At 52.6% G+C, this 64,070-nt stretch overlaps 10 protein-coding genes, 1 non-coding gene and 1 pseudogene across 13 annotated transcripts; 5 read left to right on the top strand and 7 right to left on the bottom strand.

Moving 5' to 3' along the window:
- Positions 1–9,975: 9,975 nt before the first annotated feature.
- On the bottom strand, positions 9,976–11,192 carry LOC115384234 (CD59 glycoprotein-like; annotated as a pseudogene).
- A 1,609-nt stretch (positions 11,193–12,801) lies between these two features.
- Positions 12,802–16,195, top strand: LOC115383885 (dystrotelin-like). Its single transcript, XM_030086092.1, has 12 exons — positions 12,802–12,871; positions 13,484–13,667; positions 13,773–13,858; positions 13,951–14,030; positions 14,107–14,178; positions 14,253–14,416; positions 14,504–14,615; positions 14,692–14,825; positions 14,892–15,152; positions 15,235–15,376; positions 15,464–16,040; positions 16,113–16,195. Exons 1-12 carry the CDS (start codon positions 12,802–12,804, stop codon positions 16,193–16,195), a joined length of 1,965 nt encoding a protein of 654 aa, XP_029941952.1.
- Positions 16,196–16,309: 114 nt separating this feature from the next.
- On the bottom strand, positions 16,310–19,559 carry LOC115384236 (DBF4-type zinc finger-containing protein 2-like). The gene is given in 12 exon segments (XM_030086558.1): positions 16,310–17,103; positions 17,105–17,269; positions 17,271–17,297; positions 17,366–17,543; positions 17,615–17,970; positions 18,045–18,164; positions 18,238–18,528; positions 18,530–18,734; positions 18,817–18,980; positions 19,060–19,162; positions 19,247–19,277; positions 19,355–19,559. Coding segments are annotated over 12 exon segments (2,097 nt in total). The 5' UTR covers positions 19,377–19,559; the 3' UTR covers positions 16,310–16,668.
- A 1,279-nt stretch (positions 19,560–20,838) lies between these two features.
- LOC115384231 (elongation factor 1-beta-like) lies at positions 20,839–22,772 on the bottom strand. Its single transcript, XM_030086551.1, has 7 exons — positions 22,617–22,772; positions 21,954–22,076; positions 21,734–21,869; positions 21,593–21,656; positions 21,284–21,409; positions 21,048–21,115; positions 20,839–20,967 (listed from the first exon to the last, which is right to left on the bottom strand). Exons 1-7 carry the CDS (start codon positions 22,694–22,696, stop codon positions 20,881–20,883), a joined length of 684 nt encoding a protein of 227 aa, XP_029942411.1. The 5' UTR covers positions 22,697–22,772; the 3' UTR covers positions 20,839–20,880.
- LOC115384273 (small nucleolar RNA SNORD51) lies at positions 21,478–21,555 on the bottom strand. Its single transcript, XR_003930867.1, has one exon. It is a non-coding gene; the product is annotated as a small nucleolar RNA SNORD51 (small nucleolar RNA).
- Positions 22,773–23,185: 413 nt separating the features above from the next.
- Positions 23,186–24,190, top strand: LOC115384233 (ADP-ribosylation factor-like protein 11). Of its 2 annotated transcripts, none has more exons than XM_030086553.1 (5): positions 23,186–23,318; positions 23,389–23,454; positions 23,531–23,646; positions 23,730–23,907; positions 23,988–24,190. In XM_030086553.1, the coding sequence occupies exons 1-5, from the start codon at positions 23,286–23,288 to the stop codon at positions 24,114–24,116; spliced, it is 522 nt and encodes a 173-aa protein (XP_029942413.1). In that variant the 5' UTR covers positions 23,186–23,285; the 3' UTR covers positions 24,117–24,190. The 2 variants fall into 2 exon arrangements, with proteins under 2 accessions (XP_029942413.1, XP_029942414.1); XM_030086554.1 differs by having other exon boundaries at positions 23,318–23,356.
- Positions 24,162–25,341, bottom strand: LOC115384232 (emopamil-binding protein-like). The gene is made up of 4 exons (XM_030086552.1): positions 25,090–25,341; positions 24,928–24,997; positions 24,647–24,785; positions 24,162–24,520 (listed from the first exon to the last, which is right to left on the bottom strand). The coding sequence occupies exons 1-4, from the start codon at positions 25,264–25,266 to the stop codon at positions 24,283–24,285; spliced, it is 624 nt and encodes a 207-aa protein (XP_029942412.1). The 5' UTR covers positions 25,267–25,341; the 3' UTR covers positions 24,162–24,282.
- Positions 25,342–25,594: 253 nt separating this feature from the next.
- Positions 25,595–29,038, bottom strand: LOC115384228 (caveolae-associated protein 2-like). The gene is made up of 6 exons (XM_030086549.1): positions 28,688–29,038; positions 28,304–28,444; positions 28,104–28,205; positions 27,233–27,499; positions 27,009–27,161; positions 25,595–26,925 (listed from the first exon to the last, which is right to left on the bottom strand). Exons 1-6 carry the CDS (start codon positions 28,940–28,942, stop codon positions 26,557–26,559), a joined length of 1,287 nt encoding a protein of 428 aa, XP_029942409.1. The 5' UTR covers positions 28,943–29,038; the 3' UTR covers positions 25,595–26,556.
- A 1,058-nt stretch (positions 29,039–30,096) lies between these two features.
- On the top strand, positions 30,097–35,633 carry LOC115384227 (vacuolar protein sorting-associated protein 16 homolog). Its single transcript, XM_030086548.1, has 24 exons — positions 30,097–30,256; positions 30,511–30,599; positions 30,681–30,772; positions 30,871–30,999; positions 31,084–31,228; positions 31,302–31,417; positions 31,498–31,620; positions 31,688–31,743; positions 31,820–31,909; positions 32,014–32,185; positions 32,265–32,396; positions 32,515–32,642; positions 32,720–32,755; positions 32,843–32,951; positions 33,041–33,175; positions 33,309–33,417; positions 33,522–33,619; positions 34,343–34,447; positions 34,533–34,610; positions 34,705–34,791; positions 34,865–34,947; positions 35,023–35,119; positions 35,201–35,304; positions 35,384–35,633. Exons 1-24 carry the CDS (start codon positions 30,207–30,209, stop codon positions 35,517–35,519), a joined length of 2,499 nt encoding a protein of 832 aa, XP_029942408.1. The 5' UTR covers positions 30,097–30,206; the 3' UTR covers positions 35,520–35,633.
- A 500-nt stretch (positions 35,634–36,133) lies between these two features.
- Positions 36,134–38,119, top strand: LOC115384229 (regucalcin-like). The gene is made up of 8 exons (XM_030086550.1): positions 36,134–36,197; positions 36,592–36,802; positions 36,885–37,067; positions 37,141–37,235; positions 37,309–37,423; positions 37,503–37,634; positions 37,718–37,872; positions 37,964–38,119. Exons 2-8 carry the CDS (start codon positions 36,640–36,642, stop codon positions 38,012–38,014), a joined length of 894 nt encoding a protein of 297 aa, XP_029942410.1. The 5' UTR covers positions 36,134–36,197; positions 36,592–36,639; the 3' UTR covers positions 38,015–38,119.
- Positions 38,120–38,875: 756 nt separating this feature from the next.
- LOC115384235 (formin-like protein 2) lies at positions 38,876–46,030 on the bottom strand. 2 transcript variants are annotated; one of them, XM_030086556.1, is made up of 28 exons: positions 45,748–46,030; positions 44,782–44,865; positions 44,601–44,681; positions 44,433–44,509; positions 44,270–44,353; positions 44,050–44,193; positions 43,854–43,980; positions 43,680–43,756; positions 43,488–43,581; positions 43,307–43,381; positions 43,089–43,199; positions 42,862–43,011; positions 42,686–42,787; positions 42,357–42,595; positions 42,174–42,277; positions 41,893–42,078; positions 41,716–41,736; positions 41,308–41,432; positions 41,035–41,237; positions 40,726–40,960; positions 40,579–40,647; positions 40,397–40,477; positions 40,162–40,291; positions 39,924–40,084; positions 39,738–39,839; positions 39,570–39,665; positions 39,353–39,476; positions 38,876–39,222 (listed from the first exon to the last, which is right to left on the bottom strand). In XM_030086556.1, exons 1-28 carry the CDS (start codon positions 45,862–45,864, stop codon positions 39,134–39,136), a joined length of 3,288 nt encoding a protein of 1,095 aa, XP_029942416.1. In that variant the 5' UTR covers positions 45,865–46,030; the 3' UTR covers positions 38,876–39,133. The 2 variants fall into 2 exon arrangements, with proteins under 2 accessions (XP_029942416.1, XP_029942417.1); XM_030086557.1 differs by lacking the exon at positions 41,716–41,736.
- A 1,987-nt stretch (positions 46,031–48,017) lies between these two features.
- On the top strand, positions 48,018–49,648 carry LOC115383884 (cyclin-dependent kinase 5 activator 1-like). Its single transcript, XM_030086091.1, has 3 exons — positions 48,018–48,430; positions 48,715–48,852; positions 48,998–49,648. The coding sequence occupies exons 1-3, from the start codon at positions 48,053–48,055 to the stop codon at positions 49,646–49,648; spliced, it is 1,167 nt and encodes a 388-aa protein (XP_029941951.1). The 5' UTR covers positions 48,018–48,052.
- Positions 49,649–64,070: the final 14,422 nt, after the last annotated feature.

Below are 64,070 nucleotides of genomic sequence, written 5' to 3'. Positions count from 1 at the left end.
CATGGTTTCGTGGCTCTAGCCTTTAGCCTAGCATGTAGTCCTCCTCTCTTGCCTCTCTTCCGCTTCAGGCGCGCTGTGTGCAGCCTGTGCTGGTCAAGCGAGGCAGTTGTCTGATGTTGACTGGGGATAGCCTGGTTAGCCACATTAGCTGAATCCAGTCGGAGGAGGAATCCGGAGTCCAGTAGGTTAAGTTTGGGCTCAAAGAGAGTTCCACCCATATCCAAAAGCTCCCTGCGACTGTACCTGATTATTGCACTGCAGAACAGGAAGTTTGACAACAGCAGGAACACAGAAAAAAAACACAAGACTATGTTGTCGGGAGAGCAATGCAAAGATGTCTGCCACGACGGGCGCCATCTTGGCAAAGGTTCCAAAAGCCACTCCAATAACTCGATAGAAACCATATGTCTGCAACATTTCATGTTTGATCACCACCTTTGTCCATTTCATCCTTCAGCTCAGGCTCTTGAATCTGCTGTTGTAACTCCAGTTGGTCTGAAACGTCGCTGTGCCCTTAACTTCAGTCCCATTTCCAATCTTTGCTTTCTTTCTAAGTTTTCTGAAAATAACTGTTGGATCTCAAATTCACTCTGACCCGTCCTCTTCATTGTGCATCTCCTTCCATCCCATTGGTCATATTACAGGTGTCTGTAACGACCATACCTGGCTCCTGTGCTACGCAGATGATACCCTGCTCTACCTTTCAGCCCACATGGCTAAAATGTGTTTAAACTGAAACTCTGTGGTAAATCGATTCAAACAAGCAAAAAAAGGTGCGAGAGGAAATGAAATGAAACGCAGAGTCTAGTTTCCTGTTTTGAACCTTTTTGTTGGTGAAACTGACCTCAGTCGTCAGAATTAAGGTTTCAAACCGAGTTAAAAGTGAAATGTGTCAGTAGGTTTCCGTTTCTGTTTTTCGTGTGGGGAGCAGAGTGCGACGTGCTCACGGTGTTGTGTTGTTAGGCAAGCTGCTATGGTTATCTGTGATTGCAGGTGGCGCCGGAGAGCCCTCAGTGGAGACACCACCACATGACCACCAAGGAGGTCAGCAGGCCAATCAGAGAGCTCTGCTGCAGAGAGGGGGCGGAGTTACACAGGTCCGAGTCACAGCACTTAAAGTGAAGTTTGGAAGCCTGAAAGAGACCAATCAACAGGTGGGCAGCAGATCAATATAACTGCTTATTATCATTCTTTATTATTTGTCAGTATATGTGTAACACTCATCGTTAGTGTCCCGGGTTGTTCACATCACTGATTCTAGATTACAGTTTATGGATTAGATTATGCAATGATTTCTGTGATTACAGTTTATGCTGACAGATTAAAGGTGCTGTAGGCAGGATTCGGCATCTCCGCCATCTTGCTTAGGTTTACCTAAGCAAGATGGCGATTTGACCCATCTAAGATGGCGATTTGAAACCCAGCACAGCCAATCCTGTCCTGTTTTTCTCTGACATCACGCCCTTACGCAAGTTAAGCTCCTCCTACAAGATCGTGCGACAAACGCCCCTCGACCAATCACGGTTAGAGCCTCAGGGCTCTTCTGATTGGTCAAAGATACCTGGAGCTGTGAGATTCCTTTTCAGCTAGGAACAGAGACAGATGAAAACGCTGCGCCCTCGCGGTAGTGCAATTATGCTACACTCCTAAAGGATTATCAATGGATACTCTAACATTTAATCCAAATAAAACACTGAAAAATTAGCACTGACTAGCAAAATCCTGCCTACAGCACCTTTAATGACTGCTGAGGTAAAAAACACCTTGTTCTCTCCAACAGGACAGAAAGTTCAACACAAAGGAGTTGGAGCCGGATCTGTGACCTCTCCTGTGACCTCTGACCTGGTGAGGCTCAGTAGAGGTTCTGGGTTGATTCAGAATGCAGCTCTTTACCTGCGGGAACATCGGGCCCAGTCGACTGTACACACAGTCTGAATACTTCAGACACTGTCGGTAGGTCATCCCACCTGTGTGATGGCACAGCACCCCAAATCAGGTGTACAGGTTGTCATATGTACAGATGTGTCATGTGTACAGATGTTGTGGCAGGTGTGTCCGTACCCCTTTCGTTCAGCGTGAGACATGCGTTCTCATAGCTACAGTCCTGTTTGGTGCAGCTGGCGGTGTAGTCTTTGCAGTGTAACAGCGGATCGCCGTCCCTGAAGGAAAGCAGGACACGGGTGAGTCCAGATCCAGCGGGTGGGTTTTGGACATATGACAGTGTGGTTAGGTACGTTACCATGACGACTTAAAACAAAGTTAAACTTTCGTGAACTGAAAGCAGTGAAGTGTGTCAGTAGTGCGATCACAGAATATGTCAGAGTTAGTTACAGACCAGATGAGACCTGATCAGTGTGACCAGGTGGAAAGATCAAACGCACCGAGTCCGATGAGAGCGGAGAACACCAGCAGGCAGATTCCCAGGAGCGCTTCATTTTCACCTCAGTGCAGCTCAAACACATCTGGATTCAGACAGAGAGTCGAACAGTCAGAACTCAATGCGTATGCGTGTACCGTGTGTGTGTGTGTGTGTGTGTGTGTGTGTGGTGTGTGTGTGTGTGTTCTCGTATTTCTATCCTTGTCGGGGCCAAATGTCCCCACAAGGATAGCAAAACGTGGAACGACGTGCCTTGTGGGGACCTTTTTTCCGGTCCTAAGTAGGAGAAACAGTGTTTTCTTGACCATGTTTTTTACTGAAAAAGTAAAAGTGCAAAAACTTTCTTTAGGGTTAGGCTTTATTGTGGTGTGGGTTAGGGTTAGGGTAAGGTCAGGGTTAGGGGCTAGACATGAATGGAGTCAATGGAAGGTCCCCACAAGGATAGAAATACGAGACTGTGCGTGTGTGTGTGTGTGTGTGTGTGTGTGTATACCCACCCAGCAGCAGTACTCCTTCAGCTTGGTCTTCCTGTTATGGCCGAGATTGGTGGAAATGAGAATTGATTCTGGCAGAGTGCAGACTGCACTTCAGAAGTAACACCCAGTGGAGAGAGCGACGTGCTCTGGGAGGACACACACACACACACACACACACCACGCTCGCCACGCACGCACGCACGCACGCACGCACACACACACACACACACCACACACACACACACACACACACACACACACACACACACAAACACACTGTAAGCGTTACCAAGATTTCAAAACAAAGGTTCTTTTTCAAAGACCAGAGAGGTATTTTTTGTTATTTACCTGACGGTTTCGGCAGCTGTCAGCTGTCTTCTTCAGAGTGTTTGAAAAAGAACCTTTGTTTTGGATTATAACTTGGAAGACCAATGAACCTTTTTGGACTGTTACCAAGAATTTGTAGTTTTTGTGTGTGTTTGTTGTTTTTGGTCTCGTGTGTTCTTTTCTGGTTGATTTTCTGGTCTCTTTACAGTTACTTTCTTTCATTAAGTGTGGCCTTGTGTGTCTTTTGTTTAATTTTGTGTCACTGTGTTGTTTTATATCTCTTTTGTGGTTGTTTTGTGTTTCTGTTACAGATACCGGCGGCGGCTCCCGTGGGCAGTTATATGTTGCTGAAACGATAAAGTTGAAGTGATGACACGGAAGCCGAGGCTTCTCCTTCGCCTGATCCTGCAGTTATGAGAGTGATCCGGAGGGTGAGTGACAGATACCACAGACTCACAGTGCCTCCTACTGGTTGGAGTGCTGCGACTGCATGTCATTTCACAAATCATACCTTTTATAGGTCTTCTTCACCAAATATTACAAAAACATCAAAGGGCAAACTCAAATAAACACAAAAATATATTCACACAAGTGGCACACACTGGTGGGCATAACATTTCTTTGTAGTTGTATTCATATCTGTAACTGTTTGACGTCTCTCTTGAGGTATTTATATCTGTTTGTCTATTTCCTGTATATTGTGTCACTTTGTGGTTGTTTGTTCTATTTCATCCCTACTGACCGCCAGAGGCGGTGCTTAAACCTGGAACGTTCCCTTCGCGCATGCTCAGTTCGAGTATGTATACCACAAAGTCACTCGTGACCCCTGGGTGATCCAGGAACTGCTTAAGTTCAGGTGCCACCCTCCAATCGTCTCCTATTTTCTTCTCGCGTTCAGTTCGTGTACACCTGACGGACGAGCCTGTACGGCGTCATGATGCACCGTCGCTGGGAGCCTTGTGACCTTCGAGTCGGAGCTGCTTTATGCCCTCCAAAGGCTGTGATGTGTTGTGGTCCCGTTCATCTGATTCTGCGGCTCTGTGCGTCGCCTGTGGTGAGAGATTCATTCATACCTCCACAGATGGTAAGGCTGCTGAATCTACTATTCCTCATGGTGAGTAGGGGTTGAGCGGCTGCTCATGCCCCGTCCCCCTCCCCGGACTGTGGGCATACATGGTACTGGGGTGGGGCCGTGTACACCCCCCCCCCCCCCCCCCCCCCCCACACTAACCTGCTGTGACTCTACACTAGCCTGCTGTGTTCTACACACATACATGTGTTGGTTGTATGGTGGTTGTTGCCATTTCTGCGGGACTAAGTGCGCTAGGACACTGGTTGAGGTGTTTCCGCTGTTTGCGGCGCTTACAATGGGGTGGTGTTTCTGCTGTTGCGGCGCTTACACTGGTAGCGGTGTTTCCGATGGTTGTGGCACTTACGTGGTTGCGGTGTTTCCGCTGTTGTGGCGCTTACGCAACGCCAGGTTATGGCATTTTCCACCAGGTTGCAGTGTTCCGCCACGCCAGGTTATGGTTTTCCACCAGGTTGCGGTGTTTCCGCAGCGCCAGGTTGCGGTGTCTCCGCCAGTTGCAGCGTCTCCGCTGGTGCGGTGTTACGCTATTGCACTGTCTGCACTCTTTGTGCAGTGGACCGCTCCGTGTACTGCGCGAGCAGCGGCATAGCCTTCAGTTCTTGGTGCTAAGTAGCGGACGTTGCTCTGCGGCCGGTGTTCCAGCCTGCCGCCCTGTCCTTTTCCCCACACCTGTTTCTCAGTGTGTGGAGCCGCTCCTGCGGGAGCAGCAGGGCGATCGTTTCCCCCCGCACCCACTGGTTTGCTGTGCAGGCTGCGTATACGCCCTTCCCTTTGACTTACGCACCACCGTCCCGGGGCACCTGATACTTGACTGATAGCACCACTGTGGAGCAGTGAGGAGCAGGTGTCCCTGGTCGACTGTTTTTTTTTCCATTGTGGTGCTGCCGGCTGCCAGCTTCACACTCTGTGTTTGCCGTGCAGGCGGCGTATGCCCCCTTCCCTCGGCTTACCGCACTGGCATCGCCCTACTCGGGGTGCCGGTCCTCCGACGGGCTCAGCTGCAGTTGCTGTGCAGGCGGCGTACGCCCCCTTCCCTCAGCTTCTGCGCTGCCATTATTCTGACCGGCTGCGTACGCGCGGCAGTGCGGTCAGGCAGGAGGAGAGAGAGCAGTCGCCTGGTGGCTGCTCTCTCTGCTGGTCGTGGATGGTGTCTAGTTGGTTGTGCAGGCAGCGTGCGCCCCCTTCCCTCAACCTCCATGGACAGGATGTGATATGAGGTGGGAGAGCCGCGTGTTTGGTGATGGACGGCTCTCACGCGGTGTTGCCTGGGAGCCCCCTGTACCGGCGGATGATGGCCGCGACCACTGTCCCAGTTGTCTTGGTCCTGTTCACCTCAGGAGGCGCTGTTGTACAACCTGTGCATGGTCAGTGGCTTCATGCCCTGGGCGCAGGGGCTGGTGGTGGCGCTGGTCGCTTCTGCTGCTGGGGGTGCCCCTGCTCTCCCCCCTTCTGAGAGCCGGGGGGTGTACTCTGGCTGCTGTGCCTGGCGCAGCTGCGGCGGCCTGGAGCATATGCCAGATGTGGGGCCGGATTATAGCGTCCTCAGCTGCTCACGCTACATTGTGCTGGCTATTGCACGCACCCGCCCTGGCTGTCGGGTGGCGCCGGGGTGGCAGACGGTGGAAGGAGCTGTTGGGCTCCCTTCCTGGAGGCTGGTGTTCTGCGTGCTTCACGGGAGGCATACGCCCCCTTCCCGCAGTTTTCCCCCTTCGCTATTGGTGGTGGGTGTGTGATACACACCCCCGCTGCTGTCGGGTGGTGCCACTTTGGAGGCTGTTGAAGGAGGGAGCTGCTGCGCAGCTGTTCCTCTCCTCGACATGGCCTTAGCTGGGACCTGGCCGGGTGGTTAGCGTTTGCTGTGCAGGCGGTGTGGGCTGCCTTCCCTCAGCTTACTGCATCGTTGCTGTCCTACTGCCTTCGGGTTGCCCCCCCCCCCCCCCATCCCCCATCGCCCCTGGCGGGGGACCAAGTGGCGGCTGATGGAGGGGGGCTGCCGAGGGCAGCCGTTCCTCTCTGGGATGTGATTCTGCTGGCTTGCTGGCCGGTGATTGAGGTTGGTTGTGCAGGTGACACACTCCTCCTCCCTCTGCTTCTTGTATACTACTGTTTCTTCTGGCCTGGTACCACTCCTACAGCACAGCAACAAGGGTGTCGCTGTGCGGCTGTCCCCTACTCCCACATACGGCCTCAGCTGGCTTCAGGGCCTTGATCACCGTCCGCTGTGCGGGTGGCGTCCGCCCCTCCCCCAGCGTGTCGCACTGCCTTTGTAATCGACTTGTTGCGTGCACCCACCGTTCCCAGTGGGTGGCACCGCGAGGAAGGCAGACGGTGCAGGCGGCTGCTAAGACCTCCGCCTGGGTTGGCTCTCTGAGCTGCTAGCCCGGTGATTTGCGCTGCGCCCCCGCTCTGGTGGGTGGCGCTACTGTGGCGGTTGATGGAGGAGGGGGCTGCTAAGCAGCTGGTTCCCCTCCTGGACGGAGCTCTGTTCAGGCGCGGCTCACTTGGCTTGTCGGCATGATCTATGCTGATTGCGGTAGGGCTAGCGTTGGCTGGCTCTCGGTTATGGGCCGCATGTGCTGCTTCCCCTGCTGTAGGACCCTGCGGTGGCAGTCGCCTTGCGATAAGTCTTGGTTGGGCGCTGCCAGTGGAAGCACTGTTGTGTTTTCCGGCTTATTGGTGCCTGCTTTGGAGCAGGGCACCTCTGGCGAGGGGGCAGGAGGGAGAGGGCGCTGCCGTGCCACTGTTCCCTTCCCTGAGCGTGGTGCAGCTACCCGTTGTTGACCTTGCCATCGTGCGCCGGCTGTGTGGGTGGCGTATGCCCCCTTCTTCAGCGTATTGCACTAACCTTGTCTCCTGACGCTCTGACCGACACAGTGGGGGTCGGTTCGGCTGTATCCGCCCCTGCCTCATTCCCAGCAGGTACAGTCTTGTGAGACAGAGGGGAAGGGGGGCCGCCATGTGGCCGCTCCCTCTCCCAGATGTGGCTCCGCTGCTTTGCTGACGTGGTGCTGTTGCATTGGCTGTGCGGGTGGTGTGCGCTCCCCTTCCCGCAGCTTATCGCCCTGGCCCCGTCTTGTCCTACCGAGCCGCACTCCTGGTGTTGACCTGGAGCCTCTAGCAGGTGATGGCTGTGCGTCGCCTTTTCCTAAAGGGGGCTTGTACGGACCCTGCTTGTGGTGTTACGTGGCCAGCTTAGGGCAGTGGCCGCGGTGCCCGCTCGCGGGTCCATTCCCCTACTGGGCATAGCATCAGCTGGGCTTCGTGGGCAGGCCCGTCGGGTGATGGCAGGCCTACCAGTGGTGCTGTGGACGGTTGGCGTCCTATCTGGCCGGCTGGCAGGTCGTGTGCCTGCAGGGGCCTCAATGCGCTGATGGACTCCCTCTCCTGTTGGAATTCTCCACCAGGGGGGTGGTGCCTCCATGGGGGATATGTGCACTAGGGGGTGCTTAGGAGTTGGCCACTTTCCTCCTAACCCTCCGAGAGCCGCTGGCCTCTGGGCCACGAGGCACTCATGCACTCTTGGCAGCAAGTCCTTCGGTGGACATTCCCACCAGCCCCTCTCCTTGGTCGACGCCCATCAGGGTGCTTCAGAGGGGCACACACACACAGTGCTGCTGGTGGCCCCCTAATGGCCGGCGCGGGCTTGGTTTCCTCTGCTCCGCTGGTTGTCCTGCGCAGCCCATGGCGCCTTCTCAGCAGGAGGGTTCTGCTGTCTCAGCGCTGTGGCCGGGTGGGGCACCCCCGTCCTCACCGTCTCTGTCTTGCGCCTGGCGGCTGAGGGGCCGACTCGCTGCTGAGCAGCTGTTCGGAGCCTGTTGGGCGAGCCGCCTCGGATGCTAGGGTGGCCCCTACCAGCGGCTGCCTGATAGTGGTGAAGGTTGGTTGCACGGTGGTGCAACAGCCATGGGGAGGACCCGGTGCCCAGCCCAGTCCCCGTGGTCCTGGACTTTGGCAGCCTTTGGACGTAGCCCGGTCCCTGTTCACCCTGGGGGTATATGTGGTGGCGGGCCAGCCCGCCATGCATGGTTGCAAGCGGTGCAATTGGGGACCACACTCTGGTGTGGGCTTTCCTCAGGGGGGGCTCTGAGGCCTACCCCCCGGAGGCCGCTAGCACCCACCTTGGATCTGCATCTGGTGCTGGGGAGCTTGTCAGCCTCCCTTTGCACCTCTGGCAGCAGCAGAGCTGTAGTATGTGTTGCGTGAGATGGTGTTTATGCTGGCCTTTACCACGGCGTAGCGTGTGTCTGCGCATTCTGTCTATATGCCCGGCATGCCTCCGGTGGTGCCCAGATGGGACGGGCGGCGCGCCGGCCAGGGCTCTTGTGTCCAGTCGGAGCTCTGAGAAGCTACATGGATGCTGCGGCAGATGTGCAGACATCTGACCAGTTTGTTGCCCACTACGGAGGCCCGAGTCGGGGCTCTGCTCTTTTCAGGCAGTGCCTGTCCCACTGGGTTGTGCACACCATTTGCCGTTCCTATCAGGCCGCGGGGCGGCCTCTGTCCAAGAGTGTGCATTGCTACTCCACCAGGGCGGTGTCCACGCCATGGGTCGCCCTGATGGGGGTGCTCCTGGGCGGGCTGTGGGCTGTCGCCGTTGGGACGATGCCTGACACCTTTTCCAGGTCCTACAGGTTGGCCATTGTGCCTCGGCGTCCACTGCAGTTGGTACTGGGCCCTGCAGAGGCTTTTCAGTGGGATTGGTCTCTGAGATTCCTCGTGACCAAGTTGGCATACGTCATTCCAGTGCTTTAAGCACTGCCTCTGGCGGTCAGTAGGGATGAAATAGAACGAAAGTTACAAATGTAATTACGGTTCTATGAATCCTGGATGACCGCCAGAGCACTCTGTCACTCTGAATCCTCGTGGTCACGCGAGAAGATTCCGTAGGAGACAATTGGTGGGTGGAGCCCTGAACTTAAGCAGTTCCTGGGTCACCCAGGGGTCACGAGTGATACATACTCGAACTGCGCATGCGCGAAGGGAACATTCCAGTGCTTTAAGCACCACCTCTGGCGGTCATCCGGAATTCATAGAACCGTAGTTACATTCATAACTTTCGTTTCTCTTCATGGTTGTTTTGTGTGTCTTTATGTTTGCCTTGTGTCTCATTGTATGTGTTTTGTGTCTCTCTGGTTGCCTTATGTGTCTTTGCAATAGTTTTTTTGTTTCTTTCAAGTTGTTTTGTCATTGTTTTGCTATCTGTAGTTGGGCTGCATCTTTTTGCCATTGTGTCTCCGTGTCTCGTGTTATTATCAATTTTTCCCTTCTTGTATTTAGTCTTCTGTATCTTTGTGGTGATTTTTGTGTGTGTGTGTGGCGTTTCCTCCTGATTCTTTGGTGGAGCCTCGTCGGCGTGACGCTGGTGCTGGCGGAGCGACTCGGCATCGGGCCGTTTATCTCAGCGCAGAAGAAGCTCAGTGTTTTGTCCCAACAATAAGTTTTCTGAAAATAACTGTTGGATCTCAAATTCACTCTGACCCGTCCTCTTCATTATGCATCTCCTTCCATCCCATTGGTCATATTACAGGTGTCTGTAAGGACCATACCTGGCTCCTGCGCTATGCAGATGATACCCTGCTCTACCTTTCAGCCCACATGGCTAAAATGTGTTTAAACTGAAACTCCGTGGCAAATCCATTCAAACAAGCAGAAAAAAGAGAGAGCGAGAAGAAATGAAATGAAGATGCAAAGTCTAGTTTTCTGTTTTGACCCTTTATTGTAGGTTAAAACTGACCTCAGGCGTCAGAATTAAAGGTTTCAAAGCGAGTTAAAAAGTGAAACGTGTCAGTAGGTTTCCGTTTCTGTTTTTCGTGTGGGGAGCAGAGTGCGACATGCTCACGGTGTTGTTAGGCAAGCTGCTGTGGTTATCTGTGACCGCAGGTGGCGCCGGAGAGCCCTCAGTGGACACACCACCACATGACCGCCAAGGAGGTCAGCAGGCCAATCAGAGAGCTGGCTGCAGAGGAGGGGGCGGAGTTACACAGGTCCGAGTTACAGCACTTAAAAGTGAAGCTGGAAACCTGAAAGAGACCAATCAACAGGTGGGCAGCAGATCAATATAACTGCTTTTTATCAGTTCTTTAATATTTGTCAGTATACGTGTAACGCTCATCGTTAGTATCCCGGGTTTTGTTCACATCACTGATTCTAGATTACAGTTTATAGTTTGGATTATGCATTGATTTCTGTGATAACAGTTTATTGCTGACAGATTAATGACTGCTGAGGATAAAAAAAAAACCTTGTTCTCTCCAACAGGACAGAAAGTTCAACACAAAGGAGTTGGTGCCGGATCTGTGACCTCTCCTGTGACCTCTGACCAGGTGAGGCTCAGTAGAGGTTCTGGGTTGATTCAGAATGCAGCTCTTTACCTGCGGGAACATCTGGCCCAGTCGGCTGTACTCACAGTCTGAATACTTCAGACACTGTCGGTAGGTCATCCCACCTGTGTGACGGCACAGCACCCCAAATCAGGTGTACAGGTGTGTCATATGTACAGATGTGTCATGTGTACAGATGTTGTGGGCAGGTGTGTCCGTACCCCTCTCGTTCAGCGTGAGACATGCGTCGTCATAGCTACAGTCCCGCTGTTTGGTGCAGCTGGCGGTGTAGTCTTTGCAGCTGTAACAGCGGATCGCCGTCCCTGAAGGAAAGCAGGAGACGGGTGAGTCCAGATCCAGCGGGTGGGTTTTGGACGTATGACAGTGTGGTTAGGTACGGTTGCCATGACGACTTAAAACAAAGTTAAACTTCTGTGAACTGAAAGAGCAGTGAAGTGTGCCAGTAGTGCGATTACAGAATATGTCAGAGTTAGTTCCAGACCAGATGAGACCTGATCAGTGTGACCAGGTGGAAAGATCAAACGCACCGAGTCCGATGAGAGCGGAGAACACCAGCAGCAGATTCCCAGGGAGCGCTTCATTTTCACCTCAGTGCAGCTCAAACACACATCTGGATTCAGAACAGAGAGTCAAACAGGTCAGAACTCACTGGGTATGCTGTGTACCATGTGTGTGTGTATGTGTGTGTGTGTGTGTGTGTGTTTGTGTGTGTGTACCCACCCAGCAGCAGTACTCCTTCAGCTTGGTCTTCCTGTTATGTCCGAGGACGTGGTGGAAATGAGGAGTGATTCTGGCAGAGTCCAGACTGCACTCTGGCAGAAGTAACACCCAGTGGAGGAGGAGCGACGCAATCTGGGAGGACACACACACACACACACACACACACAAACACAAACTACAAGCATTATCAAGAATTTGTCGTTTTTGTGTGTGTTTTTGTTGTTTTGTGTCTCGGTGTGGTTGATTTCTGTCTCTTTACAGTTACTTTGTTTCACTAAGTTGTGGCCTTGTGTCTTTTGTTTAATTTTGCGTCACTGTGTTGTTGTTTTATATCTCTTTTGTGGTTGTTTTGTGTTTCTTTGTAGTTGTGTTTATATCTGTAACTATTTGAGGTCTCTCTGGAGGTATTTTATATTTCTGTTTGTCTATTTCCTGTTTATTTGTGTCACTTTGTGGTTGTTGTGTTTCTCCTCATGGTTGTTTTGTGTGTCTTTATGTTTGCCTTGTGTCTCATTGTATGTGTTTTGTGTCTCTCTGGTTGCCTTATGTCTTGTAATAGTTTTTTGTTTCTCTCAAGTTGTTTTGTCGTTGTTTTGCTATCTGTTGTTGTGCTGCATCTTTTTTCCATTGTGTCCCTGTATCTTGTGTTATCATTATTATTTTTTCCTTCCTTGCATTTGGTCTTCTGTATCTTTGCGGTGATTTTTGTGTGTGTGTGTGTGGCGTTTCCTCGCCGGCCGGCGTGACGCTGGTGCTGGCGGAGCGGCTCGGCGTCGGCCGTTTATCTCAGCGCAGAAGAAGAAGCTCAGTGTTTTGTCCCGGGTTGACCTCACACCAACAATCGTTCGATGTTCACCGAGACAAAGAGTTGAGGACACAAACACAACACAACTGTACGTGTGTCCGTCACAGGGCCGCCATTGTTTCATTACACAACCGTTTGAATCAGCCGCCCGGCCTCCCACTGCTCCACTGCCGCTTGTGTAGGCTCACACTGTAACGCATCCATAAACTGTTTGTTCTCTCTGCTTTCATAAATCTTCTCACTTTTATGACTCCAGTTCAAAGAGAAATGTTTTTTATGGTCAGTTTCATTGAAAAAAAAAAAACTTCACTACTGTATTCTTAGTTTGTGAAGGTGGCTCAAGGCCGTTGACGAGCCAGGTATTGAGCACAGGCTTGAAGTGTTGGCGATGCCGGCATGATGGTGCCTTCTGATTGGCCGACAGACAGCAGGTGAGACAGGTGTGCTGTGATGAAACAGGAAACCTTCCTTCATAATTTAGTAGCAGCAACTTTGACCAGCTGCAGGAGACTCGGGCCGTTTCTACCGTCTCTGTTTGCACCTGATCGTCGTTCCTCATGGATCTGGACAGCCTCGGTGAGTTACGGCAACTTTACACGCTGCTTTCCTCAGTTTGTTTTGTTCTTCTTGTTATTTGTTTTTTACTTTGTTTGTCAATAGAAGCGATGAATGAAATCCGTCCATCTGTATACAGAACGGCCGTTAAGCTCCAGACTCTGCAGAGGCTCTGCCACAGTGAGTCGCACTCTGTTTACAAACAAACAAACAAACAACCCCTCTGCCCCCACGCTCTGTTTACAAACAACACTTCTTTCACAAGGACTCACACTGTTTGTAAATAATCAATGACACTGTCACGGTGCATCAAACAACAACCTTTTTAAGTACTGAGTGTGTGTCTTTGACTTTTTAAATGTTGTTTGCATTTCTTTTGACAATGATATTTATATTTTTGGTGACATTTTCTGATGTTTCAAACGCCAAACAATGCACATCGGAACAGCTGCAGATCAATATCAAGACTCTCAACACTCCACGCCAAAATTCTTGACTCTCAGGTCAACGCGCCATTGAAGCCATTCTTTTTGGACAAGTAATCTCTTGTGTGAAGCACAGGCGAGCTTCAGAGCCAGCCGCAGTTCAACAACAGCTGCTGTGTCTGGAACTCATGCTACGTTCAATGCCTCGGACGGAAAACAACATTGTGGGATTCTGTCTGTGGACCTTTCTGAGGTGTTTGACTCGGTTTGAGCGGAGACTGGGGGACACTGGAGGAGGCCGTCCACCGATGCTTTCTTGTAGTTTCTCTGTCTTTCAGCTCTTATTGTTGTTTGTTTGTGCGTCCAGTGGACGTTGTGTTTGTGCGACACGTGGCGGCGGCGGCGGCGCCGCGCTCGGTGGGTGGAGCCATGACTCGGGAGGAAGTGACGCGTGCGCTGGACAGGATGTTTCACAGCGTCTCGCAGGAAGTGCCGGGCCAAGTGGCGACTCCAGAGGAAGCCACCAGCCTGATGCTCACCATCGTCGACCGGTCCGCTTGTGGAAGAAACACGATGATCAATAAAGTTTACGACGCTCCAAAGCTTTCTTCCAGTCAACAAAACGACGTCTGTTTGTTTGTTTGTCTGTCTGTCAGTGGTCGTAGCGGCCGTGTTGCCATTCGCTCTCTTCACACCGCTCTGATCGCTCTGTGCGCCGACACCCTGCAGGCGAAGTTCACAGGTGAGTCAGATTCCAGGAAAACAAGCCTTTTATTTACTGTTTAGCTCATATAAAACCTGCAGCCTCTCCGGCGTTTCCTCGGCCTGCTGCAGGCCTGCTGGACGTGTTGGACGACAAGTCAGGATCCGTGAGCCGCTCAGGGCTCAGGTCGCTGCTGCAGGACCTCAGCCAGGTCGGTCAACCAGGCTGCACTTCCCAGAATGCACCTGCGGCTGTGCTCCGGCTGTAACGTGTGTGTGTGTGTTTAGATCCCGGCGGCCGTACAGGAGGAGGGGGCGTTCGGTGGCGTGGAGGCGGCGGTCAAGTCGTGCTTCGACGGGGTGAGACCGCTCACACGGCGGCAGCGCGTTCACCTCGGTCGTCATGGAAACGCGCTGACATGGAGTGTTTACAGGCGCTGACCCCGGCCGTGAGTCGACGGCACGTGTTGTCGTGGCTGCAGACCGAGCCGCGGCTGTTGCTGTGGTTACCGACTCTGTACCGGTTGTCCGTCAGCCGCGATGTGACACACAACGTGCGCTGCCACACCTGTAGGACCTCCCCCATCACGGGGCTCAGGTGAGTCCGAGGGTCCGACGGACTCCGCCAAGGCTTCACCGTGACCTTTGACCTTTTTTTTTTTTTTTTTGTTTCCCCTCTTTTCAGGTTTCGGTGTTTAAAGTGTTTGAACATTCACGTGTGTCAGAGCTGCTTCCTCAGCCTCCGACAGACCAGGAAGCACAAGCGCGGACACCCGGTGCTGGAGTTGTGCACGCAGGTAACGCCCTGGCCCAGAGGCTCCGGTCTTTACTCTTTACGACAGATGAGCAGAACGTGTGTCTCCCATCTTGCAGCCCACCTGGAGGGAATCCCTCAGCTCCTTACTGCACAACACTCGCCGTGCGCTGTTGCCGCGGCGATACACCCAGAGAGACTCTGTGAGGAAGAGGGTGGTCGTGTGGGCGGAGCCAGAGGATGCTGGGAACAGGTGGGGGCGGGGGATTGAATGAGTTTTCAGAGTTGGGCCACCTTGTGAAGTACGTGTTTTTGCCAGCGCCCCGCCCCCTCTTGACGGCCCGACGGGATTGGCCGACTCGGTTCCCGGCCCCTCCCCTGAAGAAGACGGATCCGGCGATGGCTCGGCGCCTCCTTCTCCTCCGAGGACAGATGATTCCTCCGAGCAGGTGATCCCTGAGGACCTCGCTGTCCACGTGTCTCGATGTGACCATGAAAACCTGACGCCATGTTTCCTGTCGAAGGCGGCGGCGGCGGCGGCTCTGCTGAGCGACGTCAGAAATCTTCAGAGAGACAAACGGTGAACCAACAACCGTCGCCTTCGTCACGGTGTGTTTGTACTTATTGCGGGAGCCGCGTCGGGATGTTTGTGTCCTCGCCAGGCTGTGGGAGGCGGAGCTCCAGGAGTGGCGGGCCGCTGTGGAGTCAGAGCAGGGCGACCTCGAGTACAGGTGCTCAGAAATGGAGGTTACCATGGAGACACTGAGACAACACAACGCTCACCTGCAGGACATGCTCACCCAGGTAAGAGAGGAGTGCTATCACTGGCTCCTGCGTGGTGAAATGCATCATGGGAGTAACATTTCTGTATTTTTTTTAAATAATTTTCAGGCTTTGAACAACAGAAGAGAAGTCAATAATTTGGAAAGAGGACAGAACGACGGCAGGGAGACTGGAGACGTCAGTGACGAGGACAGCGAAGGAGTGGACGACGTGGACAGAGAAGAAGCTGGCGAGACGGAGACAGGACACGTCAACAAGACGGACAGGAAGCAGGAAGACGACGCAGACGGCGGACACGTCAGCGACGCAGACACGGAACACGAACGTCTCCCAGACGGAGGGCAAATCACGCCACCCTCCGATGTGCAGACGAATGATGAAGAGGAGGAAGAGCTGATGAAGACCATGGGCAGCTGGAGCGACGAAGAACCAGAAACTCCATCTCCCACGATGCACCAGCACTTGGCGGCGTCACATGATTATTACCTCGAGGAGTCCGAAGACGTGAGCCTCCATCAGCAAATGAGATCACAGCATGGACCGGAGGAGGCGGGGCTAACGGAGGACACCTGTCCGTCTGATGGAGAGGACGGCGGCAGCGGGACACGTCGTCCAGAGGATCTGCTGCAGGAAACCGTCGACCGACTCAAGACCGCGATGGAGACAGGCCGGTGGACACCGACAGGTGAGACGCCTGTTGTTCTGTTGTTGACGTCACCTGGCCGTTACAAACCCGTGCCTCTGCTCGTGTGCTCAGGTGTCACGAAGAGGGCGGAGCTTGTGGATGCTGCAGAGCAGGTGGGCGACTCGATACTCCACCTGGTGGACGGTGTCAAATGACGACCGGACGCCAAGTTTGAGTTTAGAAAACTTTATTCAAATCCAATAAAGATAGAAAAATAAAAAAGGGAGCTGCAGAAAAGCTTCCAGGTGGATTTGTTTAAAAATTTCAGCTGCCAGAATTTTTACGTGAATTTCATTCTTTTAAAAATCACTTTGACTTAACTGACAATATTCCATGTGTGAGAATCAGAAAAGCAAAACATAAAATACTCTTTCTTTTAATTTAATATTGAGATTCAAACAGAGGTCAGTTTGAGTCCCGCATTCAGTGTCTTTTAATTTGTCTTTACTTCACTTTTTATCATAATAAAAAAATATAAAGTGAAAACATAATCTGTTTAAAATCTGTCGATATAAATAATATCTATTTCTTCTGTAAACAGATGGCAGCCTCCCGTTTAAACTCCCACCTGCTACACATTCTATCAATGGCCTGGTCTCCAGCTTATTGGTGGACAGGCGTCCTGTCATCAGAGTCCCGCCCCCTCCTGCCCCGCCCTCCTGGTTGGCCTCTTGGCGGGCGGGGGGCGTGTCCCGCGGGACTGCCCCGACCTGCTGCTGATGGGCGAGGTTTCCGCCGTGGCGCCGAGCCGCCGCACCCCGTCCGTCTGGGCGTCCGGGTCGTGGTCCGCCGACCTTTGACCGTTGACCCCGGGCGCGTTCAGGTCTGGACTCAGGCTGCCGAACAGCTGGCGGACGAACGCCGGCGGCGTGTCCGAGGGGGCGGAGTCTCTGCGGGGGGCGGCCTTCAGGATGCGGTTGGTGCCGGGCTCATACAGCCGCACTGGTACGCTTCTGTATTTGACCTTTAGACCCTGCAGGTCCAGCGGGCGCCGCCTCTTCCGGCAGTATTTCAGCGGACAGGCTGCCGCTCGCTTGCGGGAGGGGGCGGGGCCGGCGGGCGAAGCTCAGCAGGTAGACCGTCGAGGTGCGCGGCTGCACGGGCGAGATGATGGTGGAGTACGTCGGGGGCAGGCAGCGCCACGTCGGCGCCTCCGGCGTCTGAGCCGCGTCCCGATTGGCTGAGGCGGCAGTGCTGGGCGTGGCCTCTGGAGACGCCAACGGGACGGTCCTGTGTGCCGTGACTGACTTTCACCACCTGAAAGAGGGAAATAGTTGAAACGCTGACCCTCCAGGTCCAACGACGCGCACGGCCGCGCGCCTCACCTGACACCGGGACGCCAGCCTGAAGTGCTTCTTCTTCTCCTGCGGCTTCCTCGTCTTCCTCCTCCTCCTCCTCTCTTCCACCGAGTCGTGGTCGTCGTGGTCCATCAGAGGCATCATGGCCGAGTCTTCCTCCGGCGCCTCGTCCTGCTGCTTCTTGTTCGGGCTCCTCCTCCCGTACCTGCGTGCACAGAGCGGTTTCACCCGCCGTGTCCAGACCCCTCAGGCTGTCCCCCCCGAGCTGGACGTTACCTGGCGAGGGACTCCGAGTCGAAGTAGCAGATGAAGTGTCCTCGTCTGAACTGGCGGACCAGCCTGTCCACGCGCTGCTCGTCCTCCTGCTCGATCTGGGCCCAGGTCTTCCCCCTGAAGGAGTCCGGGATGTGCTGTGGCGCCGGCAGCACGTCCTCGATGGGCAGACCCCAGAAGCCCTGCTCCAGCGCCGCCTCGGCGTTTGGTCTGCGTTCTCCTTTCAAGGCGCAGTCCAGCTGGTTGGAGTAGCCCTGGTTCTCCAGGTCCACCTGGCAGTCCGTGAGCTGGCTGAGGTCCCGCCCCTCCGTCTGAGTGGCCTGCGCAGGCGCGTCAACGCGACTTTGCTGGAAGACAACCTACAGAAAAGACGATGCTTGACGTCAGCGCCGGAGACGTGCGGGAGCGCCGCCGCCTGCAGACACGGGGCTACCTGTGCAGACGAATCCCAATTTTCACTCTGGGTTTCCGCCGAGGCGGGGAGGCTGAAGTGGAAGCTCTCCGTCTCCTCCTTCACCTCACGACTGTCGCCATAGCAACACCTCTGGACCACCTGATGTCGAACGACACACCGAGCTGATGAAACCATGAAAACAAGAGTGAGTGATCAACAGAGTGAGGCGAACCTCCTCGATGGTCTGGTCCATCAGTTCACTGTGGTTGGAGAACGCCTCCTCTTTGAAAAGGTCCCTCCTCTCCTTCTGCCACACCTCCCAGGGCCTGTTCCCCGGGGAGGGCCGGGTCCCGGCTCCAGGGTCAGGTTTCAGGTTTGGACCCTTGGCCGGTTGTGAGGACGACGAGGACTCGCTGGTTTTCCTCCGGTTGGTCTTCCTGTGAGCTTTTCTGTGAATCGGGGGCGTATCCTGAGGCTGCGGGTCCGGAACCTGGCCCCGTGCTGGGGGGACGCTCCCGCCCCTCCCCCCGTCGTCTCGGCGGATCGTTGGCCTTATTTCCTGATTGCGTGCAGATGTCCAGCTCTTCCTGCTGATTAGACGCCTCATCAGAGCTGGGCAGCTGCTTTGGGGTCCCCGCAGAACGGCTGTCGTCGGAGAAATGCGGTTCGTCCACCGCCGCTCTCGGCAACAAGGGGGTGGAGACCATTGGTAGGTCGGCGTGGGATGGCCTGGGGGGGGGGACCAAACAGGTGAATCTCTTTTTCCATCTTTATCTGCGGCCGTGGGACACATGCAGCGGCGTTCATTTACCTCGGGTCATTGTAGCGGTGCGGGTGGTGCTGCATGACATCCTGAAGGAAGCGCTTGAGCAGAGTTAGTTTGGTTCTACTGCTGGTGGAGGAAATGCTGGACACGCTGGCGGTGCCTCGGGACGATGACTTGACCGAGTCCAGATGCCGCAGACTGGACAGGTGCTACGGCGGGACACCGGTGAGGGTGAGCGACGGCCACACGGTTACAGACCAGATTCACATGTGCAGGAGACGTCCGTACCTGGTCCAGGTTCACGTACATGACTCTGCAGTATGAGCAGTAGCCGTGTCTGTGGGTCTCACACTGGGATGGACCCGGCTCCGGCTCTGACTCCGCCCACATCCTGCCAGAAAGCGCATTTAGAATCATCTGTCCTTCGAGCCGTTACAGACTGGTTTGAAAGCGGCGTGTGTGTGTGTGGGCTCACCTGGTGTTGGTCTCTGTCCTCCTTTGGTCATCTAAGACAAACACACCGATTCAGCCGAAGAGCAAACACTAAAACTGGTTCAAGAACATAAGTCTGATGGTTATTTACCTGCAGCTGATGAGTCAGACATCCTGAACTGTCTAAAAGAGAAACACAAACAGCACGAGTGGAAAGTTTTCAGGGTGAACAGAACGAGATGCGAAGAAAGCGTGAAACAGGTGTGAAGGCAGACAGGTGACCAACGTGAAGGTTGAGGCGTCACGGTCCAATCACAGAGCTCCATGCTGTAGCCAATGGTAACCAGGTGAGCGATGCAGGGGCGAGTCCATGAGCCTGAAGAGACAAACCCGGAGAAGAGTTCACGAGGACAAACACACTGGCCACCCTGGAGACTGGCCTAAACTACATGGGTGGATGATTCCAAAAGTTTCCGCAGTAGTTTTACTCGGGTAAACAGTTTCCACAAGATTGCGTTGACAGTAAACAAGTCGACCTGACCAACCAGAGATGGCTGGTTCGCTCTGACGCCAAGTAACGACGCTATCCGGTTAATCGGCAGCTCGAGTCGCGATTTCTCCAGGTTAAACCAGGTTTTGCCGCCATGACGCCTCCGGTGACGCCGCTGTTGACGTGCTTATCGTTTAGCTCCCTAGCGTTAGCATGCAGTCAGCTGCGGGCCCGAGCAGCAGTTCGCTCGCCGCTCACCGCCCGCGCTGCCGGCTGATCGGATGCAGGAGGCAACGCGGGGTGTGTCCCGAAGAGCTCGTTTACCTGCAGCTGATCGTTGTTTATTTTCACATTGAAAAGCTTCTCGCGCGCTGCTCCGCCGCACTGTTTAGCTTCCGGTCCCACTCTTCTTCTGCCGTGCCACCAGGCAGTCTGCTGAAGTGACTTCAGCCACCGATGGCTGCTGCCACCTGCAGGCGGGATCGGGAATCGCGGCTTTTCATTTTTATTCAACAGTTTCAGTGTTTATGCTCTTTAAAACCCTGAACTTCTAATCTTTAGCTGCAGCAACTGACATTTGCAGGCATTTTTTGAAATCAGGAACTATTTATCAGGGTTGTCAACCAGTAAAAATGTGTTATCTGAGAACACTAATGTCTCCTACCAAGAAGGGCTGCAAAAACTTTTTTTTTTTTTTTAGTGGTTTGGCTAGTAATTCAACTTAACGCTAATAGTTACTTTCCAATATGTCTGGTGTTAAATTAAGTAACAGTTTATATGTTGGGACCATTACAGTAACAGCTTTTCGAGTCTAGTGATATGCAGAAACTAAGCATAAATCAATGCCAATTGGGAAAAAAAAAGCTTTATGGACTTTTAGTAAGTATCATGGGAAGGGGTTAGTTATGCAATGTTATTAAAAACAATTTTTACTGAGACGTGTTTGATTATTCACCGACTCTGAGGAAATAATGTGAGCTAAGCTCCAGTTTCACAATGGAAAAACACCGTTCTCCACATCAGAAGGAACTCTAGCCTGGTTCATTCCACAGACAGTTTGACTGCTGACTCTCTGCGTATTTTAGATTTTCCCTGCATACCATCGCACTTCTGGTCAGAACGGACAAAATCAAGGACGAGTTAATCTTGTGTTTCAAGTGCTTTTTATTATTAATGCAACATTTGTTCTAGATCTTGTTGAACGCAGCGACGTCCATCGACTGAACGAAGTCCTCGAACGCTGTGATCTGATCCTCCAGTATGTCTGTGCCCACCTGAGGAAGAAACATGTTCACATTGACACACGTTCACGTCTTGAATGGAGAAGACGTTTGATGACGGCGAGGACGCTCACCTTGTCGTCCTCCACCACGCATCCGATCTGTAGCTTCTTGATGCCGTATCCGACCGGGACCAGTTTGGCTGAAATGACACAACACCTGGGTGAGTGACGGTCGCATGACTCACTTGTCAAACAGTGAATCTGAGAGGTTTCAGATCTTGAAGAGTCCATCAGAATTCAGTCGAAAGATGGTGATTCAAATCATCATCAACACCAAACACTGCAGGACCGCGTGTAGAACAACATACACTGTCCCCAGACGAGTCCCTCCATCTGAATGCTCCGTACACACTCCTCCAGTTTGGCCATGTCCGTCTCGTCATCCCACGGCTTCACGTCCAATAGGAGCGAGGATTTGGCGATGAGGGCGGGCTCTGAGGCAGGAGAGGGAGAAGTTTTATTTCCAAGACGACCACGCAGAGACGAACGATCCTGACAAGCCAAGACGTCTCAGGTAAAAACAAGCGTCCATCAGGCGATCAGCCGAAAGATGGTGATTGGTTATTCATCAGTGATCCGGTGAGCTTAATGGCAGGACGTTCTCAACGGTTTCTCACTTTTGGCTTTCTTGGCGGCGTACTCTGCAACCCGCTGCTCCTTCAGACGAGCGGCTTCGGCGTCCTGTGACACAGCAGCGCAGCGATCAGACACCCGTACACACCACCCTCACCTGACCGAGGACGCCGCGGCAGCCTCACCTCGTCATCAGACCCGAACAGGTCGATGTCGTCGTCGTCCTCCTCCTCATCATCGGCTGCAGGGGCGGGGCCCGTGGTGGCGTCGGCCACGCCGGCTGGGCCGTACTGCCCCAGAGGCTTCTTCACACCTGGCAGACTGACGCACAGAGGGCGCAGGGTTTGTTTGCCTGGCAGACGTCACACCTGCACGCTGTGAAGCGACGCAGTGACTCGGCCTCACCTGCCCTTCTGGTTCTGGTAGGACCGGATGTGGTTGTACCAGCGGAGAGCGTGGCACAGGTCTGCAGGGGGCGGGGACGAGATGGCTTCGAAGACCGCCACATCAGCCTGAGATGGGACAAACCTGAGGAAGGAGGAGGGGGAAAACTCATCACCATGACGACATCTGTACAGGTGTCTGAACATCATGTTACCAAGCAAACATGCTAATTGGAATGAACCGTTTCAATTAATTTTAAAACAAATGTGTGATTACGTTCAATTTCCATATGCAAGTGAAAGACTAATCACGATAGTGTCGTATTGCATGTACTTTTTGGCAAGTTACCAACACAGATCACGTGGCAACATGAGCTACATGCTGCTCTATGCTAACCGGCTAACAGCAACAAGCCAGTTCTCTTCATATAGAATCACAATCAAATAAACTCTGTCTTCACTTTAGCGCCCGTCGCTACGAATTACAGACGACTGAGCGATGCGGCTGCTTATATTTCAGTGTTTACACAGCGCTGAGTGTAAGCTAGCAGCTAGCGGCTAGCCACGTTATCTCAGCGTGGAGCCAAGATGGCGGCTGCAGCGCCGAGCGGAGCGCAGTTTCTCCCGCCTGCCTTCATTCCTACGGGGGCTTGAGGTCGCCCGGAGCCGGACTCTGCTCACTGACCCCTCGATGTAGCTGCGCTCCGACAGGAAGCCGTTCAGCACTTTGAGGCCGGCGGGGGATTTCAGGTCACCGAAGCCCATGGCGAAGGAGATCCGGAGGAGCCGTGAGAGGAGGAGAAGGAGGAGCGGGAGGCGGGGGGAGCCGCTTTTATACCCGAACCAGACTCCTCCTCAAAGGACCCTTCAGCTGCTCCTCCCAGGAGGAGGAGGAGGAGGAGGAAGAAGAGGGGGGCTGCGGGGGGTTTTCTGCTTTATTCACCCCACCAACAGAAACGAGAAACCTTTACACTTTGGACTAAACCAGTTTCCACACCCCAGAGTTAAACAGATAAAACTCTACCTTGAAACAAACTGCAGACAAACAGATGCTTCTGTTATATTTGGACTGAAGTGACCTTTTTTTATTATTGTTAAATTATTCTATCAGCAGTAGTTGATCAGATTCCTGGTTGCCTGTCTGAGGTGAAGGACAATGTTTGGGTTAAATCTCAGCCCCTCCTCTGCAACAAAAATGCAGTCCAACCTGTGCTGTGTCATGTGATCTGCCCTCCTATTGGCTGCAGGTGTGAATGAAGCTGAATGAAGCTGAATCCACCTGAGGGGAGAATCAGATAGGTGAGTTTCTGCCAGAGCAGTGTCGGCGCACAGTGGGAACCACAGAAGAAGAGCGATGGGTCAGGGCCGCTCCGCCTCCTCTCCTCAGGTAAACCACACAGATGACCAGCTGTATTTAGTCCTCGGGTGAACAGCACTCTAAGGTTTTCTTCATCCAGGTAATCCTCATGGGCCTGGACTCTGCTGGGAAGTCCACGTTGCTGGCACACATGCTGACTGGACAGGTGAGTTTGTTCCCGGGTGGCTCTGCTCCCAGACGAGTCTGTCCTCAGGTAAACGTGAGTCTGTTTGAACTTTCAGGTGATGGAAACGTCGCCAACCATAGGCTTTAATGTGGGGATGCTGGAACTGGACAAGAAGACGTCTTTGACAGTGTGGGACGTGGGAGGACAAAAGAGTATGAGACCAAACTGGAAGTGAGGAACAGCAACACAACAGCCGGCTACACTAACAAATAGACAATGGATGACATAACCGAGTGAGTCGGTCTGTGTTCCAGGTACTACCTGGATGACTGCAAGGCGCTGGTGTTCGTGGTGGACAGCAGTGACCGTGCTCGGATGCAGGAAGCCCAGAAAGCTCTGAGGAGGGTCCTGAGTGACGAGAACCTGAGAGAAGTTCCTCTGATGGTCCTCGCCAACAAGAAGGACCTGCCCAACTCCATGACGATCCGAGAGGTGAGACACGGCAGGAGGACCGACTGGATTCTTGAGGCTGTTCCGTTCACCTGGTCCTCGGTCTCTGTCCTGGTCCTCAGGTGTCCACCCAGCTGGACCTGCCCAGTTACTCGGACAGACGGTGGGAGATCCAGGCCTGCAGCGCGCTGAGAGGACTCGGCCTCCAGCAGGCCTTCATGTCGGTCAACAAGCTGATCAAGAAGAGTTGATGAAGGGCCAGCAGATTTTTTTTTTTTTTTTTTTAGAGACTTTATTGGTGCTGGTGTAGGACGAGGTTTTAATGAGAAATAAAGACCGTGTGGACTCGGGTCTGATGGTGTCGTTTGAAGCTGCACTGATCCTGCCTGGAGCCTCACGCGAGGTAAACGAGCGTCTCTACAGCCTTTTCCTGTCCGGCGCTCTGAGCTCATGGACGCTGCGGAGGCCGAGCCAGGACTGGACCAGCAGCAGGACCGGCACCAGGACCCAGACTCCGTTAAAGAAGACCAGGTAGACCCACAAGTAGAGCCAGCTGGACGTGTTCAGATGCGGGCTGCCCATCAGCCAGTCGGGACAGAAGGTCATCCAGCCGCCGTACAGCTCGCACACGCTCAGCGTGATCTGCAGGAAGTGTCTGTCAAAACAAGTCAACACTGAATTTATGCTACGCTCTATAGGACTGAGAAAAACACTGATTAATAACAAATATTCTGTTGTTTCCTGTTACTGGGAGATATCAGTGGAGGATTAACTGAATTACCTGTAGTATTTGTCATGCAGCACTGCATGTATCAGCAGAATTCCCAGCAGAGAGTCGAGGACCACAGTCAGAATCTCAATGGACACGATTGTCGGATCAGAAACTAACCAGCGGCTGTCGGCTTTACTGTACTCCTTCCCTGCAGGTGACACACAGACGGAGACTCCGTTACCTGTCGGCTGTACTTAAATTGTCAAATCAGACTGGGGTTTCAGGACGACAAGTGTACTAAATTACATCCGTACTTTAATATGGAGTATTAAGAAGAACATAAAACGTACAGAGTTCAGCCAGAGGGCCTTCAGACGTCTCCACTGTTCCACCCAGAGACATGTAAACAAAGGGTCCTTCCTGAGGATGAAACGGTTCTCACTAACCAGGCTGTTTCAGTCGGAACGTTAAAGAGAAGCATGTAAACATGCGGGAGGAGAAGCCCCGCCTACCAGCGTCAGGTGGACGATGACGTCGTAGAAGAGCCACAGCAGCACCCACCTGTCCGCCGCAGAGCTCCGCCCACCGTACCTGCGCGTGAGCAGCACAGCGGCCAGCAGCTGGAAGCTGCAGGCCAACAGGGACAGGAGGGACACCAGAGACATGCCGGGGGGCGCCGGCGAGTCCATCGGCGCCGCAGGTACCACAGGGACGCAGAAATGAAGAAGTGTAGTACGACTACAGCAGTGTGTCAGTGGGATTGTGTGTCACAGTGAGGACTGAATATGGAGCGATTCGCCTGCCTCCACCCCCCGTCTCCTCATTGGCCTGTCTTTAAAGGTTCCACCCGCTGCTTTTCTATTGGCTGCTGGGGAGACCACCTCACCCCCCCTGGCTCCACCCACTCCTTCATAGAAAGCTGAGGTCAGAGGTCACCGGTAGAATCAGGTTCGTGGTGAGGAAGTCTGTTTAATTCTCTTCTGCAACGCGAGGTTCTCCAGTGGAAATGAGCACAGACCTGGTTTTGTGGTTTTATTGATTAAATGTCACATCGTCACACAGAAAACAATCTTTGGCAGCAAAAGCAGCGATCGAGTCAACACAAACTGACGGATCACACAAAGAAAAACACAGACTTCTGAGTGAGCTCTCCGGCTGGTCAGAACAGCAACAGACTGAAACCGTAAAGCAGACGGAGACCTCAGGAGAGCGTCATGGGAATGTCGGGGGGAGCGCCGGAGAATTCCCGGAATGTGCAGAGAACGCCAGGAGGGTCAGGGAAAGGTCTGAATGTCAGGAAAATTATGAAAAAAAATACAATGCAGAAAAGAAAAAGGAAGTGTGTAGAAATATTCCTGGAGGAGTTGAGAAACTCATGGAGAACACTGGTGATCTGCGGTTTCTTTACAGCAGGAGGGTTCACTGTTTGAGTGCTGTTGAAGAGTTGGTCTCACTTCTATCAGTCTGCTCTTTTTTTTTTAATATAACTCTGAAATGGTAAAAGATACTGAGAAAGAAATGCTGAATGAAAAGTCGAGGTGTCACCACAGGATTTCTTTAGGTTTTTTTAGATCAGTCGAAAAATGAAATTCTTCAACATCATTCAAACTGGAACCGACAAAATCAGCTGAGACCCGGCGTGGAGGAACATTTCAAAAGATATAAAGTTTGAGGCTCTAGATATCAGCACAAATAATCGATATGTGATCTGTGTGAAGGTCCATGGCGGAGAAGCCGCATCTCCACCACAAAACAAACCTGAGCTCTGGCTCTAGAGGGATGGTTCTGCCAGCTCCAGGAGATTCTCTCTGCGTGCGCTGTGTAAGGAATGCTGGATGGAAATGAATTCTCCTCGTAGGAACGTTTGAGAGCTGGGGAGAAGGGAATGTTTTGGAGGGGTTGTTCGGTCCCTTTGAGAAGATGTGGTGAAGATTACAGCTCAGGTTTGTTTTGCTAACCTCCATTCATCTGATGGAGGCCTACTCCTCCTCCTCCTCCTCCTCCTCCTCCTCCTCTGCTCCTCTGGGCTCCTTCTCCTCCTGAGGGAGGGTGGCGGACAGAGCGTACTCCTCACCGACTCCTTCTGAGGACACGGAGACCTCCGCCTCCACCACCACCGGGGCGTCCTCCTTCTCCACCTCCTTCTCCACCTCCTTCTCCGCCTCCTCCGCCTCCTCCTCCTCCGCCTGCTCCTTCAGCTCCTCCTCCTGGTCGGCCGGTGCCAGCTGGGCGTGAACCTCGGTGAAAGGCAGCTCCTCGCCGGCGCCGCCCAGCGGCGAGAGCTGGACGTGTTCCTCCTCCACCTGAGAGGAGCCTTCCGGAGGCTGAGAGTCGGAGCTGCTGCGAGGCTGAAAACACATCAGGGGAGAATTCAGCAGAGCAGCAGAAACCCCGACGCCACGTTTCCGTCTGAGAGGAAGGCAGAACGCACCTTCTTCAGGCTGAAGGTCAGCGGTGAAACCTTGAGACTGGACGTCTTCTGTTTGATCTTCTCGCGCTGCTCCGCAGAGACGATCTTCGTCCCGATCTTTGTCATCTTCTTCTCGATGTTCTGCCTGGAGAACGCCTTCTTCAGACTGTCCACCTGGACAGAGGAAGACGGTTACACCTGTCTGTCTCTCCACGCCCGTCCGTCTTTCCACCAGTCCGTTTCACCTTCTTCAGACTGGAGCGCTTCAGTTTCTCGGCTCTCGACTTCTCCATGTTCTCCAGATCCTGAGGCCACGGTTCCTCGTCCTCCAGCTCCGCCTCCAGGCCCACGTCCTCGTCGGACGACAGGTCGATGGTGTGGAGGCCGCCCTCCTGGGACTGGTTCCCGTCGACGGTTCCAGCGGCCGGTTCCTCGCCCTCCTCCGGAATCTCATCGCGAGGAAACGGCGGAGGATCCTTCACAAAAACAGTGGCCGGAATCTCGTTCTCCTCCTGTTAGAGGACAGAAAATTTAAAAAAACAATCAGGAGAACGTCGTCTGCAAATCAAAGAAAGGGAGCAACGCAGCAGTAATACAGGATACGGAGCACAATGCAGAAAAACAGGAAATGGTTACAACCTCGTTAAAACACCAAGAGAATGTTAGAAGAAGAAGGGAACATATGGACGAAGTGAAAACACCATGGGAATGTCCCAATAAAGACGAAAATAAGGAAAGTTGTTTGACTCGGTGTGTTTCTTCCTCGGTTTGCTCAGATCAGCTGGTTTTGAACTCGGGATCACAGAGGAGCAGTGTTTCTGAACGCTCGCAGTGGGAGTGACGGACGCTGGGTATTTTTGGGAGGGCAGGAATGTTGAGTGTTGCTGAGAGAGAGAAAAAAAGCAGCACGCACATGATTATGTGTGTGTCGTAATTTTCAACCCAGCTAATATCTGTCCCTGATACACTCTGCTGGCTGTTACCGTAGCGACCAACTAAACCCTGTGATCTGTTTCCGTGGAAACTTTCCAGCTCCTTTTCCTGCCGACGACCAAAAAAGGCAGCGGACGGAGACGCCTGGGGGAGGGACTCCATGTCCCAGCATGCCTTTCTCACCTGGAAAATGAGCACCTTGAAGTTGTTCCTGTGGATCAGGTGGGCGTGGTTGGCCTCCAGCTTCTTGACCTGGACGCCCTGGCGCTCCATCCTGTCGCGAACCTGCGGGAGACGCCGCCAGAGGTAAGCGCCCGTCGGCGGGCTCGCCGCGCTCGCCGCGCTCCGACAGGCGGCCCCCGGCCGGTGCCGCGCTCACTGACCTCCTTCATGGTGACCGACAGCTTGCGGCTCTTGTCCAGCAGCTTGCTGACCGTGTTGGACGTGTGGCTGTGGCTCTTGGAGAGTTTGGTCATGTCGGCCTGGATCCCCCGGACCACGCCCTCCATCTCCACCTGATGCACCTGAAACGGCAACCCGCCACAAAGCAGGTGACGAAACGGGAGATCACCTGTCATGAACCAGCGAGTTACCAGAAGATAGTCTGTGGTAATCTGACTTTTGAAGTTGTTTAAGAAATCATAACAATCAGTCTTTCAAGAACAGAACAAGGAGTTCTACAGTCATTACAACTGTCAGGTCTACAGTCTGTACGGTCGGTAGGATGTGAGAGCAGTCTCAGTCGTCCCTCTAACCCGGTCCTTCACCTCCATCTTGTGCTGGTTCTCCTGGACCGCGTCCAGCATGTGGACCAGCTTGTCGAGCAGCGTGAGGACCGTGATGGCGTTCACCGGCCCCTGACTCATCTTCTCCAGGTCCAGTCCTGACAGCAGGGCTGAGGGCGACGTGGGCTCCTCCTGGTCCTGGTCCTGGTCCTGGTCCAGGTCCTGCTCCGGTTCCTGGGCCTGGTCCTGTTGGGGGACCAGGAGGTCCTGGCTTTGGTGCGTCTCCGTGGTCACCATGATGACACTCGAGCCTGAGACTCCCAAAACTCACCAAACTTCCAGCTGCAGAAAAAAGACACTGAGTTGCCTGACCCGCCCTTGTGTGTGTGAGTATGTGTGTGTGCGTGCGTGTGTGTATGTGTACTGCATTGTGATTGGTTGGCTCTCAGGAAAACTTTCCAGCCAACAACCTGGAAACATTCACCCCTTTAACCCTTCGACTGCCAAGACTGACATTTCTCCATGTGAAAACATGGAGCCACACACACCTGCACAACCAACAGCCATCACAAATGAAAGTTATACAAATATAATGGAATCAAAAAAGAAAAAAGTTTGAAAGTCAAATTTAAATTTTGAATCTTAATGTACTAAGTAAAGTTAAAAACTTTACATGGGTGAATACCACAATTACACATATAAAAAAAAACTTTAAACACTTAAAATCTCAAAATGGAGCAATAAACATATACAAAAAGTAATTTATCAGTTCAACCTGGACTGAGCTAAAATGGAAAGCAGGAGCTTAAAGGGTTAACACGCTCCCTCTCTCTACAGCCTGAAGCTGGTGTCTCTCCACCACACCCAGAGGGGAGGGGGCTGTTACCATGGAGAAGGGGCAGGAAGGCTGTTTGTGCTGGAAAGAGAGAGAGGAGAGAGAGAGAGACAGGGACTCAGTGTGTCTTGATCATATTTTCAAGGTGAAGTCATGTGGAAGGAAAACTCGCTCCCCCTCTTTTCCTCTCTTTGTGTCAAGCTCGCTCGCCCTCCTGTCAGAGGAAAAGTGGCTCGAACCATCAAAGACCTCATACAAACTATCTACCTGAGTCCATTTTACAAAAAAGAAAAAACCTCAAAAACTTCAACCACCAGATTCCATTCCAAAAATTCAGATTTTTACCACTAGAGTTCATGAGCAAAAGCAGTAATTTAAACCATCAGGGTCCATTTAAGGCACTTTGGTTTTTAAAAATAAAATCTTTAAAAAAAAAAACATTGAATATAAAAAAGAATTTAATTAAAAACATAATTAAATGAAAATATTAAACTAAATATTCCACACAAAAAAAGTAAATTTCTTTAGAAAGAGGTAAAGAAATAGGTTGAGTTGGTGTAATGTGTCCTTCCGTCCAGCAGGTGGCGCCGCTGACGTTTCAGGCGGCGCCGCGTGCGTCACGTGCCAGAGAAGAAGCTGGCCGCCCTGTCAGCTGACTGCGATGAGGCTAAGCTAACGGCTAACAGAGCATCTTCACCCTCTCCCGTCGTCGCTCCCGGAGGAGACATGGCCTTCATCACGGCCAACTGGAACCCGCTGGGAGAGGCTTTCTACCGGTCAGTGCGTCTCCGGACTCTCGGCTCGCAGCGCGAGCGGCACACCTGCACGAGCGGCTCACCTGACAGCCGCGGTTTGCATTGACAGTCATTTATGGCTCCCACGACAGCAAGAAGTAGAATAACATATTGTTTATTGTAAGATGTGCGACATGTTTACACTGTAAATTGCAGGAATGTGGAGCTTTGTGTTGTTGCTCGTGATAAGATGGAGCTATGTGGCATGTTGTTGTTGTTGTTGTTGTTGTTTACAGGAAGACGGAGCTGTATGAGATGTGTTGGAGCTTGAAGGATGGACTGAGAGACAGTTTGGTGGCTGCAGCGCCGTATGGAGGACCGATAGGTATCACACGCACACGCACACACGTGAAGAAGACACACATGTCTCGCTGTGTCTCAGACTTCGCCCTGTCTCCCCCCGCAGCTGTCCTCAGAGAGCCCCTCCGCCGGTCTCCCAGCTCTCGCCCTCAGTTAGAAATTTTCTCTTCGTCTGGAGTTTCCATCGCGAGCTTCCCTGTGAGTCCAAAAAGCAGCTCCATCACTGGCTGGAGTGACATTGCTGCCTCCCCCGCCCCCCCTCACCTGTCTGCCTGTCCCTCCTCCCTGCCTCTCAGTGGAAGAGCGGCCCGGTGGTCCAGCTGGGCTGGACGGTCAGCGATGAGCTGCTGTGTATTCAGGAGGACGGGTCCGTCCTCATCTACGACCTGTTTGGATCCTTCAAGAGACACTTCAGCATGGGACAGGTCCGTCCTCGATCGCTGACTGACCACTCCATCGCGAGCCGCGCTTCAGCTAATGCTCTCGTTCCCTGCGCGTGGTTTCAACAGGAAGTGGTCCAATCTCAGGTGTTGGAAGCCAAAGTGTTCCACTCCCCTTATGGCACAGGTGTTGCCATAGTAACGGGCTCTGCGAAATTCACCCTGGCGACCAACATCGATGATCTGAAGCTCCGTCGGCTACCTGAAGTTCCAGGTAAGACCTGTGTGTCTCGCTCGGTGTTCTCTCCGATGGGTCTGTCAGTCTCTGACCCGTCTGTCCTCCTCAGGCCTGCAGGGGAAGCCGTCCTGCTGGCTCGTCCTCTCTCAGGACAGACAGACTAAAGTCCTCTTGGCTAACGGACCCGACCTCTTCATCCTGGACAACACGTCCTGCACTGCAGTGGTGAGACGGACGGCTCCCGCTGACAGGTGACAGGTGAGTCAGGCGTCTGTCCCACCTGCTGACTGTCTCTCTGTCTGCAGTGTCCTCCAGGTCTCAGCCCTCAGGCGGGAAGCATCGTCCACATGTCTGTGTCCTTCAGCTATAAATACCTGGCCCTGTTCACCGACACTGGACACCTGTGGACCGGTACTGCCAACCTCCAGGTGAGCTCCTGCAATCAGCTGTCTGACCTCTGACCTGCATGACTGACAGGTGCTTCTTTATCTGCAGAAAAAACTGAGTGACGTTGAGACCAAGAGGTCAACAAAACCCAAGCAGATGGTTTGGTAGGTTCACCGCTTTAACCAGCTGCCTGGCTGTCTGTGAACCCCACTCACGGTTAGTTCCTGTCCACCTGTCCAGGTGTCGGAGACCACAGAGCCAGCAGCCGTCAGTGGTGTTGATGTGGGACCGGCTCCTCCTGGTGGCCGGAGTGTGCAACGACACCATTCAGTATCCTTTCAGTTCAGGCTGTGCAGCCTCTGACTTCTTCTTCAGAGAGATGGGGAGGCGTTCCATCTTTGCTCTTTGAAGTTTGACCTTTGACCCGACCTCAGGTTCCCAATCGAGGATCTGTGCGTTCTCGTTGGAGAACTGGACGGCGTCCGGATCATCAGCTCGACCAATCAGGAGCTGCTGCAGGAGGTTCCCCTGGTGTGTCAGGACATCTTCAAGATCGCCTCCATGGCTCCCGGAGCGCTGCTGCTGGAGGCCCACCGGGAGTACGAGGTGAGGCGCCGCATCGGCGCGGCGGGGCGGCGGAGCAGTGGAACAGTCCCGCCATGTTTACAAACTGTTTTCCTCCCAGAAATCCAGTCAGAAGGCCGACGAGTACTTGAGGGAGATCAAGGAGCAGAGCATGCTGGGAGAGGCGGTGCGGCAGTGTGTGGAGGCTGCAGGTCACGAGTACGACCCCAGTACCCAGAAGTCCCTGATGAGGGTGAGTCGGCCGGCGGGCTGTAAATGCTGCTCGGCGCCGGTGACGGGGCGTCATGCTGCGTGTCGTCACGCTGCGGGGCGTCACGCTGCGTGTCGTCATGCTGCGTGTCGTCCACCAGGCGGCGTCCTTCGGGAAGTGCTTCCTGACAGACTTCAGCCCCGACGCCTTCGTGACGACCTGCAGAGAGCTCCGGGTTCTCAACGCCGTCAGGGACGCCGCCGTCGGCCTGCCGCTGACGCACACTCAGTATCCTCTGGCCGCACTGCGGCATTGTGGGAAACGACATCTGCCTGAAGGGCTTTTCTTTAACCTCCAACCTTCAGATTCAAACAGATGACGGTCCAGGTGCTGATCGACAGGTGAGTCAGCCGTCTGTCTGTCTGTGCGTCCGTCCTTCTGTCCTCCTCTCACCTGTGTGTGTGTGTGCGTGTGTGTGTGTGTTTCAGGTTGGTGTATCGACAGTTTTATCCGTTGGCGATCGAAGTCTGCCGGTACCTGAAGATTCCCGACTATCAGGGCGTGAGCCGGGTGCTGAAACACTGGGCGTCCTGTAAGGTAACCCGCCCCCCCCCCGCCGTGAGCCTCCTCCCGGCCCGGACCGCTCGCCGGTCTGACCTGTGTGAGGGCGTGGCGGGTGTGTCCAGGTGCAGCAGAAGGACTTGTCGGACGAGGCCATTGCCCGGGCCGTGTGCGTGAAGGTGGGAGACTCGCCCGGGGTGTCGTACTCGCACATCGCAGCCAAAGCCTACGAATGCGGACGTCCCGAGCTCGCCATCAAGGTGGCACCGTGCTGTTCTTCGTCACACGTCTGCAGTGAAATGAAACCCTCGACACACACTAAACCCTGTGTGTGTGTGTGTGTGTGTGTGTGTGTGTGTGTGTGTGTGTGTGTGTGTGTGTGTGTGTGTGTAGTTGCTGGACTCCGAGGCCCGTTCTGGAGAGCAGGTCCCTCTGCTGCTGAAGATGAAGAGGAGTCAGTTAGCTCTCAGTAAAGCCGTGGAGAGCGGCGACACCGACCTGGGTGAGTCCTTTAGCCCCGCCCCCTTCGTGTCTCTCAGCACCATGGCTTCCATTCGATATATCTGTGCGTGTGTGTGTGTGTGTGTGTGTGTGTGTGTGTGTCAGTGTACACGGTGGTGAGCTACCTGAAGAACGAGATGAACCGGGGAGATTTTTTCATGACCCTGAGGAACCAGCCAGTCGCCCTCAGCCTCTACAGACAGGTACAGCGGCACGTCTGGAGTCCGGGTTCCAACCTTCAGTCCGGCTCACCACACAGGAAGCTGGGCACCTCAAAGCTTTTGACACATCTCCCCAAAACAGTGAAAGCCTCAGATGACCGAGCTCAGGCCTGTTGGTCTGGGACTGTTTGGTCTGTGGAACAATGAAAAATCTGAGGATGTTTTTCCGTATAAATTCCCTCCAGAGGCCCGAGCTTGATGTGAGAGACGAATCATCCAAATTTTACTGCCAAAGTTAAGGGGGGGGGGGGGGTCAGGAGGCTCCAGCAGTGCAGAGCGTCATAAATGTTTCTGTTTATCTGCCTCTGTACTTAAAATCATTTGACTACAAAGGATGTTTTGTCAATACTGCAAGTCAGTAATGCCAAAGTCCATTTTATATTATTTATTTATTACATTTGAACAAAGTTCAAAAGTGTAGCTGCAGGGCACGGCGGATTTATTGCCAGAGAGCCATTCAGGCACAAAGAAATGAAAGAAAGAGATGCGTTTATGCAGAGTGATAAAGATTATGAAATACATGAGAACCTCTCACACAACAACACAACACCTCTGACATAGTTAATAAACGCCATGTTTGGCTTTTGATTATTTTTCATGCTGTGACGGGGTCCATTTTTAAGTTGAATGAGGTTTCTCAGACACACACACACACACACACACACACAGTGTGTGTGTTGTTCTGACCCCATGCTGGTTTTTCAGTTCTGTAAGCTGCAGGAACAGGAGACTCTGAAGGATCTGTACAATCAGGACGACGACCACCAGGAGCTCGCCAACTACTACGTCACCGCCAGCTACAGAGAAAAGGTAGCAAACAACCGCCAACCGACAACACCGCCGCCAAACAACAGCCGCGTCAGTCACTGCTGTGTGTGTGTGTGTGTGTGTTCAGAGGTTGGAGAGCCGCCTGTCTCTGCTGCAGAGCGCCGTGGACGAATACAACAAAGCGAAGAACGAGTTTGCGGCGAAGGTAAAGTTCGGGTGACAGTCGGAGACGGCGAACGCAGACAGACGTCTCACTCTGTCTCACGTTGCGTTTTTTTTTCGCACCATCTGGCCTCCAGGCCACAGAGGAGGAGATGCGCCTCCTCCGATTTCAGCGGAAACTGGACGACGAGAAGGGGGCGGGGCTTCTGGGCCTGTCGCTGCAGGTTTGTGCCGCCGTGCGGCGTTGCACTGGTAATTTGACTCGGCGGTGACGAACCATGTGACCTGTCGTCTCAGGCCACCATGGAGGCGCTGCTGGCGCTGGGACTGCACAAGCAGGCGGAGCAGCTGTACCGAGACTTCAGGGTTCCCGACAAGAGGTCAGACGGCGGCGGAGCTTTTCTGAGATGATCGCGTTTCGATTGTTCCAACGGCGGTCCGTCTCGCCTCTGCAGGTATTGGTGGCTGAAGCTGAAGTCTCTGGCTGAGAAGGAGGAGTGGGACGAGTTAGAAAAGTTCGCGAAGAGCAAGAAGTCTCCCATCGGCTACCTGGTAACAAGCCCCGCCCCCTTTAAGCTCAAACAGGTGAAGCAAAGTTTCCCAGAAGTCCTAGCTGTGTGTCTTCCTCTTCAGGCTTTTGTGGAAGTTTGCATGAAGTCGAACAACAAGTACGAAGCCAAGAAGTACGTCTCCAGGGTGACGCCCGAGCAGAAGGTCAAAGCTCACCTGGCCATCGGGTAAAACCTGCGGCGGCGTTGTCCACACGGGTGGCGGTGTCGCGGCGAGACCGCTGCTCACTCTTCTTCCGTCTGTCAGGGACCTGGAGGGCGCCGCCGACGCCGCCATCGAGCGCCGGAACGAGTCGGAGATGGGGGCGGTCCTGTCCCGGTGCGCCGCCTCCGACCGCCTGCTGATCGAGAAGCTGAACCGGGCCGCCGCCGCCAAGAAGTGAACTGGACTCCACGCATCTGTCCGGCTGTAACCATGGCAATGCTTCTCTCTGCTTCGCGACTGTTTTCTCTTTGTGTGTCTCAATAAAAGCTCCCTGCTAATGTGTTCTGTTTCTAAAGAACTTGTCTCCCTGTTGAGTTTTTGGTCTCGTGGTACAAAAGGTGAGCCTCAGAAAGATTTCTTTTTCCTTCTTATTGTGTTGGAGACCTTCAGTTGGGTCGTGCACTGGTAGGAATGAGACACGTCCATCCAGAAAACCTCCAGTAAGAAACTGTGGAGGTGTCCTGAGGCCTGGGTCAAACCATGACCAAGCTGTTTTCATGATGACTGCATAAAGAAAGGTAAATCCAGGGTCTATCTGAGTTATCAGCCCCATAAACCGATTAATAACAAATACTAGAGCAAACACACCTCGGCATTCAGCGGAGACTGAACCAGTCCGCTCACGAGGAAGAACAAAAAGATAAGAAACACAGAAGGAGCATTAGAGCGGCCCGGTTCTTCTCTCTGGCGGATTAAATGGCGGCGTTGTTGTTGAACTGTGGCCTGGTTCGGGTGTGTTTGTTTGGTCGGGGTGGGCCGGCGGAGGGGCGGAGCCGCGAGCCGTGAGTTAAATAACTGGAGACGGGAGTTTGTCCCCGAAGTCCAGCGGGGGGAGAAGTCCCGAGAGCTGCTGCAGGTGAGTCGTTACCGCGCGCCGTCGTGCGCGAGCACAATCAGTTTTTGCCGCGCGTGAAGTGTGACGGCGTGTGACTGCAGCGTGAAGGCGCGCGTGCACAATAAAAGTTCTTTGCTGGACTTCACGGTGCAAAGCGTAGCACCGCTGCGCACGTGCTTTGCGCGTGAGAAGAAAGTGGTTTGTGGGGCACGCGCTGTGCGGCCCCCTCGGGAGAGTCGGTCCTTCTGACCCGGATCACTGAGAAGAGTCACTTCCGCCTATATTTCTGTTGACTCTGTTGAAATCCTTTGTTTATTTGTAATCTTTTAAAAATCTGCATTGAGCTTTGTTTTTGCAATATTTTACGTGCTGTAAATTGTTAAGCGTGCCTGCCTTGTCGTTTCCATGGAAACAGGTGTCATTCCAGGTGGTCCTTCTGCTTGCCGACTGGTCCAGAGCCGCCATGTCCTCAGTGAAGGTGGAGCGTGCCGTCAATCCGGGCACCCTGCTCGGCGAGGGGCCGGTGTGGGAGGAGTCGGACCAGAAGCTGCTGTTCGTGGACATCCCGGGCCAGAAGATCCACCGCTGGAGTCCCTCGACCAATCAGATCGAGAGCATCGCAACAGGTGGGCCGCTGAGCTCCTCGGTCTGTGATGCGCTCGGCGCCGTGTCGCTGACCCGCGGTCGCTCTCGCCCGTCTCGTCTCAGAGGACACGGTGGGCTTCGCCGTCCCTCGCCGGTCCGGCGGTTACGTGGCCGGCGTGGGTCGCAGCATCGTGGCCGTCGACTGGTCCACGCAGAAGACCACGGTACTGGCAAAGGTGGACGAGGACAAACCCACCAACCGGCTGAACGATGGGAAGGTGGATCCTGTCGGACGGCTGCTTGCAGGTGTGTGTGTTCTCCTGGTCACCTGCGTGTGGGTGTTCACTGCGTCGTCGTGGTAACAGCGCCATGTGTTCAGGCACCATGTCAAAAGAGGACAATCCCGTGGAGAAGAAACCAGGATCTCTGTTTTCTCTCACGTCGGACCACAAGCTGACCAAACTGCTGGGCCAGGTAAGCTCACCTGTCCGTCCGTCTCCAGACCGGCCCGTCCGTCTCTCTGTGTCTCAGTCCGCCTGTCTCTCAGGTGGACATCTCCAACGGGATGGACTGGTCCCTGGATCAGAAGACCATGTACTACATCGACAGTTTGTGTCTGTCCGTCGACGCCTTCGACTACGACATGGTCACCGGCCAAATGAGTAAATCCCCGCGGAACGCCGCGCCGACCGCAGGAAGGGCGTAGCGCCTGTCTTCACCTCCGTCTGACCTGTCTCCCAGGCAACCGCCGTGTGGTGTACAGTCTGAAGGAGGACGAGGGCATTCCTGACGGGATGACGATGGACGCGGACGGACGCCTGTGGGTGGCGTGCTACGACGGAGGACGGGTCCTCAACATCGATCCCGCCACCGGTGAGTTAGTGCCGCTGGGTAACTCTGGTACGCTCCACACCAACGCAGTCACCCCTGAATGTAGCGGTATGATTCTGTGTCAGGCGTGCGGCTGCAGACCATCTCTCTGCCCGCCACCAAGACCACCTCCGTTTGCTTCGGAGGTCCGGATTACACCGACCTCTACGTGACCTCCGCCTCTCTGGGTCTCAGCGAATCGGAGCTCAAGCAGCAGCCGGACGCCGGCGCCACCTTCAAGGTGAGTCCAGCCGCCAGTCCTTCACCTCTCGACGTCCTGCACGGGGTGATGGTGATGGTTCCCGTGTGTGTGTGTGTGTGCGCGTTCACAGGTGACGGGACTTGGGGTCAAAGGTCGCCCTGCACATTCATTCGCTGGATGACGAGGCGGAGACTCGAACCGTCAGCAGCCAATCAGAGCCCACAAACCGTTTATCATCCGAACCAATCGGAGCAAACAGTACTCAATAAAACACCATCTGTTGACATCACTGTGTTTGTTGTGGGGGATTGTGGGTGACGAGGTGGAAAGCAACTTTTGGCGCCTATCGTTGTCTTATCTGTGTGTGTTTGACTGGTCAGCACGTTGACGCTGCGGCGCGAATCAAAACTCCACTCAGTGCACGTTACACTGGAAGACACAAAGACAGGGTGCGTTTTATTTGTACACCTTGAAGTGCAGAACCACCACCAACAAACACGGAACGAGCTACAAGCTTCTACAAAAACGTCTGTACAGGTACGAAAAGGTTGTGCTGATTTTCTCTTTTTCTTTTTTAAATATTGGGGACGGGGGGGGGGGGGGGGGGGGGGGGGGGGGGGGGGGGAATGGGGAGGACTGGGGGGGGGTGCTTTCTTGAAGGGACAGTCTTCTGTCTGCTGTCCCACACGGATCCACACACACATCCTGGCTGCTGCGTCCAGGTGTGACGCTCACCGTCTGTCCGTCTGAAAGTCTACAGGCGTGCACACCTGTGGTCATTGTATGAGAGTGTGTGTACATGTGGAAAGGTGTGTGTGTGTGAGACGTCAGTTCCGTAAACGGTCGGAGAGTTGCAGCTCTGTTCGGGACAATAAATACAGTGGAACACAGTAGAATAGAGTAGAACCCTGTACAGAGATCCAGTTAGAACCCAGGACCAGAAGCAGGACTTTGATCCAGATGTGCGAGCTGGCGCTCCACAGTGCCACCTGCTGGAGCTGATTGGAACATGAGGCACTGAGTTTTTTTTTTTCTTTCATTTTTTTTTTTTTTTTTTTTTTAAGCACCATGATGGATTTTGCGTTTGCACTGTGACCAGTGGTCTTCTTCAGCGGACGTCCAGCTTCATACGTACTCCGAAGTGTCTTTAAAGTGCTCTGAGGAACTGTTCTCTGGACACAAACCCATGATTTAAAAAAAACAAAAAACCAAAACAAAGAAAGTAATCTGTTCAATCAGAAATGTTCAAAGTGCTGATTGGTCCCGTTGAAGCGGAGCGGCAGTCGCTGTCGCACGGCGCTCAGTAGTGCTCCTCGGTGTGGGCGGGGTCACAGAAGAAGCGCGAGCTGCGTTTGGCCGATCGGGCCGTGAAGGGGACGGTCTTCAGAGCTGTGGGTGGGGTGGACACACACACACACACACACACACACACACACACACACACACACACACACAGAGAAACACAGTCAGACACAGCTCAGGCGGCTGCTGTGATGCTGGTCCGTGAGCTCGTCTTTACCTGTGATGATGTCCTCGATGGCGCCGTCCTTCCCTTCGTAAACGTGGCGGCTGTCTTTTCCCTGTCGCCGCCGCAGCTCCGTGATCAGCTCCTGCTGCTGCCGTTTCCCCCGGTGAGACGGGGACTGGAGAGAGAGAGAGAGGGAGCGAGAGAGAGACGGGTGTGATGGGAGTGTTGCTCTCTGTCCTGCTGCATCGCGTCACGGCGGCGGCCTCACCTTGGTCTCCTCCTCCTCCTGCTGCTCCTCCTGCTCCAGCTTCTCCAGCAGCATTTGCTCCTGACGCCTCCGCTGCTCGTTCTCCTCCTCAGCCAGCTGGAAAAACACAAACACGGTCAAAAACGTCCTCTGGACCGATCTGTGGTGGCGGGCCGATCCGTGCCTCACCCTGTAGGCTTTGATGAACCGGACGAAGATGGGGAAGAAGACGGACGGCGGCATCGTCTTGGAGCTCTCTCCAAAAAACTTCACCACGTCCTCAAAGGCGTCCTGCGGTGTGACGAACACACACGGGTCAGAGACGCAGTAGCCGGCAGCAGGATGTGTGTGTGTGTGTGTGTGTGTGAGGCGGACCTGTGCGATGCGCGCGTCCTCCTGCAGCTTTCCGAGCCGCGACTCGTTCCTGCTGATGAAGTCCTTGAGCGTGGCGTTGTGCGACACGCTGAACTCCCTCCAGGTCAGCTCCATGCCGCGCTGCAGCTCCTTCACGTCGCACAGCACGTTCTCCAGGCTCACTGCGCACGGGGTCAGAGGGGGTCAACACACACACACACACACTCTGTGCTGTGCTCTGATTGGCTGTCGGACTCACCCGCTGCAGCTTTATCCACGTAGTGCAGCTCGTTGTAAAAGAGCGACACCATGGAGTATTTCTCTCGCACCACGTTGCTGATGTAATGAAGCAAAGTCTGTTTCCTGTCTGTCGACTTGGTCTCCAACAGCTACACACACACACACACACACACACACACATGAAAAAATACACACTTGCACCTCTGGGAATGTTGATAGTAAATGCGCGTTGTGAAGGTCGGCTAGGGACTGACCAGGTCTAAGCTCTGCAGCTTGAAACCGTACACGGCGCCCCTCTTGCTGCTGTTCATGTAGTTTCCCAGAGCCAGGATGATCTGCAACGACAGCGAGTCTGAATAAACCTTCAAATACAAGAAAAACTCTTCGACACGTTCAGATAATCAGTAGAATTAACATCCTCCGAGTCAGCACTGACCTCCAGGATCTTCTTCAGCTTCTGAGAGGATTTTATCGACACCGAAGCTGCAATGATGGCGTGAAGTTGCTGAAAGAAAACAGAGAGGCGGGTTACGTTGGCCTGTCTGCCTGGCTCCCCCTGCCTCTGTGTGCCAGCTGTTCTCACCGGGGTCAGCATCTGGACGTTGTCGGTGAAGTTGCCCATGAAGGTCATGATGGACATGCGCTGGCTGAGCCTCTCGATGCGGCTGAACTGCATCATGAAGCGGTCCTCGTCGCTCAGGGCCTCCAGAGGTTTCCTGTCCCTCTCGTACTGCCGCAGCAGCTTCACCTCCGCCTCCGTCGGCAGGAAGCGCATCAGGCACTCCACGAAGTCCACGCGGACCGTCCTCAGGTCGAACCTGCTCAGGCCAGTGGAAGTGGAAGTGAGAGAGTGTTTGGTGTGAACCGGCCGGGTGAGAGCGGAGTGACCTACGTGTGGATGGCCCGGCAGATGACCTCGGAGCTCTGGCCGGCCTTCCGCAGGGTGATGGCCAGGTTCTTGGCCCGGTTCGCCTCCAGCAGGGACACCTTGGACGGAGCCTTCTGGGGGAGCTTCTGTCGGGACAGAGTGAGGTCCACGGCCGGACCCTGAGCCTTCGTCTTGAAGAGCTCCTCGAACTCCTCCACGTCCAGGTCCTGCGAGACGAGCACGGTCAGACAGCCATCCCACCGACCCGTCGGCCCGATTCTGACCCGTTTCAGGTACCTGCAGGATGGACTCGTCGTCGATGTCGTTGAAGACGGTCCCGTTGATCTGACTTGGCTTCAGGGCGACCCAGTTCAACACCGGCATCCTGAACTTGGTCTGGATCGGCTTCTTGATCTTCACCGCTAAACGGGACAAACGGGATGCGGATCAGAGCCGCGAGACCCACGAGCGCCAGCTCAGTTCAAACCGCGCGGACACAAAACACCGGGTTCTCCTCTGACCGCTCGGGAGCGTTCTGACAGTGGGGCGGGAGTCGGAACCGTGCGGAGTGTTGTCAGTGGCGCTGACGGGAATCAAACACGCAACATCTTAAAGTCGGCTAATCACAACACAGAGGCTGTTTCTGTGAGGGGGGGGGGGGGGGGGAGAGGAAATGACGAAGCAAGCAAACTGAAGTCAACGTACAGAATAACTTGAGAGGGCCCTCTGTAAGCAGCAGGAGAAAACAAACAGCGCATTAGCAGCCAAATTCAATCACTGTTACCATGACAACAGGCGGCTGAAGGCGGATCAAGTCGTAGCCACCGGCTCTGGTCTCTTTCACCCGTTTAAACACTCATGTCGTTCCCTTCATGGACTCACCCGCCAGTCCAGAGGTGAAGATCACCATCGGCGAGCCCCCGGACCCCGGGAGGGGTGGAGCCACGGGCGGAGGAGGGGGAGGCAAGGGGGCGGAGCTCAGCTCGCTGGTTCGACAGGGCGGCGGCGGGGGAGGAGGGGGCGGAGGGGGTGCTGGGGGCGGAGGGGCCGGGTACGGCCCGTTAGAGACTACGAGGAGGTGGAGAAAGTAGACAGGAGTTACAGGTAACAGTCACCTTGAGTTCAACGCTCGCTACTGCTTCTAGTTTCAAGGAGCAACTCACCTGTGCCGGGCATTGGTGGGGGTGGAGGTGGCGGGGGCGGGGCTGGTACACCTGGAGCCCCGCCCATCCCCGGTCCCATGCTGTGATAGGCCACAGTCTCCGGGCTGCAGAGACCAGCGAGGTGAGCGTCAGTGCGCCGACTCCACCGCGAAGTCGGGTTCTGTTGGGGATCCGGTTTCTTACCTGGGCGACAGGTTGGCACCCGGTGGAGGAGACGGCGAGGCGCAGTCCGCCACGCCGCCATCCCCTTCCCCTCTCTGGGGCTGGGGGGCTCCCGGTCCTCCAGGAGCTCCAGGGCCCCCGGCCTGCTGGACCTCCTGGGCCTGGCGCTCCAGGCGGCTCTGACGGCGAATCGTCTGGTCCTTCTCGCGGACCATCCGCCGCAGGGTGTGCACCTGGGAGTTGGCGTTGGCGTAGACATCCTGCACGGGCGACGGGTGAAGAGGTCAGAGAGATACATCATCATCGTTGGCGGTGGCGTTGGCGGTGGCGGCGGCGGCAGCGTCACTCACCCGCAGCTGGTCCAGCTCCTTGTTGGTCTGCATCAGCTGTTTCTCCAGTTCCACGATCTTCAGCATCGCTTCGTTCTCCACATCTAAGACTCGCTCTGACATCTGCGAGAGACAGTCGGGTTAGACCCCTCTGTGGCTGTCTGCCCACCCATCTGCCTCTTCCCCGCCTGTTTTACCGTCGCCAGGTTCTCCTCCAGCTCCTCCACTCTCTCCAGAGCGGCGGTTTTGGTCTCGGCGTCCTCCAGCAGCGTCCCGACGTCAAACACGTTGTCCAGGTAGGCCTGAATCTGGACCTGCAGCCGGTCGCTCTCCGTGTGCTTCAGCCTCTGCAGCGGGGAGGTGGAATTAACGCCGTGCGCGGTCCGTCGGCGGACGCGTGCAGACGGGCTGGCGGGCGTGTTACCTCCAGGTGTTCGTCCAGGTTGAGCTTGGTGAAGTCGTACTGCAGGTGGACTCTGAAGTTCATGTCCTCCACCGAGTGAACCACAATGTTGATGAACTGCATGCAGGCCACCTGATGGAGATCGACCGATTGCTCGTTAAATATGTCTTTCGAAAATTTTAACTTCAAAGACTTGATTCCAAATCACAATAAATAAAAAGAATAGACAAAAAAGTCACCAAGAAGTCGATGTTGTCGTCCTCGTTCTTAAAATGTTCCATCAGCTTTTCAAAGCGCATCGACTCAGAGCAGACCTGCAATTAGTCAGTCAGTCCATCAGCGTCATGTCGATCACTGAGGCGTGCTGTGGTTGTTGACAAGGTTAAGCACGACATGGAGATGATTACAGCGCTGTTGTACCGTCTTAAAGTGGTCGAAAGCAGACAGGATGATCTCGTGTCCTCCTCTCACCAGACAGACGGCCGCCAGCAGCTCCAGAACCAGAGCTTTGGTCCTGAGGAGCAATCGGAGAGAGAATATGTTTGTATTATTGTCCCACATAGGGCCGGTGAGAAGCTAAACTTTTAGTTTCAGGACATGCGGTAGTTTTACCTGGGATTCCTGTTGTTGAGGCTCAGAGCGATTTCGTTGACGGCGTGAGGATGGGACATCACCATATTGAACCCATACTGAGGAAGACGAGGACACAGCCACACGGGGTCGAGTGAGGACAAACAGCAGGTGCGTCACTTGCTCTTCACGAGTGTGTCATCTCGTGGCGACTACCTGATAGTTCATGATGGCTCTCAGACACATGATGCAGACGTGGACGTCGTCCTTCTTGCAGACGAGCCGCGAGTTCTTCAGGGTGCGCCGGCTTGGCAGCGTGTTGGAGCGAGTCACCAGGGCGGAGCTGGGAAGACACGGCAGCTGAGTCGAAGCAGATCCAAGCCGTCGGCCGTCGGTCCAGACGTATGTTTACCTGATGGAGTGTCGAGCCGCCCGGGTGACGGACGCCGACGGGGACGGGAGGCTGCAGTCGCCGTGGAGATCCTCGATGGAGCGGCTCCAGGGAGAGTCGATGGAAGAAACCTCGCCTCCAGTGTCCGACTGCTCCCCGTCGAACCTGAACAGCCAGCACAGAGTCTCGCCGAGTCCGACAGACACTCCCTGACTTCACGTTGAAGGTCCGAGAAACTCACGTGACGGCGTACTGAGCGAAGGACAGGTACTCCACGAGAACGTCCAGACCACGATTCTCCTCATTCAGGAACTCTCGAACCCACCTGGGGGGGGGGGCAGACAGGTGAGGAATCGACCGGTGAGGAGTATAGAGGTGAGGTGCAGGCAGCTGCCAGGTTTTACCCGATGTGGTTCGTTCGGAGGGAAATTTCGAGCTCTCGCAGCATCTGAGTCGACTCCTGAACTCTCCGTCTGAACTTCTGCAGAAAGGCAGTCGAAGGAGAGCGTGAACCTCCTGCTGATGTCCCGACATGGACACACAGACGGACTAGTGGAAGTTGTCTGTCTCACCTTGCGTGTGACTGCCGGGTCGAGGAATCCTCTCAGTTTCTGGATGTAAGTATGGGGAGGGTTCTTCACCTGAAATCTCTCCTAAAACACACACAAACACACACACAGACAGAATGAACGCCTGTTCAGCTGATCCATGGTGTCTTCTGAAGTTCTGACTCTCTTTGTCGGCAGCACTCACCTGGTCACAGATTAGCTCCCACTTCTTCTCGTTGTCGTAGGAACGCAGCAGACGCACCTTGTCAGGTGGAAGATTCATGGAATTCTGAAAACATGAAAAAACACGACTTACAGATCCACAGAGACACTTTTCAAGAACCCTGCAGCTCCGCTACCAGCAGATCAAGCAGACGGGATCATTTGGAAATGTCCGGAAACGTCCAGAGACTCTCTGGAAACACCTCGAGACATTGTGAAATCATGGAAGACGGCTAACGTCCTCCTTCATGTCTCTGTTCAGCTCTGTCACACGGACGATGGACGTGGTTTTTGCCGCCAGGTCGGGATCTCTGCCGCCGATCTGGAAAAGCTCGGCAAGACTCGCCAGCAAAACCCGGAACCCCTGAAGTATCAGAAGAGACCTGGGGTCCACGTCTCCGGAGGACTCTGACCTGAACGCTTCACAACAAGGCAAGTTCCACAAATATATCGGACTTCTGTCTGAACCCTGTAGTCCTCTAAGATCCCTGTAGTCCACATCAGACCCCTGAGAACCCTGTGGTCCACATCAGACCCCTCAGAACCCTATAGTCCACATCAGACCGAAACTTCTTCCTGTTAGTGTGACGGGTGTGATGGCAGAGCTGTGTGTTGTGTGTACATGTGTTGTATACAGGTGTGTGTACATGCTTGTAACTGTGGCACGTGTAGCTGTGTGTGACTGTGTATACATGTGTACACTTGTGTTGTGTATACATGTGTGGTGTATACGTGTGTAGTTGTCTGTATGTTGTGTATGTGACTGTGTGCACGTGTGTGTTGTGTTTATCTGTATGCACTGTGTGTGCACGTTTGAAGCTATGTATCCGCGTGTGGCTGTATGTATGCTTGTTGTGTGTAGCTGCATGTGTCTGTGTTGGATGTGGCTGTGCGTGCATGCGTGCGTGCGTGCGTGCGTGCATGGATGCGTGCAGCGTGCTGCTCTCACCAGTGCGATGGAGAACCTCTCCTCCAGCTCGGCCGGGTCGGGCATCGGGAGTCGAACCGGCGCGGCTCTGGACCGGATCACAGCCAGCTGGCTCTCCATGCTCTCCGCGTTCCCCATCACACACACACTCACACTCTCTCCCTCTCTCACACACACACACACACACACGGAACACACCCACCTACAGCCGCACGAACATGTGGTCGGCCATCACAGACGGGCGGTGGGGCTGCGCGCGGCCTGTCTCTGTCTGTGTGTCTCTGTCTCTATCCTCCCGGTCTGTCCCTCTGTCTGTCCTCCCCAGACGATGAAGACCGCCTCCCCCCTCCCCTCCTCTTCCTCCCTCCCTGTCTCTTTGTCTCTCTCCGCCGCTGAGGATGAGGATGAGGATGCTGCCGCCGGTGATGATGCTGATGCTGATCCCGACGAAGCTCCGCCGCCGTGTGTGCGTCAATATCAGATGCGTGTGTGTGTGTGTGTGTGTGTGTGTGTGAGCGAGCGCGTGTCGCAGATCAGCCGGTTAATCCTCCCCCTCTCCTCCCCCACACGAAGAAAGAAAGAGAGAGTCGACCTCCCCCCTCTTTGTCTCTCCCTCTCTCTCTCTCTGTCGGCGTGGAGCTCGCTCGACCCCCCCTCCTCCCTCTCTCTCTCTCCCTGCTCCTCAGACAATGAACCTTCTGCTGCCACAGGCTCCACCCACCACACACACACACACACACACACACACACACACACACACACACACACACACACACACACACACACACACACACACACACATGGTATAATCTGAGCTACCTCATTTTTTTGTAAACATGTATTCGTGAGAAAAAAAGAAACTTTGTATCGACATTTTTTGGAATTCTTAATTTCTTTGATCTTTCTGAATATTTCACGTGATCACTCCATGCAGACCTCGACCGTCCCCTCTCCCTGGTCCCCCCTGGTTCCTCTGCCCTCTGGATCAGGTCCATGCACCTGCTGACTGTGATGGAGCTCATCTTCCTGCAGGTCAGAGCAGCCGACCAATCAGAGCGCGGGACCCGCCCCCTCCAGAGGTGGGGAGCAGCGGGGGGGGGGGGGGGGGGGGGGGGGGGGGGGGGGGGGGGTCTTCATGGTGTCCTGGTGGGATCACATCAGACTGGAGTCCAGGAGACACGGCAGATCACAGCAGATCACCTGACCACATGAACCCTGATGAGTGGGGATGACTGGGAAGGCCGCCCTCTGGTGGCAGCCAAGGAGGGGGCAGGTAGGGCAGTGTGTGTGTGTGTGTGTGTGTGTGTGTGTGTGTGTGTGTGTGTAGCTTGAACCCGATCTTCATATTCTCCCTTTCCCATTGCTCCCTCTTCTGACCTCATCTTCATCTTCATCATCCTCATCATCATCACCACAATCATCTTCATCATCACTACATCATCACTCTCAATATTAAAATCTTCATAATCATCTTCATCTTCATCATCACTACCAGCATCACTCTCACTATTAAAATCATCATCATCATCATCACCATCACCACCACAATCATCATCTTCATCATCACTCTTACCATCGTTATCATCATCACCACCATAATCATCTTCATCACTCACTCATGAAGATGATTGTGGTGACGATGATTGATTTCAACAGTGATCACTATTAAATTCATCATCATCATCATCATCATCATCACTGCATCATCATTCTCAGTTAAAAACTTCATCATCATCTTCATCACCACTAACACCTTCATCCTCACTATTGAAATCATCATCTTCAACCTCCTCTTCATCATCATAATCCTCTTCATCATCACTAACATCTTCATCCTTACTATTGAAATCATCTTCATCCTCCTTTTCATCATCATCATCCTCTTCATCATTACTAACATCTTCATCCTCAGTATTAAAATCATCATCTTCATCATCATCGTAATTATTATGATAATCATCTTCATCATCACTACTACCATCTTCACTCTCACTTTTAAAATCATCTTTATCTTTATCAGTTTAATCCTCATCTTCCTCATCTTCCTCATCACAGTGCATTGTGGGAGCTGTAGGGTCAGCGTGATTGACTGGTGTGTCTGTGGTGACATCACGGCTGTGCCCCGCAGGAAGTCCCGCCCCCTCACAGTCTCACTGAACCAGAGGCAGGTGCAGGAGGTGCAGGAGGAGGACTCATTCGTCTCAGTGGACTGCTCCCTCTCACCCCCCTCCCCTCCCCTCCCCCTCCCCCTCCCCCTCCCCCCTCACCCCCACCCTCCCTCCCCTGTCCGCTGCAGAGGCTCTCACGCCTCGGTCTGGTTGTCACCATGGGAACGGTGCTGTCTCTGTCTCCGGGATGGAGGAAGGCTTCTGGCGGCGGGTCGGAGGAGCTGGATGTGCGGCGGGTGCAGGAGAAGGAGGAGGAGGAGCGGAGCGGCAGGAAGAAGAAGCGGAGACACCCGGTGCTGCTGCAGGCGCTCCGCTGGAAGAAGCGGCTCGTGGCGGCTCGAGCCAAGAGGAAGGGCGGGAAGAAGGTGAAGCCTGCGGCGCCGGAGCAGCGCGAGCAGGCGGCCGCCGACGGCCCGCCCCGCACGCTGAAGGGAGGGCACAGGCAAGGACCCATCCCGGTGCCCATCCCCACCGTGCCGGAGCCGAAGCAGGGCCGCCCGGAGGGGATCCTCTCCCCCAGGAGGGTGGTGGTGCAGGTGGGGGATCGTTCTGATTGGAAGTGATCTGACAGGGTGGTCTCGCTCCGTCCTGCAGAGAGGAGCAGAGACAGGACATCTCTGACTCCGCTTCTGCAGGATGAAGATGATCTGCTCCTCATCTGCAGCTTTCCTGCAAAAATGATTCTGATCTTTGCTTCGGCTGTGTCATGATTCCTTCCTTCGGCTCATCGGCAGATTCTGTAACAAATCATGCTTCTTCCTCTGCTCCTCTCTCTCTCTCTCTCTCTCTCTCTCTCTTCTCCCCTCCTCCTCCTCTGCAGGCCTCCACAGGCGAGCTCCTACGTTGCCTTTCAGATTTTTTGTGTCGGCGTTGTGTGAAACTGAAGAATCTCTCGGCCAGTCAGATCGTGGTGTGGTTTAGGAATGTGGACCGGGCGCTGCTGGTTCAAGGCTGGCAGGTACGTTGGTTTGTTTGTTTGCGGTCGCTCGTCAGGCTGCGGTCACCGGAGCCCGGCTCTCTGTAGTAGTAGTAGCCTGTTTGATGCAGCGCTGCTCCACGCAGAAATGTTACGTAACCAGCAGCTGCCGGCGTGTCTCCTGCAGGACCAGTGCTTCATCAGTCCAGCTGGTCTGGTCTTCGTGTACCTGCTGTGCAGAGACGCCGTGGACGAGGACACGGCCTCAGAGCAGGAGCTGCACGCCACCTTCCTCACCTGCCTCTACCTGGCCTACTCCTACCTGGGCAACGAAATCTCCTACCCGCTCAAGCCTTTCCTGGTGGAGTCCAGCCGCGATGCGTTCTGGGAAAGAGCGCTGGAGCTGATTGACCACCTGAGCAGAGACATGCTGCGAATTAATGCTGAGCCACACTTCTTCACCCAGGTGTTCCAGGACCTGAAGAGTCAGGGGGCAGCCAGGGACAAGGAGACGCAGGGGGGAGGCAGAGACAAGGAGACGCAGGGGGGAGTCAGAGACAAGGAGACGCAGGGGGGAGTCAGGGACAAGGAGACACAGGGGGGAGTCAGAAATAAGGAGACGCAGTTGGGAGTCACAGAAAAGCAAATTCAAGGTGGAGTCAAAGACCGGGAGACACAAGGAGGAGTCTGGGAGAAGGAGCCACAGGGACAAGCTGGGGATAGGGGGACGCAGGGAGGTGCTGGGGACAGGGGGACGCAGGGAGGTGCTGGGGACAGGGGGAGGGCCGAGGAAGAGAACGGAAACGATGAAGATGGCGTTGACGACCTGGACCGTTAAAGCGTTCCGGCAGGTCCTCCTCTGCAGGCCTCCGCAGACGGGAGACTCATCAACCCACCGGGCTCTGAATGTAAACGGTCTGAAGCTGCTGCCATGGTGACAGGACAGTGGGTGGTGACCTTTGACCTGAAGCAAGGACACACGCATGCTGTCAATCAAAGCCAATAGAATCATCTGATTGTATCTAGATAAACATAACCAGCCTGAATTATGTTCAACAGGGGGCAGAGCCAGGAAGACACACACTCACACACACACACACACACACACACACACACACACACACACGCCAACCAGGTCAGTGTGGTGTCATGTCAACCTGAAGAATGGAACTCATGTCATAAAGGAAATGTGCCACCAAAATGTGTGTGCTGCCTATTCCTTACACACACACGCACGCACACACACACACACACACACACACACACACACACACACACACACACACACACACACACACGCACAGTCTCGTATTTCTATCCTCGTGGGGACCGTCCATTGACTCCCATTCATGTCTAGCCCCTAACCCTGACCCTTACCCTAACCCTAACCCACACCACAACAAAGCCTAACCCTAAAGAAATGTTTTTGCACTTTTACTTTTTTCAGTAACAACAACATGGTCAAGAAAACACTGTTTCTCCTACTTAGGACCGGAAAAAGGTCCCCACAAGGCACGTCGTTCCACGTTTTGCTATCCTTGTGGGGACATTTGGCCCCAACAAGGATAGAAATACGAGAACACACACACACACACACACACACACACACACACACACACACACACACACACACACAGACAGAGGACGACAGTAGTGTTGTGACACAGAAGTGTTGCTGGACTGGTCACGGCCGACACGGCCCACTGTGTGGCCTAAAGCCAGGTTTACACTTGCAAGACTTTTTGCCACGATGTTGTCGTGGCAAGGCGTGCCAATCTGGAGTCACGAACTGGCAGGCTCCCTCACTGTTCACGACCAGTTCACGAATAGTTCACGAATGCGTGCCCGTCAGTGTCACGAACTGGCATGATGCATTCATGCATAGTTTGCGCCTAGTTTACATGCTTCCCGCATTGGCACGACGTGGTTGCGCAATTCGTGAACTATTCGTTGCAGTGCGTGGCAGTTTGTGCCATGCCGCGACTGGCACGCATCCTTCCCACACTGTCCCGACGAGTTCACGAACAGTTGGCGCATAGTTCACGGCCCGGTCTCGATGTTTTGTCGTGACCAAAATTTTGAATTTTTCAAAATTCTTGTCCTGACATGGCACGCAGTCACAATGGGTTTACACACACTTCACGCCACTTTACTCGATTCGTGCCAATGCGTGCCACAGAATCGTGCAAGTGGAAACCCGGCTTTAGACTTCTAGATGGTACCTTGATATATGAATGGATGATGGATGGTAGAATGAGATATAAATGGAGCTGAGATTAAGGTAGTGATGGATAACAGATTATATGATGGTAGGTTGATATATAAATGGATGAATACAGGTTGGATATTAGTAAAAAAGTTAGAAGAAAGACAGTAGATTGGTATATTGATGAGTGATAGCTAGATGGCAAATTATGTTCTAAAATCTAAAGGGTTGGAAAGACTTTCATTGGTGAATGGATTCAAATATTCTGTCGCGTGTTGCCATGAATGGCTTCCTCTATAATGAAGATGAGGAACAGGTGCGCGTGGAGGCGGAACCCTCCTGCAGTCACAGCAGCACTGCGGACAATTTACCTGAAGCACGTGTTTACGTTAACGGTGTCCAAGAAAGAAAAGGGAAGCAACCGATAATTTACGGTAAGCTGCGAAATGTATTGACAATAAATATCCCACCTCTGTTTATATTTTGAAAAATAAAATAGGTCTAACTGAAGTTATCACTAATTATGAGATCCCTTAGCATCGGCTAACTGGGCTAGCAACATGGCATAAGCTCCGCTAAAGTTTGTTTTTTCCAACCATAGAAACCTCTCCCGAGCTGAGTTGAAGTGTATAATTAATTAATTCAGTTTGAAATAGTGGTAGAGTTTCTGAGTTATTCATTTTAGGTGTTATATCACATACTGCGGAGGCAGAGCACTGCACTGGTGTTACAGATTAACTGGTTCCCCTGTTAACTGGTGACAGACTTCCTCCAGCGTCTGTTTTTGCTGCGAGTACATGAGAAAGTATCAAAGCATTAATTCACGGGTGAAAATAAACATTGTAGGAGCACGCAAAGAAAGTTTCTAGTTTTTAAGTGAAAGAATGACATGCCATGTTGGACCTTTAGCTTTACTGAACACACTCATGATGTTGATCAGTACGCTGATGGAGAAGAGACTCCTGGGATATTTGGCAGATTGATTGAAAAAAGATGGATAATACACACATGGCAGATTGATATCTAGCTGGATGATGCTCAAACACATGCAGATATATGACAAAATGCGAACACAGGTGACTGGTGTCATAACATTGTACTAAGTCAGTCAAAATGTGCCTGCAGTAGCACTCTGCAGACAGCAGGTGGCAGTATGAGACTGAGATATGTCTTTTACTCCAGTGATGGCATGTGGAGGTGTGCAGGAGTTAGAGGAACAAATCATTTCACACGGAAGCCACTTTGATTTCCTGCAGAGTCACAGAGAAAATGAGAACAAGAATATATCTAGAACATTAAGAAAAGAAAATGGAACATTCCCACAGTTTTGTGTCCAGTCTAATCAGGTTGTTGTTAATTAAAAGCTTAAGTGGCTCTCCAACTTTTATAGAATAACGTTTTTCTGAAAACTTGTTAAACTAGATTTACCAGATTTCACATATATTATATATAGACATATATAGACTATTTTAATCTTTTAGCTTTCTTATTGATTGTATTTGTTGTATTATTCAACAAGGTGGCGCCATAGCATTTTCCAGTGAAAATATGACAATTTAACTGGCAGTTTGTCTCGTTTGATATACAGTTAAAAAAGAGCCTTCCTAACCTTCGTGTTATGATGTATGGAGCCTTCTGGCATGTGGTTGTTTGTTTTATTATAACTTTAAAACTGTTTATTCTCATCATGGATCCAAATCCAGGAGCTGTTAAGCCTCCATTATTTTTACATTTTTATTTGTTTGTGGACAATTGTGATAATTGATTGGTAATTTAATTGTTCACTATAGTTGTGAATGTATTGCCCTTTTCCGAAAACGTTCTCCCACAATTTTATTGAGCATGTTTTAAGTGATTAATACCAGGGCAGGTTCCTAGTTGGCGTAATGTTGTTGGTTTCCAGCACTGATCTGTTTGTAGGTTTTGATAATAAAGGTTGTCAATCCTGTTTTCATGGTTGAAGACTTAGTATTCTTCCAAAAAGTGTTTAAAGAAACTCATATGTTAATGTGTTACGATTCATTTATTGAAATGTCAGTCAGTGCACCTTTCTGGATGCAGTTTGCATGTTCTTCTGGAGCTTTCTCCAGCTACTGTGGTTTTTCCCCACATTCAGTTGAGATGAACTTGTTACGACGTGACAAAAATAGATCGACTTCAGCGCTGGCGCTGCACAAATCCAATGTGGATAGAGCTGCACCGAAGATGGATGACTTCTAATAATGTGATTCAGACTATAAACTCTATAGCAGCAGTTAATGTGCATCAGCAATGTTTTGCTTTCCTGAAATCAGTCTTTAAAGACAGCGAAGAAGAAGTCGAGCATCTATTTATGAAACAGTGCTTACAGCAAGTGGATATGAAAAAAAAAAAAAAAGCTAAATCAAATCGGCATGAAATTACTTTTTCTCAAAGTTCTCCCAAAGCTAAGTGGTACAGATAGACGGGGACGAAAACATCGCTGATTACATTTATGAGAATGCAGGAGGCCCAGAGAGCAGACGGCGAGCGGCACTCCCCCTCACTCCCCCTGCCAGGACCGACACCACCTTCTGTGTGCAGGTGAAGCATGCTGGGAGGGAGTCGGGACGCCGCTCACGTCCTCCGGGCCTGAGCAGGGGAGACGTGACTGAGTGCCAGACCTGCTGCCGGATGCGAGATTGGCAGTGCCATTGTGGCGCGGTGAAGCCGCGAGGCTCGCACATGCGCCAGACTGACAAGTGTAGTGCAGGAGAGACAGGAGGCTGCCAGACGGCAGCAGCTCAGAGAGACTCCAGTCGGAAGTCTTTCTCCGTCGGTCTGAGGCGTTTGTCCGCATACGGTCCAAAACCACGTATTGACCCCTCGCATCTTTCCCGGACCAGTATGTTTGTTTGCGCGGCCCTGCCCTGCCCTGGTTCAGCTCATACCTGGCGCTTCTCTGTAATGACCTCTGCTCCTCATGTGCTTCCCTCCCTCGCGGGGTGCCTCAGGGATCCGTCCTCGGCCCTGTTCTGTTCTCCTCCTGTATCCTACCCCTGGGATCAATTGTAAAACATAAAACTTTTATGCAGTTGACTTGCAGATTTATTTTTGTCCGTGAGAACAAATGAAAATGCTGCACTTACTAAGTTGCTGAACTGTGTTCCTGATGTAAAGCGGTGGCCGGCCTCATTGTAACTGGAGTGATGGTGGTAGTTATAGTAGTACTTCTGGTGGTATTAAAGGTGCATTAAGGAGTTTTACAACCTTAGAAATACTTATTTTCCACCATAAATATGTTACACATTTTTAATGATGTGTACAATGTGCCCTGACATATTCATTACAAGTACCTCTAACAGCGCTAAATTGTCACTTGAAAGTTGCAGTGCCGGTCCAGCACCAAAGTTTTTTTGGGGAGAATTTGAAAGGAATGACGTAATGCGCGCTCCGGCTGGATAGGTTTCATTATGTCCGCCATTACTCCGCCAGATGCTTAGTGAGCAACAACTGAGCAGGATCTTCCAGAAAGTAAGAACAGACTGGCTTCTAGCACTGCCACAGCTCCACACAGACTCCACCAGGGAAAAGAAACTTAAATCTTACTTGAGTGCTGCTAAACGAGCGAAGACAGAGTTCCCCTCTTCCGTGCACGCGAGCCACAGGGACGAGTTTTTCACTAAGCTGCATTACGCCCAAGGCCTGCAGGGGGCGCTGTTTCGCATAAAACGTGCAAACTCCTCAATGCACCTTTAAGTTATTTTCATAGGAATTGTTAGGGAAATACATTAATTAGCACTACTACTATGGAATAATTGTATTAACTGCACATTAGGCCTTTCCTGAGAGAAGTACACCAAGGTTATAAGATGTTCTGCTAAAGTGTAAACATACCCACACGTTCCGGAGAAACCAACACACACTCACCAGTGTTCCAAAACATACTGGATAAGGATGTCAGCTCTTGGTTGGCAGCTGACATCAATATCAAATTGTCCAATTGCGAACAAAGTCCAGCCTATCTGTCGGGGCAGGCCTGGCCCAGAAGAACATGGAATAAAAACTCTGTTTCATCAACAATCAGGATCCTTTCGGGGCAAAATACTTTGTATCTTTCCCTGTAAGGTCCAGCGCTGAGCATTACATCTGGCTATACTTAAATAAATGGTAATAATCTGAAGCCAGTCGTTTTGGCATTCTTTATACCAAGCATAGAATAAAAGAACCGGGTGGAGTCGGCCGGAGAGAAGTCCTGGCTCCAACAGAATTATAGGAGGAGTTGTAGTTTTAATACTAGTAATAGTACTAGTTGTGGTTACAGTGTAACTATGGAACAATATCAAGTTGTAATAACAGTAAAATAAAAAACAATCCAGCTTTTTAGTCACTGTTCTTGACAAAATAGAAAATAGAAATCTCCATCAGGAAAGTCAAACAGCAACAGCAATAACCATGGTAATGATAGTCTTTGTTTTTATAGGAAGTTTAAAAGCAGAATTGCTGAGAACAATAAAGAACAGAGACATTTAATTTTATGTTCCTTGGTGTCGTTGCTGGAAATCCTCAAACCTGAGCTGCTGTCGCTAAGAAACGCGTTTAATAAGAGGCGAGTTCCAACTCCGTTCTCTCTCTGGGGACAAGGAAAGAAAAAAAATGTACAAAATCACACGACTGCAATTACAAATGGATGTTGCAGGCGGAGAGAAAGTGGGCACAGCACAGAGTGTGTTAGCGCAGCTCGTGAGGAAAGGCCTCCGGGTCCGGCCGATGAAGGATACGCCGTGTTCCAACGTGGAGAACGTGAGCGTTGACTTCTCCTCTAAAGAGTCGGCGTGTCGGACGGCGCTCTGAATCAGTGTCGAGCGGCCCCGGACTGTCCAGAATCATCCCCGTTATCAAGTCGAGCTTCGCTGACGCCGCTCTTATTCATCTGCTGAAGAAGAGTTTTCCCTTTTCATTCCTTTGAAGCTTGGATTTCAGGGCGTCCGTCCTTGAAATTTATTGCTTCGGAGTCGACTCAAACAGAGCATTAAAGGCTCCCTTTCTTGGAAAAGCGCCCGCAGCTTCCAGACTCTGCAATTTTTAACTGGTAGCGTTGTGTTTACAGTTTGTATTCTTCACATGCCGGCTGAGATACCCGGCAGCCGTCGCTGGAATACAGATGAGTGCTTCTCCGTGGCGCTGCTGCTGTGGAAGGCAGCACGCTGCAGAAGGTGCCGAGTCATCGTATCGATCCGTGAGTGGATCGGCTACGTTAGCGTCCAGTTTTACTGTCTCTCAATCAGCCGTACGACACCTAAAACGACTGGGTTTTTCACCTGGGGGCCACGGTGCGGCAGTGGTTAGCACTGTTGCCTCACAGCAGGAGGACTCCTGGTTTGAAACCGATGGCGTTGGCGTGTTCTGCCTGGTTGGTCTGAAGACTGAGGCGGTTGAACGCTGTGGGGAAAAAAAATCAGATCCTCAGCAGAAAATGGTTTGTCCAAAAAGGTTCATTGGTCTTCCAAGTTATAATCCAAAACAAAGGTTCTTTTCCAAAGACCACAGTGGTATTTTGTTGTTTACCTGACGGTTTCGGCACAACACGTCACAACAACATCACGTGACAAACACTCTGAAGAAGACAGCTGACAGCTGCCGAAACCGTCAGGTAAACAACAAAAGACCACTGTGGTCTTTGGAAAAGAACCTTTGTTTTGGAGAAAATGGTTTGACTTATTTTTTTCAGCTTCAATCTAATTTTTTCACATTTTCTCAGCCTCATTTATTTAGTCCAATTTTAGTCTACTTATTTAGTCTTTATATTTTAATTTTAAGCCAACAAAATAATATTTACATATTTAGTTTTAGCATTCAGCAATGAAATATGTTCTGTATGAAGCTGCTTTTTTAGTTTGGACCAAAATAATTGAGTTAGACAAAAAATATCTGGGGGGATGTTTATTTTGGAGGGCCGACGTACAGCCGTCCGTCATCTTTCGTTCAATCCCTGCCGTGTTGGCCGCCGTGTACGGAGAAAATGGAGCTGCCGTATACGCATCTATCGCCGTATGTCGATGCTTGTAGCTCCTGTTGCGTTATGTAATGTTCTGCTGCGAATATGTTCCAGATCCGTAATGAAACCAGTGTCAAATGGGCCGCATTTTGGTTGAAACCAACTTTTTGCACTAATATCACTGCAAAAATCCACGTTTTTTTTCTTCACCTCTTGTTTTCGATTGTCGCTTTGTAGCGAGCGACATGATTGTTCGAGAGATACCACGTGGTACCCGCCCTTCTAAAATTACCTCTGATTCGCTGATTTTTCTTTGATATTTGGTTCAGCGGGAGATTTAAATCACGTAAATTGAAAGAAAAAAATGTAGGAAAATATAACAAAGTGTGAGGAAAAAAAAAAGAAATATATATTTCTGTAAAAAAAGCTAAATCTGATTCTGTTTTTCATATCCAATTTGATATGTAGAATGTGTTGAAATGCACCATTTGAGGTCTGTTTTGTCAGAATTGTTTCAGGGCAGCACCTGCAGATGTGTGTTTTGTGTTGCAGACTCAGAGGAGCGCCGCGGATCCCCAGCGTGGCCGACCGGCCGGACGACGCCTCTTCACGCAAGGTGGGCGACTCTCTCCACGCGCATGTGAAATCCAGCCGATTGACTCTCGTCCAGGTCCAGACAGTGGGTCTGAAAAGGCAGAAAAGCAAAAGAAATGCATGATTACGTGCATCTGCATTGAGATCTGTGAGTACACATTTGTGTGTGTGTGTAAGCAGATTTTCTGGCAAGCAACGAAATCAAAATTTGAACACGTGTTTGGATCAGTTTCCTGTGTGAGTGTGTGTTTGGACGCACAGCTGTATGCATTTGTGTGTGTGTGTGAAAAGGCTGAGAAGCTGCTGTTTCCGCTGGATTCGCAGACCGGCAGTCTCACTGAGGGAGTCTATTGTTTCTGGATTTTATCACTCACTCGTCAGCCGTGTGTTTACTCGCGCCGCCTGTCCAACAAGGATATTGTTTTCTCCCACTTTATAGTAATTGTGTGGAGAGAGAAACAAAACAGTGTCACGGTTGCTTGTTATAACCCAGAAGGCGCCTCAAACGAGGAAGTCTTGTTCAATTAATCAAACTTGTTGTGGTGGGCGCGCGTATAAATCATTAATACGCAGGGAAAGCTGGCATCAATAAAACCTAACAGCGTTAATGAGTGAGGCTAGAGAGAGAGAGGGGGGGGGGGGGGGGGGGGGGGGAGATATGAGCAGATGTTCAAAGTGGAGACCTCATCAACAACAGTTACGTAAAGGTGTGGGTCCGCAGACGGGACACCGGGTGGCGCTGTCGATCTGAGGAAGGGGAGCAGAGAGAGAGAGAGAGAGGGTGAAGGCCGGGCGAGAGAACGGAGTGAAGCAGGAAGCATGGAGCCGTCAGGAGGGAGAGAAGTGCAGAAACCTGGGAGTGGGTGGAGGATAAATGTGGTATAAACATCATATCGCTTTTCCCGCTGTGTTAATTACATCCATTATTGCCCCGTGAGTTTCTGGGTCAGATGATGGGCTTCTTCTTTTCCTTTTTTCCGTTCCTCTTCTCGTCTCGACAGCATCCTGGGAGGAGAGATTACAAAAAAAAATATCACAGCAAATATCTGAGACCTGGTGGAGGGAGGCCGGCTCTTGTCTGAGGACTTAGATCTGCGTCCCCGAGGGACGGGGCCACGCGTCGAGCCTCGCCGCTAACGAGAGGCGAACGTCACGGCTGTGGAGCAGAGGAACGCCTGTGCCATCTGAGCGCCGGCGCCTTGTCAGCCACATGTTGGCGTTCGCAGACCGAGCGGACCACCGAGAAGGGACGGGGACGGGGGGGTGGGGGGGGGTGGTGGGGGGGGGCCGAAGCGTAACGAGACGCGGCCAGATAGGAGTCTCCTCGCCATCAGCCAGTCAGCCGGGCGGACTGTGTAACAGATCGGCTCCTTGTCAGAATTGACTCGCTCCGAGACTGCCTCTTGAAGCCAGACAGGAATGATGCAGCAGATCTGTAATGACTGCAACACACACATACACGCTCACGAGCGTGAATCACTTATTTATGGCCGCATAAATCAAGCGGCGTGGCGAGATAAACAGCAAGGGCGAGTTTGCGAGATCTGCCAGTTGCACGGCGCCACAAATAAAAACAGCAAATCGCGGATAACGGAGGCGGCCGTGAATCTGTCGGCGCCGGCGGACGCCGGACGCTCCGTCCCGCCACGCATCCGTCTTCCGGAGCCTCCTCACCTGGACTCCTGCGGATGTTCGGCGTTTCGCTGACGGCTAATCCCTGATTGGTTTTGAAGATCGCTACCAAATCGACGCTTGTTCTCTTCCTTTATCGCCGCTTTGCACCTGAAATATGTGTAAATGCTTCCAAAGAAAGGCTCATACTGTTTGAACGGCTGTGCTTCTGTGTCTTATTCAGACGGTTAATATCAAAACGATATTTGCAGCTACGTCACGTCACCTTTGAGGGGAAAAAAAACAAAATAAAAGATGCGCATACTGTTCCAAAATGCGCCCACGTTTGCTGGAAAGCTAAGTGCTGTTAGCATGAAGCTGTGCCAGTGAGAGAAAGCGTGGCTCTAATAAGAAGTCGGTGTATTTATGTGTCTTCTGCTACTCATGCTGAGAAAGAGCGGGAAATAAATCAAGACAAAAGGAAGAGATTATTTTTTTTTTAACTCCCCAGACCTTCTTCTCTGTGATGAAGAGGGCTTTTCCTCTCATATTTAAAGTACTAATTAAATAATAATTGAGCAGATGTATTTTTCTGACTTGGCCTTAATTACGTTGATGAAAGGGGGATCTGTGGCAGCCACTCACGGCGGACTCTGTTTGACGCTGGTGCGTGTGGATTGGACGGGTCGGTTTGATCCGGAGCGTCGTCCCTCCCCTCCGCCTGTCTGTCCCAGCATTTCAAAACCGGAAGAAGAAAAAAAAAAAAACCCCTCGTTTCATGCAGAAAACTCATTTTCCCAATCCAGATTAGATTTTAAATCTCACCTGAGGAAGAGTCTGCTTAATGACGTTTCATAAAGTGGAATTAAACAGAAATTGCTTTGGCGTGCGACACTTTTATGGAAACATTCAGCTTTTACTGTCGTACAGTGACATCTGGTGGCCCAAGATGGTACATACATGCTTATTTTCATTTAGAAGTTGCGTAATAAATACCGTGAAAATGAAAAACCTTCATGCTGATGGAGAAAGTAGTGAGTTTGTATCCAGCCACCCTAACAAGTCATCTCAGTGTTATTATTATTATTTTTTTTTTTTTGTGGTGACGAATGTGACTGTAGTCGCTTGAAGTGGTGAAATTAACCCGGTATCCGGTGACAGGAGGTGTTATGAAAGTCATTTTTCATGAAAAGAAGTTCTCCCATAATGCTCTTCAGTCCATTTATCGGTGCGTTTCAAAGACTTAATGGCAAAAAAAAAGCAAAAAAGCAAAAAAAAAAAAAAAAAACAACAACCCCGACCCCTTTTAAGTCAAGCGGCCGCGATACGTAATGATTCAAATGACTCCCTCTCAAGCAAGATGAAATGATGGCTAATGAGTCCTCCTTTTCATGTCACGCGGGATAATTGGCGCTCACCCGTTCCCCGGCATTGTTGGGGAGCAGGATGGCTCCATCTGCACGAACATTAACAGCATCTCTAAATGTATGCAGGCTGCTGTTCCTCCTGCTCCTGAACGCAGCCCGGCGGCGGCGGCGGCGGCGGCGGCCCGCCGCTCGTTCGCTGATTGCGGCAATTGATGGATGGCGGGACGGAGACGATCGCAGGCAGACTAACGACTGGCGTTTACAGGCGTCGTCCGGGTTAAAAGGATGCGTGGCGCCGCTCGTTGACGGGGGGCCGTGTTTACGGCGGCCTGTCACGGAGCGCTCGCCGAGCTCGCTGCCGCTGGGCTTTACATTCAGTAACACTCAACTTATGAAAGTGTTTAACGGAGCGTTTTCAAAGCCACGTCACGATACACGTAAACGATCAACAAAGATAACCCGGCCGTGCTATTTTTACACGTGCGTTGTGGCCACGCCGTTTCTTCCTCGTCTGTTTCATCAACTGGTATTTCCGAGCGAGCTTCTTATTCGCGCGCAATATCTCCGAACCGCAGGGAGATGAGCTTTAAAGACGATACACGCTTGTCAAGAGGAAAACAGAGTACGTTCTCTACATGGAAAAACCATGAAGTCGCATTCATGCGTGTGTTTTCCTCTGGTTACATTTGCTGATATGTTCGAGTAATTCATTCCCCCGATGGTTGTTATGCAGACGGAGGCTGTCAATAGAACTCCAGAGAGCAGGAGCTTATTAGTTTGGCTGGATGGAGTCGCGGCTTCGTGTCGGTGAAGAGGGAATGAACGAGTCGGTGGGGAAAAAAAAACTGCAGTTTGACGCTTCGGAGTTTGGAGCGCCGAACCGTGTGGCGGAAATGTCGGGAAGCGCAACGGAACGAGACTTTGTCGGCGCCGCAGGTCGAGGACTCCGCCTCCGGGCGACACGGAGTCAGATATCAAGGGCGGGCCGAGGTCCGCGCTGCCCCTGCTTCCGTGCGCCGTTGAGCAACTCGGCAAATGACCTCAGTGCTTTGAATCAGGCGCACTGAGGTCTCACACACACACACACACACACACACACTGCCCCCAGCTGAAGGCCATCTGCGAGTCCCTCCATCTCCTCCTCGTCTGCTCTTTGTCTGACCAACAGGCGGCGTTGTCGGTCCGAAACCCGGCCGGCTGCCTCCTTCCTTTTGTCGGATTTCCCAGTCGTTCTGCACGTTGCGGGATGAAGAGCGATTCTCCGCCAGCAGACCGTAGCTGCACCATCGTCGTCATCGTCATCATCGCTCCAGCTTTGCATTGCTTGTAGCAGGCAGATGGGATGTTCACACTGCCCACAGCCACTTGTGCGATTATCCGCACAGCCGAGTGTGTGTTTGGGTGCAGTGTGTGTTGTGAACCGCGCTGTCCGGGGTCGCTCGCTCTTTTTAGCCCTTTTGATTGTTTGCTGCTGCGCCGCTGAGCTTCATCACGTCGGGATCGCGCCGGTTTTATTGTTGTTGTGATTTTTTTTTTTTTTTTCCCTGACAGGTCACTTGTTGCACGCGCGTGTGTGTGTGTGTGTGTGTGTGTTCATGCATGTGATTCATATGGAGAAGGCGTTGTGTTTGGAGAAAAAAACCAGAGCAGAGGAAGAATGAGACGGGGTTGCCAGAACATACGAGCGCGGAGCGGAAATGAGCCGTTAGCACCAGCGGTCCCGCAGTTCGTGCGAGTTGACAAGCTGATCTGGGCAGAGCCCCTTAATCGTCTTGTGTGTTTTTTCGATTTCAAATCATCAACCTTTAAGTCGTAAAAGATTTGATTAATGCGTCTTCAAACGGCTTCCCAAATCAAACGGCTGCTGCAGAAAACACATGCTTTGGATGTGTTTTCTTCTCCCGTTTTACACCTCGGGCCAACATGTTTCCGTTGCTCGCTGCCAACTGTACCGTACATTGTATGCATTTGTAGTAGAGAAGAAATGCGACAGGCGGCGGGAGGACCACTTCCAGCCTTTCCTTTGGCTCGGAGTCAAACCGCCGCCGCGGCGCCTTGCTTGTCTTTTTATGTGGTTTTCCCCGCTTCCTGTTTGATCGCCTCCACCTGCTTCTTTGTCGTTTTGGCTCAAGAGTGACCGACGTGTTGTGGAGTCGACGGCAATTTAAGAGCAAAATAAAGGCGGTTTGATGTCTTCCTGCGCTTATTCGTGACTTTGGTGGCGTTGCGTCTTCTGAAACGCGGTATCGACGACTGCTCAGCTGCCACCTGGCCTCGCTGTTTGCTCGTCCCCGGGCGGTTCGACGCCGCCGACAGATACAGAGTGCTTTCCGGCCACTAAGCAAAGTTGCAGCGGAGAACACGCCGACAGCCTTCCTGGCTCCCATCGAGCGTGCTGCCTTGTTTGTTTGTTTGTCTGAAGTCAGTGTGTTTACGCCTAAATTCACCAATCAATAACACCTCGCTCGCACAAAAGTAGTTTTATTCCGCCCATAGTTTTCACTGTCGGAATGACGACTTCTGATTAGAAATATTGGAACGCCGCCGGGTCGTGTGTTCTACATACACTGCACACACTCGGGTGGACGTCGGGGTTTCATGGAGGCCGACAGTTCCTCGTGTTTCTGCCGCAGCTTTCGTCACGTTTTAATCGCGACGAAGCAAAATCGGTGCACTCATTAACATTTACAGCCTCGGAAGTGTCGGATCAGTCGGGTTTATGTCGATCCTCCTACTCTGAGCTCCAAATCTGGGGGGGGAAAAAAAAAATGAAAAAAAGTGGGATAGTGGGTCAAGTTCTGCACATATTTGAATAAACAAACACATTTGAGGATTTACAAGATTGACTGCACTGTTACGTCACTGCGGTGTGTGTGTGTGTGTCCCAGATCAGCTGATTTATATGAGACGCTAACACATTATCGTGTCACAGCACACACACACACACACACACACACACACACACACACAGCCTGCAGTGCCTCTGTTTGAGCGTCCTGGCTGCGGCTGGTGTTCGCAGCCTTTGTCTCTGTCCTTATGATGACAGATAAAACACTCTGATGTTCCCCTCAGAAGCAACACACACACACACACACACACACACTTCCCACCTCCCTGTTATCTCTGGCATCCTTGTTGTGCATTCGCCTCGCCGTGTGATCCGCCAGCCTATCTGCATGCCTTCGCCTGTGTGTACATTTGTTTGTTCCCGCAGCGTTCAGCGGGCGGCGAGCGTCGCGAACGGGGACGCCGCTTATCGCTTATCGTGTCTCGGTTTGTCTTGTTGGACGGATTCGTCAGGGCCGCCATGTTGGATTCCGCCTGACAGGTGGAGGCGTTGCCGAGGTTCACCTCCGATTCGAGGGAAAACGAGACGTCTCGGTGGAAGTGCGGCGGCCGCGGTCGTAATGAAAAGTGCCGCCGTATCGTCGGAGGCTGATTAAAAACGTCCGTCAGACCGGGAGCTTTGGTTTTTGTCTCCGACAGTGTTTCAGGCTGCTGCGAGAATCGTCCCCTGGCAGAGTTA

This window comes from Salarias fasciatus (assembly GCF_902148845.1).
Source record: "Salarias fasciatus chromosome 23 unlocalized genomic scaffold, fSalaFa1.1 super_scaffold_20, whole genome shotgun sequence".
Taxonomy (NCBI): Eukaryota; Metazoa; Chordata; class Actinopteri; order Blenniiformes; family Blenniidae; genus Salarias; species Salarias fasciatus.
The sequence above is the reverse complement of the archived record's forward strand: the minus strand, read 5'-3'. Positions and strand labels throughout refer to the sequence as shown.

What these genes read in the sequence shown, in the direction of transcription:
- LOC115383885 (XM_030086092.1), top strand. Translation starts at nt 12,802, where the DNA reads ATGAATGAAATCCGTCCATCTGTATACAGAACGGCCGTTAAGCTCCAG. An exon ending in TGCTGCAGGACCTCAGCCAG is followed by an intron (nt 14,031 to 14,106) that starts GTCGGTCAACCA and finishes GTGTGTGTTTAG; the next exon opens with ATCCCGGCGGCCGTACAGGA. An exon ending in TCAAGTCGTGCTTCGACGGG is followed by an intron (nt 14,179 to 14,252) that starts GTGAGACCGCTC and finishes GAGTGTTTACAG; the next exon opens with GCGCTGACCCCGGCCGTGAG.
- LOC115384233 (XM_030086553.1), top strand. Translation starts at nt 23,286, where the DNA reads ATGGGTCAGGGCCGCTCCGCCTCCTCTCCTCAG. An exon ending in GCTCCGCCTCCTCTCCTCAG is followed by an intron (nt 23,319 to 23,388) that starts GTAAACCACACA and finishes TTCTTCATCCAG; the next exon opens with GTAATCCTCATGGGCCTGGA. An exon ending in CACACATGCTGACTGGACAG is followed by an intron (nt 23,455 to 23,530) that starts GTGAGTTTGTTC and finishes TTGAACTTTCAG; the next exon opens with GTGATGGAAACGTCGCCAAC.
- LOC115384227 (XM_030086548.1), top strand. Translation starts at nt 30,207, where the DNA reads ATGGCCTTCATCACGGCCAACTGGAACCCGCTGGGAGAGGCTTTCTAC. An exon ending in CTGCCGCTGACGCACACTCA is followed by an intron (nt 32,643 to 32,719) that starts GTATCCTCTGGC and finishes TCCAACCTTCAG; the next exon opens with ATTCAAACAGATGACGGTCC. An exon ending in AGAACGAGTTTGCGGCGAAG is followed by an intron (nt 34,611 to 34,704) that starts GTAAAGTTCGGG and finishes TCTGGCCTCCAG; the next exon opens with GCCACAGAGGAGGAGATGCG.
- LOC115384235 (XM_030086556.1), bottom strand. Translation starts at nt 45,864, where the DNA reads ATGGGGAACGCGGAGAGCATGGAGAGCCAGCTGGCTGTGATCCGGTCC. An exon ending in CTCAACAACAGGAATCCCAG is followed by an intron (nt 43,582 to 43,679) that starts GTAAAACTACCG and finishes ATTGCTCCTCAG; the next exon opens with GACCAAAGCTCTGGTTCTGG. An exon ending in AGCTGAAGAAGATCCTGGAG is followed by an intron (nt 40,478 to 40,578) that starts GTCAGTGCTGAC and finishes CTGTCGTTGCAG; the next exon opens with ATCATCCTGGCTCTGGGAAA.
- LOC115384228 (XM_030086549.1), bottom strand. Translation starts at nt 28,942, where the DNA reads ATGGTGACCACGGAGACGCACCAAAGCCAGGACCTCCTGGTCCCCCAA. An exon ending in TGTCGGTCACCATGAAGGAG is followed by an intron (nt 28,206 to 28,303) that starts GTCAGTGAGCGC and finishes CGTCTCCCGCAG; the next exon opens with GTTCGCGACAGGATGGAGCG. An exon ending in AGCGCTCCAGTCTGAAGAAG is followed by an intron (nt 27,162 to 27,232) that starts GTGAAACGGACT and finishes TCCTCTGTCCAG; the next exon opens with GTGGACAGTCTGAAGAAGGC.
- LOC115384231 (XM_030086551.1), bottom strand. Translation starts at nt 22,696, where the DNA reads ATGGGCTTCGGTGACCTGAAATCCCCCGCCGGCCTCAAAGTGCTGAAC. An exon ending in TGTTCGGGTCTGATGACGAG is followed by an intron (nt 21,657 to 21,733) that starts GTGAGGCTGCCG and finishes GCTGTGTCACAG; the next exon opens with GACGCCGAAGCCGCTCGTCT. An exon ending in GGGACTCGTCTGGGGACAGT is followed by an intron (nt 21,116 to 21,283) that starts GTATGTTGTTCT and finishes GTGTCATTTCAG; the next exon opens with CCAAACTGGTCCCGGTCGGA.
- LOC115383884 (XM_030086091.1), top strand. Translation starts at nt 48,053, where the DNA reads ATGGGAACGGTGCTGTCTCTGTCTCCGGGATGGAGGAAGGCTTCTGGC. An exon ending in CCAGGAGGGTGGTGGTGCAG is followed by an intron (nt 48,431 to 48,714) that starts GTGGGGGATCGT and finishes CCTCCTCTGCAG; the next exon opens with GCCTCCACAGGCGAGCTCCT. An exon ending in TGCTGGTTCAAGGCTGGCAG is followed by an intron (nt 48,853 to 48,997) that starts GTACGTTGGTTT and finishes TGTCTCCTGCAG; the next exon opens with GACCAGTGCTTCATCAGTCC.
- LOC115384232 (XM_030086552.1), bottom strand. Translation starts at nt 25,266, where the DNA reads ATGGACTCGCCGGCGCCCCCCGGCATGTCTCTGGTGTCCCTCCTGTCC. An exon ending in AGGCCCTCTGGCTGAACTCT is followed by an intron (nt 24,786 to 24,927) that starts GTACGTTTTATG and finishes TGTCACCTGCAG; the next exon opens with GGAAGGAGTACAGTAAAGCC. An exon ending in CTGCATGACAAATACTACAG is followed by an intron (nt 24,521 to 24,646) that starts GTAATTCAGTTA and finishes TTGTTTTGACAG; the next exon opens with ACACTTCCTGCAGATCACGC.
- LOC115384229 (XM_030086550.1), top strand. Translation starts at nt 36,640, where the DNA reads ATGTCCTCAGTGAAGGTGGAGCGTGCCGTCAATCCGGGCACCCTGCTC. An exon ending in GATCGAGAGCATCGCAACAG is followed by an intron (nt 36,803 to 36,884) that starts GTGGGCCGCTGA and finishes GTCTCGTCTCAG; the next exon opens with AGGACACGGTGGGCTTCGCC. An exon ending in CATGGTCACCGGCCAAATGA is followed by an intron (nt 37,424 to 37,502) that starts GTAAATCCCCGC and finishes CCTGTCTCCCAG; the next exon opens with GCAACCGCCGTGTGGTGTAC.